At 36.8% G+C, this 71,799-nt stretch overlaps 5 protein-coding genes and 3 pseudogenes across 8 annotated transcripts in view; 3 read left to right on the forward strand and 5 right to left on the reverse strand.

Annotated features, from left to right (window-relative positions):
* LOC143550108 (phytosulfokine receptor 2 pseudogene) overlaps positions 1-2,542 on the forward strand; it is a 3,209-nt pseudogene extending 667 nt beyond the window's left edge.
* Positions 2,543-9,988: 7,446 nt separating this feature from the next.
* LOC143550097 (uncharacterized) lies at positions 9,989-11,999 on the forward strand. 2 transcript variants are annotated; one of them, XM_077040826.1, is made up of 2 exons: positions 9,989-10,100; positions 11,396-11,999. In XM_077040826.1, the coding sequence occupies exons 1-2, from the start codon at positions 9,990-9,992 to the stop codon at positions 11,897-11,899; spliced, it is 615 nt and encodes a 204-aa protein (XP_076896941.1). In that variant the 5' UTR covers position 9,989; the 3' UTR covers positions 11,900-11,999. The 2 variants fall into 2 exon arrangements, 1 of the variants encoding a protein (XP_076896941.1); XR_013138265.1 differs by lacking the exon at positions 11,396-11,999 and adding an exon at positions 11,136-11,193 and having other exon boundaries at positions 10,023-10,100.
* A 2,775-nt stretch (positions 12,000-14,774) lies between these two features.
* On the reverse strand, positions 14,775-17,317 carry LOC143550098 (putative protein phosphatase 2C 39). The gene is made up of 5 exons (XM_077040827.1): positions 17,202-17,317; positions 17,028-17,117; positions 16,007-16,255; positions 15,650-15,926; positions 14,775-15,118 (listed from the first exon to the last, which is right to left on the reverse strand). Exons 2-5 carry the CDS (start codon positions 17,031-17,033, stop codon positions 14,826-14,828), a joined length of 825 nt encoding a protein of 274 aa, XP_076896942.1. The 5' UTR covers positions 17,034-17,117; positions 17,202-17,317; the 3' UTR covers positions 14,775-14,825.
* Positions 17,318-33,794: 16,477 nt separating this feature from the next.
* LOC143550110 (uncharacterized) lies at positions 33,795-40,688 on the forward strand. Its single transcript, XM_077040834.1, has 22 exons — positions 33,795-33,833; positions 34,065-34,167; positions 35,511-35,567; positions 35,698-35,725; positions 35,809-35,931; positions 36,015-36,126; positions 36,228-36,265; positions 36,370-36,423; positions 36,523-36,591; positions 36,676-36,792; positions 36,876-36,944; positions 37,040-37,119; positions 37,209-37,322; positions 37,425-37,629; positions 37,720-37,806; positions 38,327-38,497; positions 38,582-38,712; positions 38,797-38,929; positions 39,015-39,139; positions 39,204-39,386; positions 39,478-39,779; positions 40,576-40,688. The coding sequence occupies exons 2-21, from the start codon at positions 34,073-34,075 to the stop codon at positions 39,515-39,517; spliced, it is 2,031 nt and encodes a 676-aa protein (XP_076896949.1). The 5' UTR covers positions 33,795-33,833; positions 34,065-34,072; the 3' UTR covers positions 39,518-39,779; positions 40,576-40,688.
* LOC143550111 (protein yippee-like At5g53940) lies at positions 40,615-43,444 on the reverse strand (annotated as a pseudogene). Its single transcript, XR_013138267.1, has 5 exons — positions 43,238-43,444; positions 41,460-41,501; positions 41,253-41,361; positions 41,107-41,162; positions 40,615-41,033 (listed from the first exon to the last, which is right to left on the reverse strand). The product of XR_013138267.1 is annotated as a protein yippee-like At5g53940 (transcript).
* A 3,569-nt stretch (positions 43,445-47,013) lies between these two features.
* Positions 47,014-47,947, reverse strand: LOC143550099 (ethylene-responsive transcription factor 4-like). The gene has a single exon (XM_077040828.1). It carries the CDS (start codon positions 47,854-47,856, stop codon positions 47,230-47,232), a length of 627 nt encoding a protein of 208 aa, XP_076896943.1. The 5' UTR covers positions 47,857-47,947; the 3' UTR covers positions 47,014-47,229.
* Positions 47,948-53,196: 5,249 nt separating this feature from the next.
* LOC143550100 (uncharacterized) lies at positions 53,197-55,169 on the reverse strand (annotated as a pseudogene). The gene is made up of 9 exons (XR_013138266.1): positions 55,041-55,169; positions 54,868-54,931; positions 54,552-54,660; positions 54,225-54,287; positions 54,027-54,130; positions 53,864-53,930; positions 53,719-53,790; positions 53,488-53,648; positions 53,197-53,406 (listed from the first exon to the last, which is right to left on the reverse strand). The product of XR_013138266.1 is annotated as an uncharacterized LOC143550100 (transcript).
* A 13,515-nt stretch (positions 55,170-68,684) lies between these two features.
* LOC143550101 (protein CUP-SHAPED COTYLEDON 2-like) overlaps positions 68,685-71,799 on the reverse strand; it is a 3,349-nt gene continuing 234 nt past the window's right edge. Inside the window, exons 1-3 of the mRNA XM_077040829.1 lie at positions 71,527-71,799; positions 69,626-69,909; positions 68,685-69,287 (exon numbers count right to left, since the gene is read on the reverse strand). The exon at positions 71,527-71,799 is cut by the window's right edge and continues 234 nt beyond it. Of these exons, the coding sequence (XP_076896944.1) occupies positions 68,793-69,287; positions 69,626-69,909; positions 71,527-71,713 (966 nt within the window). The 5' untranslated portion in view covers positions 71,714-71,799 and the 3' untranslated portion in view covers positions 68,685-68,792. The remainder of the gene's footprint in view (positions 69,288-69,625; positions 69,910-71,526) is intronic.

The raw sequence follows: 71,799 nt of genomic DNA on the forward strand, positions 1-71,799 counted from the left end.
CGTTTTCATCTCTGCAACGGTTATCGCTTTCTTCCAATGGGTTGTCGGGCGCGATCAGCATGAATCTCAGTAAGCTTTCGAATCTTGAATCGTTAGTTTTATCCGGTAACCAGTTTGTGGGCCTGTTTCCTGATGTGTTCGACATGTTAACGCATTTGGAACTGATAAATACCCATTCGAATTCGTTCTCGGGTCCATTGCCTAAAACCTTAGAGACATGTTCTAAGTTAAGAATACTTGATTTTGGTAATAATTCGTTCTCGGGTGATTTAAGTTTTGATTTCTCCAAGTTGGTTAATTTATGCACACTTAATCTTGGTAGTAATCGTTTCACGGGTTTATTACCAAAATCACTTGCTAGTTGTGCTGAATTGAGAATCTTGAATCTTGCAAAGAACAAGTTGTATGGCGAGATACCCGATGGGTATGCGAATCTTTCGAATCTTTCGTTTTTATCGTTTTCGAATAACGCGTTGTCTAATTTAGGCCACGCGTTATCGGTTCTGCAAAGTTGCAAGAATCTAACCACTTTGATATTGACTAGAAATTTTGACCAGGAAGAAATTCCGGGTTTTGTTAACGGGTTTGAGCGGTTAATGGTTCTTGCAATTGCAAATAGTCAACTTGAAGGTCAAATCCCACATTGGTTGACTGGTTGTTCGAGTCTGGAAGTGCTCGATTTATCTTGGAATCTGTTAAACGGGGTCGTACCGTCTTGGATCGGGCAAATGGAGAGGCTGTTTTACTTAGATTTTTCTAATAACTCGCTCACGGGTCAACTACCTGTAGGTTTGACAGATTTGAAGAGTTTGGTTTCGTTAAACAAAAGCTCTTCGATTATTGGATCGACTACTGGAATCCCGTTATTCGTTAAGAGAAATGTAAGTGGAAAAGGTCTTCAGTACAATCAAGTTGCAAGCTTTCCTCCAACGATTAACCTTAGCAATAACCTATTAAACGGTTCGATTTTGTTATCAATCGGGAAGTTAAAGCAGCTTCTTGTTCTTGATTTGAGCAAGAATAACTTAAGTGGAACGATACCCGACACGCTATCTGAGTTGGGTAATTTGGAATTTCTGGACTTGTCATCAAACGATCTTCGCGGATCGATTCCCGATTCGTTAAACAAGCTCACGTTTCTTTCGATGTTTTCGGTTGCTAATAATCACTTGGAAGGGTCTATTCCTTCTGGAACCCAGTTCTCAGGATTCCCGAGCTCGAGTTTTGATGGAAATCCCGGGCTTTGCGGGGAAGAACTTTCACCTTGCACGGTGAAACAGATTCCGTCCGTTTATTCCGGTTCTGTTCGAAAATCGAGGAGAAATCGTATATTAGGAATCACACTTGGGATTGGAGCCGGAATCGCGATCTTGTTAGCATGCGTTATTCTTAAATTGTCCGGAAAGAATCGTCTTGATTCGATTGAGGAATCAGAAGATGAAAGTAACAGCATAATGGACGGGTTATCGGGTCGATTTGACTGGTCAAAGCCCGTTCTTTTCCTCGCTTCGGGTTGCAAGGATCTCACTGTTTCAAACATAGTGGAAGCAACAAATAACTTCAGTGAATCTAACATAATCGGGTGCGGCGGATTCGGGCTCGTTTACAAAGCGAATCTTCAAAACGGGTCAAAAGCCGCAATCAAGAAACTTTCAAGTGATTGCGGGGAAATGGAACGCGAATTTCACGCCGAAGTTGAAGCCCTCTCAAAAGCCCAACACAAGAATCTTGTTTCCCTAAAAGGGTATTGCAAACACGGGCCCGATCGGTTACTAATCTACTCGTATATGGAAAACGGTAGTTTGGATTACTGGTTACACGAACGCTTGGAGGGAGAGTCCCCATTAAAATGGCGCACACGGTTAACGATAGCACGAGGAACCGCACGCGGGTTAGCGTATCTCCACAACGGGCCTAAAATCATCCACCGCGACATCAAAACAAGTAATATTTTACTTGATGACGGGTTCGAGGCCCATTTAGCTGATTTTGGGCTTGCGAGGTTGTTATGCCCGTACGACACACATGTGACGACCGATTTGGTGGGGACGTTGGGGTACATACCGCCTGAATACGGTCAAACGTTGACCGCAACTTATAAAGGCGATGTGTATAGTTTTGGTGTTGTGCTTCTTGAACTGATTACGGCTAGACAGCCGGTTGAAGTTATTAAGGGGAAGAATTGTAGGGATTTGGTTTCATGGGTGTTTGAGATGAAAGGTGAAGGGAAATATGTGGAGATTTTTGATTTGTTGATTTGGGATAAGAGTTGTGTGGATCAAATGTTGGAGGTTTTGAACATTGCTTGTAAGTGTTTGGAACAGGATCCTAGAAAAAGACCTTTGATTGACCAGGTTGTTTTGTGGCTTGATGAGGTTGTGTGACTAGGTGGTAGGTGATTGTTGAATGGTAGTTTTTAAGGTCTTGATTGTAAAGTGATTTGATTGATGAATGTAAGTTATTAAGTTTGTTGTAGTGTTTTATTGGTATGTAAAAGGTTATAAGTGTTGGTGGTTTAATGGTTTGGCTGATTGTTTGGAGCTTGAAACCAACTGTGTAAACCAAACCCACTGTTTTCATATTTTGCAATATGTCCACCAAAATCAATACAGTTTTGGCATGTTTGGTCAGTCACCCAACACAACCAGATTGGTTTGCTGTTTTTGAAAACCTCTGGCTTCAAATTTTTTGACAAAAGTTATTAGCTGGACCGTGAACACCCCACTGTTAATTCGTTGATATATATCAATATGTAATCTACATATTTAACTTATTGTTGCAATAAATGAAAGAATATTAGAGCAAGTTTGAGATTAGAAATTGTTATACTCCAGATTGTAAAATGAGGCCAAGTTGAATTAGCCACATTTACTACCTCGTGTCCTTGTAACCTGCTAAGTATCTTGCTATTTATTTTTATATATATAATTTTTCGAATATTAAGTTTTAAGCCGTAACATAAACTAATTTGATATTTCATGTCACAATATAGAAGATATGTAAATGAGCATCATGTTTTATAGTATAAATTGTAACCAATTTTATATGCAATTATGCATAGACCTTTTTTTTAATTTATAATTTTAGATTATTAACGTACAAAATATAAAATAAAATAAATGAATTGTAAATTAGGCTTATATAAATTTGCATGTATACTCCTTAATCTTCGGGAATTGCATAATGTTTGATGATTTTTTTTAATTTCAATTACAAGAATAGTCACCTGAAGAGTAAAAAGACCAAGATAACTTCATATATAGTGTATATGACTAAACTTAACAGACAAATTTAACGTCTGTTAAAACAAATGACAGGTTTGGTAACAACATATCGATATAGATAATGATTTTATAAATCAAACCTAAGGACAAAAACATGTAAATACTAATATATACAATTGAGAGTTTTGGCGTCACAATTGTTACCACATCTGTTTAGTATATATATTTTACGTTGTGTTGATCTAACAGAAGGTGTTGTGTAGCGTTTTGGTCTATGGTTGTTGGCTTGGTTCTGAACCTGTTGATTGCCTTCGTTTGAATCTCGTCGTATCTTTTTATTTGTATTTTTTATGTGGGTCCTAATCACCACCGTCCACCTTTGCTTTTTTTTCCCCTCTGGATCCTAATAGTAATCACCCTAGTCCACGCAACGCCGTTTCCGTCATTCATTTTACAAATTATAGGTAACAATAGGATGCCACTGCTTATAAATGCTAAGCATCGATTAATTAATCACTTCTCATTGCTAATTTGATCGTTAATCAGTCGATCGAACTATCGAGGGATTAGTTACATGAGTTCGTCTTTGGTGTTTCGATAAGCTATTATTGTGAGGTATTGTGTTCTTAGTTTTCCTTATTTACAGTTTAAAATACGTACTTACCAAGTCTCCAGGAATCTGTTTATGTTGGTTATTAGTTATGATAAATAATTTGTTGTTGCCCTCGCCTATATGTTGCACATAATCCGCTATATGTATTATGTTTGCATTTTGTATTGTTTCATGGGTGGATATGAAATTAGGCTTATGAATTAAATCAATAATGTGATTATGAAAAGATGACAAGATTTGGATCACGAATTAGGTAATGTTACATTGTATAATCTTCACGCGTCGACTCGCGTTTGCAACACCCACGTTTTATCAAATAAATAACCGTTCTGGCACAACGTGTTGGTAAAGACCTAGTTTACTATAAAATAAAACTTCCAAACCACATAAGTTATGGTTGTTTTAAGTTCTAGCAACTTGTGTTTAAGATTATATGTTTGACACACTTTTCTTTTACCTGTTCATGTCAAACGTTCATATATGTTTGACTTGTCAATCCGCACGAACAAAGTCCATTTAACACTTTATAGTTTACTAGTTTGAGCCCCGTGTATTACACGGGAAATTAATGAAAATTGTAAACTTTAAATATTCCCCAAAATACAACTACAATTATCATATATTGTTAATACAATTGCACTTTACATTATAAATAAGGTATGCCCTGCTGGCGGTGCACGCATATAATGTATATACGTGTGAACTCTCGGGTGGGCAAAAGTAAAATTGCACTAATTTTGACGTTATTTTACTAATCTCGTGAAAATAACGTTAAAAGTGGGGGAAGGTTAGTCAGGCATCATGTGGTGGCGTTGATAGCCGAAAGACAAGGGCACATGCACCAATCAGCCGGTGTCCCGATGATTGAGTGCTATGTGCCTTATGTCCAAGGCTTGATGCAAAACTACTATCGAGCCGGGGGTCTCATCGGAAGCAGCCTCTCTATCCCTATGGGGTAGAGGTAAGGTTGTCTACATCTTACCCTCCTCAGACCCTACCATAGCATTGCTATTGGTGGGATATACTGAGTACGATGATGATGATGATTATAAATAAGGTGCCAATCTTAATAAATGTTATAACGGTATTTAAAAAAAATGTGTATTGCTGTCATATTTTGACCATAAAACATACTAAATACCTTAATTGCGTATCAATTAATAGGTAATTGTCACATATATGTACTTGATAGAGAATAAATTCCAATATGATGTTTGCTCCCGTGACATCTGTGAATATAAATTCCATCTTGAACATTAACATCATCTTCATCACTAAAATCATCATCTTCACATTCAATCAACTGGTAAATAATATAATATAATACAATCAGAATTGACCTCTTAGAATGATTTCATAATCAGTTGTAATATAATACAATACAATTAGCATTATGGACACGAATCAGAATTGAAATGGGTCTAAAAAAGATGAAGAGTGCTATGAGGTTTACCTCTTAGAATGATTTCATTATCAGTTGTTGTAACAAGAATGGTGTTTTGTTTTGCACCATAACCTCCACACCAATCATTCATTGAAGGCCCATCAATTGTTTTTTGGGTACCTGAACAAATGTGGGAAAACAATATAATCATGGTTTTTTTTAATGCAAAGAAAGATAAAAAAATTGGTTTATACATATCTAATGCACATATCATATATATAATTCACGGAATCAGGTGTTGAAGCTGAATTCCTTACGGTTTCCAAACAAAAATGTTTAATGGATCCTATACCTGCGATCTATTAACGCAACTATGCAAAGAAGTAACTTATTGAAAATTAACTTATTCGCAATTACCTGTTTAACAACACGAAGAGCAACACGATAATCACCAACAACTCCAATACGAAGGTGTCAAATTGCTAATTTTGGAAATTAATAGATAGTTCGGTTTTGTTTTCTTTGTTGCCTGAATCGAATGTTGGATGAATATGGTGGGGATGAACAACATATATTGGAAACGGGTTATTATGTTTTATAATAACCAATATTATAGAAACCAGATAATCGTCATGTCACCTAGGATCCCACTCCGATGCCTTCTTGTCCTTCCGCGGAAGCAGATCAGCCGCTTAACACACAAATTAAAAAGTCAGATAACTAACAGAAAAACAAAAATCATTTAGCAAGTTTAACATTGGTAACTTTTTATTATATTAAAAAAACAACTTAAATAAGCACTCATGTGAGAAAACCATGAATTCTCTCTCAATCTGTACAATAAGATATCAATCTAATGTTGAGATCAGTAGTTATAAAATCATGTTTACAAATACACAAATTGTACTATCTTATAATGGCAAGAGGAAATTGACTTTTGCTTTATAAACATTAAGCTTCCATGGGGGGGGGGGGGGGGGGGGGGGGGGGTATTATTATATCATCAACTGATCAACCTTTATGAAGCCAAATAGGGACATCTCAGCAGGAAAAGACCTCATGTTAACTAAAAGAACAATTTAGCTCATGGTTCTAAAAACAATTTAGTTTAGTTTGGTTTTTCATTTTCAACAATTCGGTTTCGGTTTATGATATTAAAATTTTAGCTCACGGGTTGTCCTAAAAACCATCAAATCCATATTGTAAGCACCTTTAGACTAAGCGTAATGGGCGATTAAAGGGCGAGAATGGGGCGACAAAGGGGGAGCACACCGCCCCCTGGGCGATTTCCGGGCGAAATGGGGCGGGGGCGAGGAGCTGTTCTCACCCAGCATGTCTGTGTGTTTTGTTTATTTATATTATTATATATATGTGTGTAATATATATATATATATATATATGTATATTATTATTATTATATTACTATTTTGTAGCCCCTACACCATTACACCCCAAAAACAAAAACCCACCATTTGCTGACTGGGCGTCACATGGCAAAAAACGCCCCAATGTGTAGCTCCTCCACTACAAATAGCCTTAATAAGAAGTCTATGAATGTTAAAAAAGCCTAAACTAAAGTTTGACACTACTCAAGATTAACACAAAAAGTACATGAACATTAGAAAATACAGTAAGCAAATTGATCTTACTTTATGCAACAAAGCATGTGTCCTCAAAATCATCTTCATCATCCTACAAACCAAAAATATAAAATGCAATCAAAATTGGTAGTTAAGTAAATTCAGTCAAGTCAGTCACTTGAAACCTAAAAGGGGGACAATCTTGAGTAACTCCCAATATAAACATTTTACTAAAATTGCAAATTTGTTATAGATTACATTATATATAGGAGAATGTAAATCAATAAAATTATAGTGTACATTCGTTGAATAAGTTTGGGTTAATAGTATATTAGAACCACATATAAGATTGCCTCTAAAATTATAATCTCCAAATAACATCATTACACAATAAATAAGATTTGTTTATCCACAACATAAGTAAATAACAATATTAAGATGAAATTGCTTATCTGTAATTGATGTCGATCAATAACCGAGGCGGCAGAAGACTATATCCTTCATGAATCGGTGAAATTAGAGTTCTAATTACACCAATCAAAATCAACACTCGAAATCGAGATAAAAGAAGTGGAAGCATATTTTTCCAGCGCCGAAACATTGTGAACCGGCTTTTCCCCACCGAATAGGCGGAAAACCTTCGATTTGAGTTGAATTTAGAAAGGGGAGAAGTAGGTCGTTCTTCACAAGATGAAAACATGGATCCAGGGTTAATAAAAACAAAACTTGGGTCGGGTAATGGCCCAGATCCAATTAATTGAAAACGGGTAAAAAAAAGTGAGGGAGGCTGGGGAAATGACAAGTGATAGAATGAATGAAGTATTCTTTTATTATATAGTAGATACTCGACATGTTAGTAGAGTAGTTAGTGGTTAAAACATCATCTAATTATTCCCAAGCCACGTGTAATTTAGTTAAGGTCATACATAAAGTGTCATTCAATATATAACTAGTATTTAGGCCCGCCACATTAATGCGGCGGGGTTGCTAATTTTTTTTAAGAGATTTAAGACTTTCGTTTTAGCACCTTGTACTTACTACTCAAAAATTAAACACGATCGTATTAAGTTCTAGTGGAACTTCATTTCATATCTATCATCTAATGTGAAGGGGAATTAAACCGCTCACAGTTTTTAACCATAATTACCAAAGCATTCGAAATACAAATAACATTACGTCCACACAGTCGTTTCTAATTTAAGGGCCAAAAACTTTACAAAAATATATTAAAGCATATAAACTTTACAAAAGCAAGTTTAGTCATTGCCTAATTAGAGGGTAGCCATATTTGTCATTAGCAAAAAGAGAGTTTCCCCTGTTTCAGTTGTTGCTTTTTTGATGTTTCGGTGTTGCCTGCAATTGTCAAGAGTTATTTTTCTAATCAACATCAGAAACAGAAAAAATAACAGGAGAATAGGACCCGAGGTATCAGGTTCATGCATTTTCAAGGTGGCGTTTTTGGATTAGGTGTTACTGGTGTGATTTGAGGGGTATTTGAATCATTTTGTGTTTTGACTGGCTAGTTGAATGCTATGTTTGTAACTTTGTTGACAATGATACCGCCATCTGGTTTCATTGTCATTGTCAGGTCAAGTAGCTTGAGTTAGCCGATGTGTGATGCGAAATTTGGTTCATTAACTCTTCATAGCTACCAAACCAAATAATCTGTGTACACAAATAAAAATTGCAATAGGCAAATACACGTATCTCATGTGTGTATTTTATATAAATAAACGTGCACCAGTCATTTGGTAGCGGTTCTGGGTATGTGACAAAAGATAATAAAGTTCAATGTATCAAAATAGGCTCAGGTTCACACCATGCCAGCAACATGATATAATGCCTGTAACATAACTATTATGACAACCATACACAGAATGACACTTAAAAAGTTAAAAAGTTGTTAGGTCGAAATTTCGAAAACTTAACCGAAATTAATTAGCAGTCTTTTTAAAACTCAGTCTAGGACAAACCACACAATGTTTAATACAATGAATTTTCCAAGAACTATCGTGTTACTGAATTGTTATTGCTCCACTTGTAAGAAAATCCAATAATTGTGACGAGGACTTGTCTTGTTTTCCTTTTATAATAAGGAATTATATCAGCTATTTCGTAAATAGTTTCTTACTTGATCTCTTTATAGTTTATCCTTTTAAGATTAAGTAACCTGCAACAAAAACACAAATCAATTTTTTCTTCTTTCAAATCTTTACATAAATTACTTCCTATCAATTTGAAACAAAGATTTATTGACCTGAAACATCCCGAGGATCCATAAACCGATCTAAAGAGGCGAAATCACAAACATAACCATCATACTTCCAAAACGTCGTTCCGAGTCAAAGTCATCGCCGGCGAAGAGAGGCGGGAAGAGGCCATCGAACCACCGCTACCCAGGGTTTCCAAACACAACCCGGCAACAATAGGCCAACAGCTTCTCCCGCTCGACTCCCAACACACTGCAGCACCACGAACCCTGCAAAACACCGCCACCACACAACCGGCCACTGAACCCACGCCGTCAGCGCACCACCTAAGGTTTTCAAATCGACCATATTCCCATTGCCTCCACACAACCAGCCTTTTACCACGACGAAACCCTAATAAAATCAGGCGGTGCTAAAGCCGATGTGTGGTGGTGACGGTCGCAGTTCGTAGTCGAAGACGGTGATGGTAGACGGCTGCGATGACATCAACAAAGAATAAAGAAAGCGATGGTGTGATAATGGTCAAATACGTGTAAAGGAAAAATACGTGGATGTCAAATAAGGCCACATATCTATGGTTAAAACACGTGTAAAGAGATAAGGAGGTTACAAAATTGACAGCAGTATGTACAACCATTTATACATCATGTACAACAAAAGTAGCGGAAACTACAACCTTCAAAGCACGTTTTATGTTAATAAAGTTCAAAATTAATATATATATATAAATAAGGGATATATATATATAAAGTATTTTGACGAGTCCTATCCAATTAACGGAACCTTATCTAAGAATCCACAGTATTGGCTCGTTGAACGAATTAGTCCCACGTACCGAAGAAGTACACAACATTTCTGCCACGTCACTACTACGTGTCTCCATATTACCGCTGGTCCGTGCCACCGATTCCGTACTTTGACCACTATTTAAACTCACTTTACACCGTGCTGAAATCCATCCATATCATATGAGCAGCCATGTACGGAAGAGCCATCAGATTCGTCACTAACAGTATTAATGTTCAATCATCCACCGTTGGATTTAGGGTTCATCCCGCTTTCTTCTTATCCACCCAACCAAATTACAAGGTACGTACGTACATGCACATATATAATTTAGTGTTTAATAATAAATTTTGTTAGTGGTATGCGTTGTGCAATTCATCACCTAAAACCAATGTTTTAAAAACCAGTATTTAACTTGTAATGAATTGGGCTATAAAACGGTACAACCGGTTGAACCGGTTTATACCAGAAGGTTCAACCGGTTATTAATCTTATAAATGTAACTTCAATCCAAAAATAATCTTGATTACATAAAAAATAATCTAAAAACTAATTCATATTAAAAACATAATGCAAAAGCACTCAATTTAAAAAAAAAAAACAGTCCTAAGTTTACATTTTTGAATGTTATTTATCGGGTTAAAAGTAATTTTGAAAAAATATGGCCGCAAATATAAAAAATTTATTGGACATAGAATCGATTTGCCGGTAAAAACCGGTATTTTAGACAAAAACCGTTGGTACTATGTTCTAGCAAACCAGCCAAAAATACCGGACTCAAAATACCGGCCTGCTGTGCTAAATTCAGTTTAACCGTTCAACCGGTCGGTTTGAACCGGTTTTTAAAACACTGCCTAAAACCCAAACTTCGGTTTTAGGATTTTTGTAACTGCTCAGTTACGGTTTCTTGGGCTTCGGTTTACGCTTTAGTTTTTGTTTGGTTTTCGGTTTTTGCCATTTTAGCTTGAATATTTTAGGTTAAAGAAAAGTTATGCCGATAGTTAAGGTATGAATAATTTAAATTTTTATTAATTTTTAACTCATAAACTATTATATTTAACCATAAAAATCTTTAGGTTTAAGTTACATATTTATTTAAATATCATAAATTACTGGGAATTAAAAATAAAAATTTAGGAATTCGATTATAGTTTTCAGTTTTTCTTACATGCAAAAGAAAACCGAAACGTTAGCTCGTTTTTAGAAAAATATAAAACCAAACGGTCGATTTTTGTAATATGTTCGGTTTTTTAGTTAGGATTTTCCAGTTTTTTTGGTTTCGGATCAGTTTATTTGGTTTCTTGCCCACCCGTAAGCTTTCTTAACCTATGCGCGCAGAAGAGAAACTTAGTTGATGATATAAGAGAATCAGCATCTGGGTTACCACCAACACCTAGGAATTCGATTATAGTTTTCAGTTTTTCTTACATGCAAAAGAAAACCGAAACGTTAGCTCGTTTTTAGAAAAATATAAAACCAAACGGTCGATTTTTGTAATATGTTCGGTTTTTTAGTTAGGATTTTCCAGTTTTTTTGGTTTCGGATCAGTTTATTTGGTTTCTTGCCCACCCGTAAGCTTTCTTAACCTATGCGCGCAGAAGAGAAACTTAGTTGATGATATAAGAGAATCAGCATCTGGGTTACCACCAACACCGCCGTCATCCGACCGTGTTAACGCTGTGAAAACAACCACAACTCCACCGTCTTCATCAACCTTTGACAGAGGAGATTACAACAACCCCTTTCTGGATACATCTACAACTCCAACCTCTTCATCAGCCACCTTCAACAGAAGGGAGAACAACAACAACGATGATGACAGTGGGAGTTTTGTGGCGGACACGGTGAAGCAAGGAGTAGTAAAAGCTGTGGAAACGGGGTTAAATATAGGAGAGATGGCGAAAAGCACATTGGATAATATGTATGATGTAACGAAGGATGCCGGTCATAAGGTCAAGGAGGCGGTGGCAGGAGATGAGAAGAAGTATGATGTACCGGCGAGTGATCATTTTGTTGATGATTTGAGGAAGCATGCGGATGGGTATGATCTCAGACGTAAAAGAGATCAGAGAAATGGACCAAGTGGTATAAACGATATCTGATTTGAATTGTTTTGGTGTAATGCTTGTTTTGTATCTTTTTAATTACGTGTAGTGTAGTTATTTGTAATTCTGTTTTAGCATTCATAACTTTGCAACACAAGCAACAGTGACGATATATATCTTATGTTTTGACCAATGGTGTAACATTGCATTTTAGTTTTGGGAAGAGGTTTGATAAATTCACAAACAAATTGAATCTTTAGTTTTGAAAGAGGTTTTGGCTTTTGATTAATTCGCCGACAATTTGTTGCTAATTAATCATGTCCAACTTTTGTCAAAAGTTTAATGCATTTTAATTGAGGAGGTTTGATAAATTCTCAACTAAGATGAATCTTTAATTAGTTTTCGAAAAAGTTTGATAAATTTGTAGCAGTTTGTTACAAGCAAAATGCATATATGTTTAGTTTTCGAGACGGTGGGTGGTTTGGTAGAGCCGCAGATGCTATGGTGGTGCGGTGCTGTTAATTTGCTGTTGAGGTTTGGATTTGATCGAAGTCGATCTATTTTCAGTCTTACTTATAGATAAGTATCGGTGGAGCTAGGTGTTAAGGTTTGGATCCTCTATAGGTAAGTATTGGTGAAGCAAGGTGATAAGTATAGGTGGAGCTAGGTGTTAAGGTTTGGATCCTCTATAGATAAGTATTGGTGAAGCAAGGTGTTTGAGATTTGGATTAACCTGAAACCAATCTATATTTTTCGGGTTTTACGTATAAATAAGTACTGTACCATACAAATAAGTCAGTATTGGTGAAGCTAGGTGTTGAGATTTGGATTCACTCGAAATGTTGAGATTTGGATTCACCCGAAACCAATCTATATTTTTCGGGTTTTACGTATAAATAAGTATTGTACCACACAAATGAGACATTTGACCCCATTTATTATGCAAATTTTAGTTCATAAACTTTTGACAATTAATTTTTTATATAATCTAAAAAGCTATAAAAGAAATAATAAAAGTTACTAAATCAAATTATACACTAGGCCAAATAAATAACACAATTATTTATAGGGAAGGCCAAAGAAGCAATTAAAAGTAGGTCAATAAGACAATAACTCAATTAAAACATATAAAACCTAAAACAGAGTTAAATAAGAAATATTAAAAAGAAAAGAAAAAAAGAAAAAGAGAATAGACTGATCATTCATGCGATTAGCAGTTTGGAACTGTTCAGTAAATTAGCCCTCCTCAACATATGACAATCGACTCGACTACATCAATCTAGATTTCGTTTTCAAATTTCAAAATCACCAATCATAATCCACCATTCATCTATCTTTGATTTCGATTTCTAAATCCAATGTGAGTACAAAAACATCAAGGGTTAATTTTTGTTTGATTGTGTATATGTTTATCATTTTTGTTTGATTGGCGAAAGGTTAAAAAGAAAGCAGACCAATTTTGGCTATTTGTTTGACCTGACCAAACCCGTTTGGACCTGAAAACTTTAACGTCGGATAGTAATAAGCACCAAAAAAATCCCGAACCTGTAGGAAAAAAATACCTAACACCGTCACGGGGCGGTCAACAGTGGCGGAGCCACACCATCACCACCGGGTTCGGCCGAACCCGGTCCTTTTTCAGTTTTATATATAACCTATAGTGTTGAATTAACGAGCGAAATCATTCTTTTTCGGCGAGTGAACCCATTATCGTTTTAGAAAAGTATATTCGTACTCATTGCTTATAAAAAGTTTAGTTAATAAACAAATAAAAACATCAGCTATCGACTCAGCAACCGATCAAATTTTTTCGTCACCGTTCGTCTCAAGGTTTCAGCCATCGCCAACAACCAATACCTGTTGGTCTATCGTTTGAGAAGTGTTTTTCTTCAATGAAACATGTGAAGTCGGATTTGCATAATCATTTGGGTGACATTATATTAATGATGCTTGTATTTGTTGTATTGCTAATGAGTTATTTTTCAAAGTCGCGATTGAAGATATTTTCATAACATGAAAACAAGTAAGAAAAATTATAATATGCAAAGTCCTTATATATAATGACTTTGTATTTTATTGAATGATAAAGATATATCTTTGCTATGATTGTGATATTACATTTTATTTATCTAACCAAATGATCAACTCGACCCGACCCATTCAGGCACGGAAACTTGGACACCGGAAAAAAAAATCTAGCATCGAAAATTCCGAACCCATAAGAAAAAGTTTCTGCCTCCGTCACTGGCTGTCAAGGATGCCCTGGTGGTGTTTTGTTGTTGGATGTTGAGGATGCATGATGGCAATGGCAGGCGGTTGGTTGATAGAGTCGTGATGGAGGCAATTAGACGGTGATACTATGGTGGTGTGGCAGTGTTTTACTGTTGATTGTTGACGCGGTGGAGCAATCCGTCTCAATGCCAATTCTTTTTGTTGTTCTTGGTCTCTCTTAAATCATCAATTTAGGCTATGATGACACTCAACTAATTGGCATGACAACCTATGTAACAATCATGGCGATGAAATTACTCACATTTTGAGTTTTTTAGTCACTATGTTATGAAATTTTAGTTACTAAATTTGTGTTTTAATGTTATTTTTCTTTTCATTTGTGATTTGAGTAACGTTAATATTTCCAGTTATTCATGTGTCAAAATTTAAGTTACTAATTTTGTGTTAAATGCTATTTTTCTTTTCATTTGTGTAATTTTGAGTAACGTTATTATATTTAGTTATTCATGGGTTTGATCTGTATCACAAACCCAACATTCATGGGAGTGATCTGTGTCACAAACACCCGACTTAACTTTTACGCACCGGTTGTAGAAACTAAATTTAAAAGATCAAATTTGTTATTGTATTTCCGACATACATCACCGGATAATTGAGTTCAAAATCCAAAAGAGACGAAATGAAAACACCTACATTACGTTGATCAAGCCTCAAAACTATACATAAAACATTCAAACTCTCAATAGCATAATCATTGAAACCTAACAACAATACATGAAATATCGTCCCTACTCTTCCTCATCAACGCCTCTTTGATCAACCGCTTTGCTGCTAATCGCGGATCCTCCACGTCCTTCACACAATCCACAGCCTCTTCATTTGACATAACCTTCCAAATACCATCACTCGCCAATATCATAAACTCACTCTCATCATCCACGTCACCTACCCACACATCCGGTTCTGAACTGATGTGTTCTTTTAACCTTCGGTCACCAAACGCCATTGACATTGCTAAATTTCCATCAACACGCGCACAATCCCCTACACACACCAACAATCTTGATTAGCTCAAAAAATGGTAAATAAGTGTGCATATTTTTTATTTCAATAATCTTGAAAGTCATATAAAAAACATAATGAAGTCATATAAAAAACATAATGATAGGTATAGGTATTGAACCTATGCCATGGAAATTTGTATATTTCTCGATCTCTACAATGAATAATAATATAGACCGGACCACATAACCATTATATTCTAACAACCCCTAATATTTATGTAAAAAAATTATAATTGTTAGGTAAGGCTTAGGGGGTGTTTAGGATTGCTTATTTTCACCTCCTTACAACTTATAAACTTTTTGAAAAATAATAAGGTGTTTAGGATTGCTTATATAGTGAGAGAAAAAGTTCCATAAGTTATACTTTTGTAACTTATTAACTTAATGAAAAATTATAAGGAGGCAAAATAAGAAATCCCAAACACCCCCTTATTAGCGTTATCTGGTCCAGTCTATAAATTTTAAATTATTCATTATAGAGATTGAGAAAAAGACTTTCACAACAGGATACCTTGAAATTCTGTTATAAATCCACCCTTTTCTTCAATAACTTTGCGCTCCTTATTAGGTTCATGATCAACCGATAACTGTTTAGCCACACCGTCTTGACAGATAACCGCACGCGAGTCACCAACATTAGCCACCACTAACTTTTCACAATTGACCAAGATTGCGGTAACCGCGGTTGAACCCCCTTTTCGCTTCTTGATCGCTTTGTTCATTATCGTGGAGTCAGTGTACGCATAAGCTCTTTTTATGGCTTCCTCTGGTTCCATCCAAAAGTCGGGCTATCATTGAAGTTATCATAATAAACTTCATTAAAATTTAAATATACGTTATATGGATTGTGTGATGGTATGATCTTTACCTCGTTTATGATGTTGTTGAATAAATGTGAGCGTAAGTATTCAGGAACTTCTTGACCTGAATGACCGTCAAAGACGGCAAACAGGCCGAGTTCGTTGTCGGCAACTTGCTTGAATTGTGCAAAGACATAATCTTCTGCTGAATGAGGCATTTTGCCTTCTACGGATTGATACCCGTGTGTGATTTTTCTGTTTATCTTGCTTCTTCCTTTTCCGGTGTCTATTGTATGTGTGGTTAGCTCACGCTTACCCTATTACAGTTTATATGTATTCATTAATCAATTTGTGTGCATTCAATTTTTTTTAATTTAAAAGATAAAAAAATACAATTCGTTGAATGAAAAAATTCATACTACTATTATGCCGTTAATAATCTCATGACCTATAGCTTATAAGCCGAGAATAATTCACCCCGAAAATATAATTAATGATAATAATGTATAAAACATTTATAATGCTGAAAATATCATTATAGTTCATGCTGAAAATACTCTTTTTTTTTTAAAATTCATATGCCATATGTCACTTCATAGTTACTTCTCTGTTAAACCACACGTAGTGGACTAAGGTCTAAGCATAACCAGGAGTTGTGAAATGGCGTCCCATTTAGCAATGATTAATTTTGCAAAAAGTGACGTAGTAATAAAATAACTCACTAACACTCGTTCAATCATTACACAATTATTACAATTTTTAATATTTTAATATAAATTAAAAATAAAAAACTTTTGATGGCCAACCCTCCCACCTCCGTTGTAAATGCAACGGAACCCGGCCAAAACTAGGGTGTGAGACGTCGTGTGCCTCATTCCACCCGCAACGAAGTTAGAAGTCGCGGTATTTACTTCACCCAAGATATACCAGGTGCAAATTTGAGGAGGGCGATAGCGTAGATACAAGAAAGTCGTCGTTCTAAATTAATTTATAATTTGAAATGAATTATTACAATCTAATTTATTTATCTTTTCAAGTGCCAGTTGCAAATAACAAAATGAAACGACAAAACGATCGTGAGTGTTGTACCTGCATCTTGTGGCGGTGTTCTGGCGAGTGATGTTTGGTGGATTTATGATGACTTTGGTCTGCAGCAGATGAACTCCGGTCACATTCATCCTATCGTAAATCCAAGAATAGTTACAATAATCGTATGAACAAGCAAAATTAAACCACAAAACCCGACAGAGGATTATAGGTTACCTGCTTCTCATGGTGAGCTTCTGGTGATTTATCTTTGGTTGATTTCTGATAAGACGAACTCAAATCACGAATCTCCTGTTATATTTAACATGAATTCAAACAACTTTCATAATTGATGAAATAAAATTATAATATGAAGAGGGTTATTAATTATACGGTACCTGCATGTTGTAGTGGACGGGAAATAAACTCCGGTGAGTGGTGGGTTTGGGGTGCAAGATATATATGTATATATATATATATATATAGGAAGAAACGCCGACAGTATTGGAAGATGAGAAATGGTGTAAAGTTGACACGATGAAGAGGTGGAGGATGACTCACTCACTCTGCCAGCAGCCGACATCTTCGTCTTCTTAAAAATCAAGGGAACAAAGTGACTGAATTCTTTGGACTTGTGTAGAGGAAGCTTAAAATATGAGAGATCACAATGTGAAGCTTTTGTTTGGAGATGATCAGATGATGATTGTATGATTATTATATTATATCGTCGAGAGGCGCCGCCCAACATTTTTTTTTATGGCATAAAGCGAATAAAAAATCCAAGGCATATGCCAAGAGAAAAAGTTGGCCGTTCGTTACAAATTTTTATTCCTTCTACTTCACGTTCATATAGTGAATAAGTTAAATATAAAACCCAAATAATTTCATTATTCTTCATACAAATTATTTCAGTGCATTATAATGTCATATTTGTTTTTAAAAGTAACCAACCAAAATGTGAATACATTTCGCGCAACATGAAAATTACTTGATTGGAAGATGTTGAAAAACATCTTGTAGACGACACCACACAGTTACACATTTGATAAAAATAAGTGTTATAACTAGTACAATATTAAATTGTAATCTTTTAAACTCGAACTAATTTTGGTTGTACTAATTGGAAACTACAATATAGACTCAAGCTATTGAATTAATCTTTAACTAGGTAATCCCGTCGCGTTGCGGCGGCACAACGACGTAAACTTGGTCGGTATCGATGAAGTTCGTTACGACACGGACACTAAATCAACCGGATAAATCTATAGACGTCCAAAACGGTAACGACAAATGTGCAACTTATGATCAAAATGATATGAATCGACGCAAACTTAGTCGGTTTCGACTAAGTTCCTTACGAAACCGACACTAAATCAATCGGATAAATCTGTAAACGTCCAAAACGGGAACGACAAATACAACTTATGATCAAAATTACCCGAATTTGGTCGGTATCAGTAGGTTTGTTACGTATGACACTAAACCTAAAAGTTAGTAGAAGTCCATAATAATAATAGTGGTAGCACTCGTATAGCTAATAATACAAAACATAACATATTTAAAGTGATGTTTATTCGATAGAAAAAACCAGGGTGATGATAAAACTCAGACATTGCGAAAGTGAGTCGACATGAATTCAGCCGGTGTTAGATATGTTGTTACGGTTCTAGAAATAAACCTAAATAACAAATTCGTCAAACTAAAATGCTCAAAACAAAAGAAACACATAAAATAATAAAAAATATAACATAATAAAAAAAAGTGAAGAAGTCTAAGCCTCAAGCTTCGAAGCTGGGCTGCAAGTTGGCTTAAGACTAAACAAAGAATATAACAACCACTACGCTACACAAACATAATTGACTTAAATTCACCATGACTTGAAGAAAACAATACAAAAACTAACAAAAGGCACCTCCTGTGGCACCGACAAATTGGTTTTAATCTATAGGTATAATTAACAAAATAAAAGTACTTGTGAAGTACTATAAAAAACTATTGAATTAATGAGAAAGATAAAAATATTTTTTACACACAATAAATATGGGGTAACTGGCGAGTTGTTTCCCTCCCGTAACACATCCATAAAAACCAAAAATACCGAAAGCTTAGACTATGCGTAGTGAAGGGGCTATAAATAGAGGCGAATTGCGACACGTGACGCCCAGTCAGCAAAAGATGAAAATTTGTTTTTAGGGTGTAATGGTGTAGGGGCTACAAACTAGGCCCACAGTATCTTTTTTATTTATGTTCTTTTTATATTTTATAATTAAACTAAAGAAATACAAAAAAAAAAATATACAACTAAAAAAATATATAATTAAAAAAAATACATAACTAAAAAAAAAAACTAATATCCGTAATATTCGCGCATTTTTTCACGTCGTCGTTGATGCAATAACGCGGCCTCCACGTGAAACCCCTCCGATATGAGGAATTCGTAGTCTTCTTTCATTTGACGTAATTTCAACGTCTGGGCCAGCTTTTCTTGGTGTTTGTTGGATGCTCTAAGCTTGTTTCATATTTCTGCGGCATTTGTTTCCAAACGACCGACCAACTCGTTTGTAAGGCCCCGTTACCGGTGCCTCACGTTTAGACGTTGGATTTACTCATCAACATAGTTCTAATCCTCAGAGTTAATAAAAACATTCGCGTAATATAAAAACTTTCATAAAACATTTCATAACACCCATAACTTATCATAATACAACCTCTCGTCCTTCACAATAAACAAAACATTAAACTTAAACATCTTGAGTCTTCCGATGCCAGCCTCTTATTCAATGCCGCGTGTCCCCTCAAGCGAGCTGTCTCATCCTACTCACCTGCGTGCATACTAAAAGTTAGCTACGCTGAGTGAGTTCTAGTTAATCACACATAATACAATACATACACTTACCTTCCATTATGCATCCGAAGATACATAATAATTACTTTACTAATTCATTTTCATTTCATAAGTTTATACATACGTTCGTACTTTATACTTTCATACTATATAAATTACCGTCCTTTTCTATCTCAGATATTATTAGGGTCCGATCCCTTCCTTTTCTATCTCAGATATTATTAGGGTTTGGTCCCTCTTTCCTTTGTCTAACTAAGATATTATTAGGGTCTGATCTCTTTCTTGTCTATCTCAGATATTATTAGGGTCCTGTCCCTTTTTACTTCCCTATCTCAGATATTATTAGGGTCCTGTCCCTTTTTACTTCTCTATCTCAGATATTATTAGGGTCTGGTCCCTTTCTTCTTTATCTCAGATATTATTAGGGTCTGGTCCCTCTTTCTTCATCTTCGTACATATTGTCTTTACATACCCATAACATACATACATTCTTTAATTATTCATACATATTCATATATTGTACATATATCTATCATACACATTCATCTATCATAAACATACCTACCGTGTTGGCACGTGCAATATCCGAAGATCGTTCACGCATCGACAAGCTTTCATTCACGTTTGAGATATCATACATAACATATAAACCATATAAGGCATACACTTACCAATTAAGGTAAGTGTATTAACCATCACATCGAGTATGCACACAGCCCCGAAAACATAACAAGGAAATGGGGCTAGAAACTCACCTGAATGTGGTTACGTTCTCCGTTAATCGTTATTCCCTTATTGAGTTGTGCACGGCTAACTGTATAATATTTACATGTATCAATTAACTACTACTACTCATATCGTATTTCTATCTTTATATAACCCACAACGAACGGGGTCCGAAGGCAGCGCCCCTGGCAGCGGGGTTCTAGGGGCGGCAGCCCCTAGCGGGGTCCAAGGGGCAGAGCCCCTGGCTGGAGTTAAAATGCCTGGTCAGCTTGAAAAATTTTTATTTTCATTAACTGTCTTAACACGTTTTCCATTATCATTTCAAATCATTATCTAAGTTGGGCTTGTCTAGATAAGCTCCAAGATAATGGGCTAGTTTGTCTAAATTGGATATGGGCTTAGCTTCATGTGGACTTAGCTGATTCAGGCCCAACTGTCCATTATGGTATCTGGGCCCAACTGGACTCAGGCCCAAATCCAAACAGAGAACCGAGAACAGAGATGGCCGAGAACACTGATCTGACCGAGATCTCATATTGACCGAGAACCCCAGTCACCGAGAACTCTCGTTGACCGAGATCCCGTATCTGGCCGAGAACCCTCAATCTTGACCGAAAACCCCCAGTTCAACTCATCTTTTCATTTTTATGTTTCTACCTTGCCCAGTTACTGTTTTAAGGTTCAATTCATGAACTTTTAACCCCTTTTGCCATCATTCATAACTGTTTTATACCCATTACCACCCCGGCTTCAAGATCTAACCCGTTTTAGACATAAAGCTCAAACCTTTGTAGGGTTAAAACGTTCTAGGCTCTAAGGTTTCCTTTATGAACCGTTTATACCTATATGAGTCCATTTCATCCATTTTTAATCATCAAGTTTGTATTTTTGTGAAAGATCTAGACCCGATCTATTCTAGGGTCAAGTTTCAAGGCAAAACGTTCATAAAAATGTAACATTTAAGCTTAAAACGTACCTTTAGAATTCTCTCCGAACCGTGTGTAGCTTGGTACGTGATCTAGGACTTGTTAGCTTACTTGTATGATCGAAGATTCAATATTACAAAGCTTGGTTTTGGGTTCGGATGGTGGCCGCCGGCTAAGGGAGGTATATTTGGCTTAAGTGTGTGTTTTAAGGTGTAGGCAAATGTGTAGAGTGGATGGAAATGGAAAGATTTAGGGTTTAAGTGGTATTTATACTCCCTTAAGCCCATGAACCTAACGCCCATCTTTCTTTTTTAGTCCATGATTAATTCCCTTAATTAGCCTACCTATCTTCCCTTCATTATTTTATTGTTTCTTTACCAAATCAAGTGAACTCGGTTATTATAAGCAATAATATTATTACTTGAAATTTTAGGATGTTACATCGTTTAATTGTCCGACGTCTTCATTGGGCGCCGTATTGATCGTGTTGACGACGAACCTTCCCCCTTATTTTTTCTCGATCTCCCGCGTGGTTGAGGCAACTCCTGTACTTCTTCGTCGTCGGCTAAATTAACCTCGTTGGTTAAATTAACCGCGTCGTCCACGAAGAAGCTACGAGCATCGGAGGGTGTATTTGGTGTGCTCGGATTTGTCGACGACGATGTCTTCAACTTTTTTGAAGACCGGGATGAGCCGGCTCGTCGGGAGACTGGAACGGTTGGTGCCCCGTTCCATTTCGTGCAAAAGCGTAGTTTTTTCCAACAATTTAAATACTTGAACGGTTTCCCGTACCGCCCATCGTTTTGGCCTTGGGCTCGAAAGTCGTTCAAGGCTTGAGTTATAATGTCGTCGTCGTTATGCCCGCTACGCCAGCCGGGCCCCTGCAACCGGTTAATTATCCCGGCAAATTTTTGACAATCGGCGTTAAGCCTTCCAGTGGACTTGAACCGCTTCTTTCCCCCGGTAGTCTTCGGGTTTACCGGTTATCGCGAGCCAAGCTTCAAATACTTTCTTCCAAAACACTCTGGTGGCTTGAAAGTTAGCTACAAATTAAAATTATTTGTCACAATTAGTATACATTTAATAAACACTAAATACATTTTTAATAAATACTTAATATTAAAAAACTTACCGACGTTGGGATCCTCCGAAATGACGATCTAAGCCCTTGCGATGGCCACCACCTCCTCCTCGCTCCATTGCTTGTATGAATCACGTTGCACCATAGGCTCTCCCGGTTGTTTGTTTTTGTGCTTACGGGTCGGCTTTTGGCTTGAACCGGAGGCCCGCGCTGTTTGCGTCTCCGGCACTGTCTCCGGCTTCGACTTCGGTGGTGTAGACCCGAATGCCGACATAAAGTTTCGGGCATGAGATAGTTGGCGTACATGTTTACGTTCGGGTCGGGAAATTGAAACGGATAGCTCGGTTGGTTTATCGGGTTCATCGGGTTCCATTGTAAGTTCACGTTCGGTTGGTTTTGCGAACCATGGAGTTGACCGAAAGCAGGGAATGGGTGGTTTGGTTGGTTCGGGTTGTTTCTATGATTCATTTTGTTAAATTTTTGTAAGAATTTGAGTATGAATTGTGTATAAAGTGGATATAAAATGGAGAAGAAGGTGTATGTTTATATATATATATATATATATATATATATATTGTTTTAATTAATTATTTTTTTTACCGTTGTAACGGTCATAATAATATAATATTATTATTTTTAAACCAAGTCGGCGACAACCCCCCACCCCCGCCTCTTTTCGCACACATATCGTGTGGGGGGCGGTGTTCCCCCTTCTTCTCGCCTCAACCCTCGTCCTACTGCGCACGGCCTTATAAGTGTGGTTCGATCCTTGGCCACTAAGGTTATATGCATGTCACTTTACCAGCTGAGTAAAATGCCCATATTGACAACTAAATCATATAATGGTTTTATAATTCATATAAATATTTTAAAAAATTGAGGCCTCAAAATTTGTAGGGCCTAAAGCTTTAGTCTGGCTTTGTAATACATTAGGGCTGGCCCTAATATCATCTTTTATATATATGCAATGGAAAAGACAAACACGGTGAACGCTGATTCATTTATGTTCTTAAACGTTAGTTCATTTAAAATCGGTTGTGTTCATTAAACTACACCTTTTTAAGTTCATTATCTTTGTTAATATAATTTAAAACTTTTAATATCTAGTCTTGGGGATAATAAGAGAAAATTTTTAAAATTTCTCATTTGTAGGGAAAGATTTTAAATATGTCCCTTTAAAATTTAAATTCACCTTTATCCTTTTACTAACTCGTCTTCGTCTCTAAGTTAAAAAATCGAAACGACATGTTTCTTAACTCGTCGTCTCCCCTCCATATTAGCTCATAACACGTCGCCTCCCCGCCATGTTAGCTCAAAACCCATCGTCTCCACTCCATGTTAGCTCAAAACTCGTTACTTTCCCACTGTGTTAGCTAAAAAAATCCCACCCTATCTTACAAAATATATGGATCCAAAACTTAATTAAAAAAAATTTGAGTATTTTAAATTTAATTGGTTTTAAGTTCTTGTATATTGGATTATTGACAATAATATGATTTAGAAAAGGGTAAATTCCTAAAATGGAACTACTATGGAAAACGATTCCACTTTTGTTCCCCAAATTTTAAATTCCAAAAATGTCCTCATCTAACTCATATTTGACAATGTGTTAGGAAATCAAACGCATCTTTGACGACGTGCTTGTAAAACACATCGTCAAAGATGCGTTAGACTTCCTAACACATCGTCAAAGATGCGTTAAACTTCTTAACACATCGTCAAAGATGAGTTATGTATCCAAATACATGGTCAACGACGTGTTAGCCTCTTGTTTTTTTAATATTATATTATTATATTAATGTAACTAATTTTACTTATATTTATTTTTAACTTTTAATATATAAAGTTTTATATTATTTTGAATGTACCGATAAAACAAGTTTATTTTTATCTATATGTTGGCATAAATTTTATTTGAAACCGTGTGGGGTCAAATTTTATGAGCATCTCAATATTAATTTAACACGGATTGGGTTTAAGTTGTCGGTTCGTAGGTAAAAATAAGTATGTCTCATCAGTATATTTGAAATAATATAAAAATTTATATATTAAAAGTTATAAGAAAAACAAATATAAGTAGTATTAGTTATATTAATATAATATTAAAAAGAAAACAAACAAGATGCGAACACTTCTTTGACTATGTGTTTTAGATGCTACCCGTCGTTGACCATAGCGTTTGGATACCTAACTCATATTTAACGATGTGTTAAGAGGTTTAACACATCTTTACAAACAAGTCGTCAAAGATGCGTTAGATTTCCTAACACATCGTCAAAGATGAATTAGAGGATGACATTTTTGGAATTCTAAAATTTAGTGGACAAAAATGGAATCTCTTTGAATTATGTTCATTTTGGGAATTTTCCCATAAACAAACCACATAAGCAAAACCAAAAAAATAGAATAAAACCAAAAACAAATTGTTAAAATATATAAAAAATAAATAAATAAGATAAAAAAAATCCCAAGAACTAACAATGGCTTTATTCCTCAAGATTTGATCAATACAACTCCCAAAAAAGACCCAACACTTTCCAGGTCCTTATAGTTCTATGAAGTTGCATAAAAAGAACAAGAAAAACACATCAATGATAATTTATCCCTTGAGAACTCCAAGTTTTACCAACGACCCGCGAATGTCGGCAACACTAAACTGATCGGGTGTTTGAATAATGTTAGAACCGTCTTTGGGCCACACGTCTGAAAACGGGTAAATTCTGTTGGCATTAAGTTGGCCGTTAGTATTACTAACGCCATAACAGATTTATGAACACCTCCAAGAAATCCTTCATAATCAGTGTCTCCGCATTCGCTAATTAAAACGACCACTTTTGTTTAAGTCCATACCCCAAGGGAGATATAAGTACATGGAAACGTATTATTGAATGGTGAAAATGTTAAATTGTGGATTGGACCTGTCAAGCATGACCCAGCCCATTACCAGACCCATGAGGCCCGAGTGGTCCTAGAAAAGATCTGCTATATTTATAATAGACGTGTCTAGAGGTGCAAATACATGTTCCGGTTTGGGTCAACAAAAGTTAAAATCGGTTTTGGTTGGAATCACTAGAGTTCGACTCGTTTGAAATTGGACTTTGAGAGGCCCAGGTCGTGTTAGACCAATTTCAAAAATTCAAAACCGGTTGTTGTTGGAAGCGGGTTGAAGAAAGTCAATAATATGGTTTGACCTGTTTAAAAGTGGATTTTGACCGGTTCTGTTTGGGTCTGACCGATTTCAAAAAGTCAGAAAGTATTTTTTTGTGGGAAACGGATGGAAGAAAGTCGAAGAATAGGGCTCGACCCGTTTGAAACAGTGTTTTGATCAAGTTCAAATAGATTCAAAGTATATCCTATTTCAACTCTACGGTTCAGGTCTGTTCCTAATCAGCAAAACATGTTTCTTTGTGCACCTCTAGGTGGGTCAAATGTCAAGGCCCGTTTACTTATGAATCAAGTACGGTTAATACATAATATATTGGAAACAAAAAATGTTGAGCATGTATACACACCTGAGGGCTTGCGAACGAGACGCTAATACCAAAATAACATTTATTTTCCGCCCGTTTTGACAATAAATAACGTGACAATGAAGAGCTTGGATTCTCATCATCTTCCTAAGCTCCTTCACATTTAGAATATGTGCTTGACAAGTCCAATCCATGATTTAACATTTAGTTATTTTTTCATAAATAACGTTATATATTAGTTATTTTTTAGTTATTTAATCATAACATTATTTATATTATTTAACTGTTACTATTATTATATATTTTAAAAATTATATATATGATAGACTCATGAGCTGACTTGAGCTTGATAAGTGAAACTCGGACAAGTGGTCGTTTATTAAATGAGTTGCTTTTAGGCTTGGGCCCGTTTGAGGGCAGCTCGATCGAGCTTTTTCACGAGTCGATACGCAAGCCTTAATCCCAATAGCACTGAAGTGTTGTCTATGTAATTCAGAACTTAGGGTACTTGAAATTCGAAATAATTAACAAAAGAAAAATTGAATTACAAATGTGAGGACACGATGCATTAACTAAATTTAGTTTGCTTACAACATTTTTTCATAAATAAAGAAGGGAATACATTACAGAAAATAACCAATCATATACAATATGTTATTCACTCAAGCTTAAGTTCACACAGTTGTAACAAATTGCAAACTCACAATATAAACACTTAAAGATCATTTTGTACTGGAGTCTATAACTACAAATGTCACATACACCATCTCTTGCAATCCCTTGACGGAATGAAAGGGGGTGTGGATGCACTTTACAATTGTCATGTTCCCCCAAATTTCACATTTACAAACCTATGAATGGCTCTATCACCCCTGAAGGTACCAACATGTGTTTCATACTGAAGTATTGATCGAGCACAAGCCGGATGTATAGATTGCATACACTCATGACAATGATAGAATGGATGATTAGGATTAAATTCCCCCTCGCAAATTTCACAAAAATATTCACTCTTATGGTTCTCAACGGGAAAGTATTTCAGCTTCATAGGATGCTTGTCACACTTGTGTGTAGTTGTCTCGGTTATTAACAAAGCGCATTTTGTGTGTAGATAAATATCATCACAAACATGACAACAAAATGCAAAATCATGCCTCGAAAATGTGTACGCGCACATTTTACAGGAAAGACCATTGAAACCGTGTATGTTTTGAACTCTTAATAGGAGGTGATTTGGATGAAAGGCATGAGTGATTTCTTTAGGTAAGAAGGCACAATTAACATCAATACAATATCCGCATCCCTCACAATTGTAGACAAATCCGTTGCAAGTTAAGTGACAAATATTGCATTTAAATACTCCAAATAACATACTAGGGAATTTTGAATGGAAAACTAGGGTATGTTGTGGGTGACCAGGGTGATCTTTTAGTTTAGTAGGTAGTCGGGTACACCACTCATGGAGCACAAAGTTACAATGACTGTCTTCATTAGCGCAGACGTAAACTGGCCTGGTCGTAATTGGTCTCAGACACCCGTCACATAAAAGTTCATTCTTTTTCATAGGGTCATGGTAGGATATTGATTTTATTCTTGAGGAGGTAGGGCTTGTGATATCAGTGAATCGTGCATCCTCAAGAATTAGTGGATGTTGATGACTAATATGTGTTTTAGTGACCTCTAACGCACTATCTTCATTTTCCTTGAAAAACACATGTTTTAGTATGCTATAAGATGGATCAGGGAAGGGGAGATGAAGAAGATCAGGATGTTGAGAATCTTCATAATTTTTAAGGGTTTTGCCTGTACTTGATAAAAAAGAGTACGCATTATTAAATTAAACATCAATGAAGAACCACTATAACATAAACATATTATGTAGATCTAGCTACGTACCTGGAGATGTAAGTATGGACATGAATGGCTCATTTCTTGATGTTGCACAATCAAGATGGGCATAGTATATGCACTTTGCGCATTTGTAAACCCAAAGATATTGATTAGAAAATCTTTTACTACATACCCTACACCGTGGGAAAAATCTAGATTCTTGATCTGCTTCTGGAAAAGAATAAGCTAGGGAGAGTGGATGAATATGGGAGAAAAAATCATTTGTCATATGTTGGATATGCAATTGTTTTGGTAGGAAAGCACAATGACTATGTATGTAAGAGTTGGCGCATGTGGGACAATGATAGAAGATCCCTTTATGTTCATTCCCACACGCATCACACTCGCATAAAATTCGTTTGGCGATGCCAACTAATGGATGTTTATGGCTAGGATGGTGAATGATATTTGTCCGTAGCATTTTCGTTGCACAATCTGCATCAATGTTAAAACCGCATCCCAAACAATAATAACTAAGCAGGTACCAAGATTCATTGCGACAAATACTACACCACAATGTATAAAGGATAAGACTCATGGAATGATCAACTTGACAAATGTTTTCCAATGTTTCCGGAAGCTCCGCACAAAACTTATGAGAGACATAATTACATTGGCTACATTTATAATAATACCTATGAAGCCATTCGATATTTTTGCCACATATGTCATAAGAACACTGGAAATTTTGTTGTGCAGTTAAATCCACATTCTCATCCTCCTCTTCTTCATACTCTTTTTCATGTTGCAGTTGCTCTGCCCACAAGTCAATTATATTTAATGGATGCATGTGAAAGTGTGTGAACATTGTAATTTTTTATATATTTTCTTTTCGGTATCAAAACTAGCAAAAAAAATCGAAAATGATATGAGAATTGGAAAGACAACAAATTGAAGATGAAAGGGATGAATTATGAAAAGACAATTATAAGCTACCATTTGTAAGGCTGAGGGGTGTGGAGCGCTAGAGGGGGCGCGTGAGCCCATCCGCTCGCGCCCCGGGGCGCGAGCACCACACCACCGAGGCGCGAGAGGGGCGCGAGCGCAGAAAAAGAGGCAGGCGCAAGGCCAGTAGCGGCTGGGAATGGGCGTAAAGGTGTCTTGGGTTGCGTAAATAGAGCCGTTGGGCTCTTTGTGTATTAAAAAAAAAAATTTTTGAGTATGTTTTTTTATTATGAATTTTCATATCATATCAGCAATTCACACCCACACATGCATATAATATATATTATATATACACACGTACATACATTATGATATATAGACACATAGTACATACACATATATAACTACATTCATGCATGCATACATATAGACGTATATATATAGTTTTAAAAGTAAGTCAAAATGTCAAATAAAATGATTAACATTTTCTTTGTCGGATAAACTGTATCATATGTAACTAAACAAACTTTTATGTTATCATTTTATCGAAAGTTTATCGACTGTATCATATTTATCGAAAGTTAAATATAACCCGACCAGATGATCTTGTATTAGATTAGTTTTATTATTAAATATTATTGTTTGTTTAATTTTTAGTATGTTTTTTTTTATTATGAATTTTCAAAAAAATGTGTGTTTTTTTAAATAATTTTTGAGTTTTTTTAATAATACGTTTTTTTAATACATTTATAAAAAAATAAAAAAAAAAACCGCTCGCGCCCCCTCTCGCGCCCCTCCACACCATGTCCCGGGGCGCGAGCACCACTACCAACACCCATCTTATCAAGTTTCTCTCTCTGCCACACGTCACAATATTATTGGCTGGAGCCCCCACTCACGCCCCCTCTCGCGCCCCCCACACCCCTCAGCCTAAGCACAAAAGACTTTATAATGGTGTCAAACATGCAACAGTATACATTCTTATCTTTATTCTCAACCTTTTTATATAAATAAAGATTATATTCGAATATTTATTCTCAAGTTTATGCAACTCTTTTTGTAACCTTAATTTAATTTATTTTATTATTTAATTAAGTTTGAGTATTTTTTTTTTCAATTATAACTTTTGGAATATAATCTTTTATAAAATTCAGAGAAAATTATTATGACATGCTTAAATTCATCTACGTTTCGTTGTAAGTTTTTTTCAGAACGAAATTATACGTGATAATGTACAAGATAATTAATTAGCCTTTTTTGTTATTCTTTTCTACGATAATGGTTTATATGTTTACGTTTTGGTCTAAGTTTTGTTAATTTATATTTTAACTTGCCGCGACAAGTGAGTTAATGCTTCGCGACATGCATGAGTCGTTTAACGCTTTGGCTTCTATTTTTTGATAGGGTTGTCATAACATGTCAGGTATGAAACGATAAGACAAGACACGATGACTTGTGATACTAAACATAAACACGACACTATAATTAATCGTATAATTTTTCCAAACACGAACCTGTTTAGTAACAAGTTAACATGTTAAGAGACATAAGATTCAATTAATAATACATGTGTAATGAAACAAAAAAATTTTAAAACCAACATAAAAGTCTTAACAAATACATAATCCATAACACATTTGAAACAAAAAATCGTAAACCCATAACACACTTGAAACAAAAAACCACATAAGCAAATCATAACATCCATTAAAATAAAATATCGGTTCTGACGGGCACAAGTGAAATGGCTTATGTAAGCATGACATTAGGAGTGTATATATTATTTATTTATTTTAAATTAAAAATCTACACATGTTACTAACAGGGTAACATGTCTTTAACATGTTAGGACATAATTTAAACATGTCTTAAACGTGTCAACCTGTTTAAGACATAAAACATTTTAAGCTTAAACCCAAACATGTTAAAATCCATGTCGTGTTGGTCGTGTTGGGTTGTGTTAACAGGTCTTTGTCATAAATTAACAATCCTAGTTTTTCGTATGGTTTAATGGCGCGGCCCAACGCGTGTTTGTATTACCTAGTTACAAACATATTCTACAAATGTACGTAGTTAACATGGTACATAACTAAAGTCTAAATATATGTGTGTTCGTGCGTGTAAGCAATGTATTTGTTAAAGAGAAAATTAAGTGGCATCGAAGTATGGGATTGATTTGTTGCTTTCTTCCTTTTATATTCTTTTTTACTCTTTTCTTTTGAAAGAATTCTTGTTAAACTCACTGATCATATACCTACAAAATCAAAATCACTTTTCTTGTTGAAATTTCACATAATTACAAAAATTCCATTTAAAAAAAATACAACCATCATGATTATTAACACTCGTATATTTTATAATTGTTACTCCAAAATCTCGTGATAAAAAAAAGTAGATCATAAATCAAAGGAAGAAAATAATGAATTTTTTTGAAACCAACATAAAATACTTAATAACTACATAATCCACTACATATTTGAAACAAAAAAATCACAACCCCATAACATATTTGAAACCAAAAACCATAGGATCAAATCAAAACATCCATTAAAAATAAAATATTGGTTTTGAGTTCTGTCGCGCATGAGCGAAATTTCATATGTAAGCATAACTTAAGGTTTAGGACTTAGGAGTTTATATTTATTTATTTGTTTTTAAATTAAAAATCTACACATGCTACTAACATGTTATCATGTCTTTAACCTGTTTGGATACAAATTTAAACATTTCATATAGGTCTGCCTATTTATGACACCAAACATGCTAAGTTGAAACCCAAACATGTTAAAACTCATGTCGTGTTGGGTCGTGTTAACATGCCGATTTGTGTCATAAATTGACGGCCTTAGTTTAAGTTTTTCGTATAGTTTAACGTCGTTGCCCGTCGCGCAAGTCGCAGTACCTAGTTACAAACACATTTCACAAATGTACGTAGTCAACATTAACATGGTACATAACTAATTATATATGTGTTCGTGGACGCACGCAAGGTATTTGTAAAATTAAAGAGAGATATTTGTTAAAGTTAAAGAGAAAATGAAGTGTCGTTGAAGCATGGGATTGATTTGTTACTTTTTTCTTTTTATATTCTTATAACCCTTTTCTTTTGAAAGAATTCTTGTTAACCTCACTGATCATATATTTACCAACTCAAAATCACTTTTCTTGTTGAAATTTCACATAATTAAAAAAATGTCACCAACAATCTTAATTATTAACACCCATATATTTTATGATTGTTACTCCAAAATCTCGTGATAAGAAAAAGTAGATCGTAAATCAAAGAAAGTAAATAATGAAAAAAAAAAAATTTAAATGAAAAGAAAGAAAAAACATAATAATAATAATAATAATAATGCAAAAAAGAATAAAAAAAGGAAGATTCCTAAAATGGACATACTTTTGAAATCGACTCCACTTTTGTCCATCAAATTTTAGAATTCAAAAAATGTCCCCCCTCTAATTCATCTTTGACGATGTGTTTAACACATCATCAAAAGATGCGTTAGATTTCTTAACACATCGACAAAGATGAGGTGGGTATCCAATCACATGGTCAACGACGTGTTAGCCTCTTGTTTGTTTTTTTTAATATTATATTAATATAACTAATTCTATTTATATTTGTTTTTTATAACTTTTAATATATAAAGTTTTATATTACTTCGAATATACCGATAAAACATGTTTATTTTTATCTATATGTTGGCATAAGTTTTATTTAAAACTGTGCGGGGTCAAATTTTACGAACATTTCAAAATTAATTTGACACGGCTCGGGTTTAAGTGAGTCTATGTCGGTTCGTAGATAAAAAAAAGTATGTCCCATCAGTTTATTTGAAATAATATAGAACTTTATATATTAAAAGGTATAAGAAAAACAAATATAGGTAGAATTACATATATTAATATAATATTAAAAATAAATCAAACAAGAGGCTAACACGTCTTTAACTATATGTTTTAGATGTTACCACGTCGTTGACCATGTGTTTGGATACGTAACTCATCTTTGACGATGTGTTAGGAGGTCTAACGCATCTTTACAAACAAGTCGTAGATTTCCTAACACATCGTTAAAGATGAGTTAGAGGAGGACATTTTTGGAATTCTAAATTTAGGGGACAAAAGTGAAATATCTTTTCAAAGTATGTCCATTTTGGGAATTTTCCCCTTAGAAAACTCATGCATACCATCAAATTATTTTATGTGTACCTTCCTTAGATATAATTTTTTAAATAACAAGATTTATTAGATTTAATTTTTTAGCTAACACAATGGGGAAGCGACGAGTTTTGAGCTAATATGGAGGGGAGACGATGAGTTTTGAGCTAACATTGCGGGGAGGCGATGGGTTATGAGCTAATATGGAGGGAAGACGGTGAGTTAAAAAACACGTCGTCTCGATTTTTTAACGTAGAGCTGAAGACGAGTTAGTAAATGGACAAAGAGGATCTTGAATTTTGAATGGACATAGTTGAAATCTCTTTAACTTTGGTTATGTGGGTCAGGTTCGAAACTAAAATTTAATACCTTATATGTAACCGGCGGGTAGAGTCAGCTATGGAACCGAACACTGGGTTTCGGTTCTTAATGTTGGATCGGCTTTGATACCCGGTTTTTTTTACGCCTTTAAACATTGATATTATAGACACGCCCAATAGGCCTAAACAGTCTCCATTCAAGGCCCAAACTTAGTGGTTCCAAACCCAATAGAATATTATTAGGCCAAAAAAGCCCAGAACCGAAGTGAATTGGATGTGGTCCCAGGTAGGAGTATCAGATTGTGCTGTGGCCGCTGACTAATTTTGCACGTCAGGGTGACGTCAATAAACATAAACTCTTTTTCTTTCTGCACTAGCAAGGCCTTCTCTTCTCTGTACACCCAGTTTTCCAATTTCCAATTATTATTATTATATTATTATTTTCCAATAGATTTCAAAACCCATCATCTTCTTCTTCTCAATCTCAATTCAATTAAAACAAACAATCAAACCCTAGTTTAATTATAATCGAATTAAGCTCCAAAAGTGTAATCAAATCAAGGTACTTGCTTTCTGTCTTTGGGTAGTGTTTCGTTTTCAGTTTTCTTTCTTTTCTTTTCCTTAAAGATCTCGAATTCAATCGTTCAACTGTCAATTTACTTTACCTAATTATTACTATTAATAATTAATAGTTTAGCTTAGCTGTAGTTTTGAATCCTTTTGCTTTCCGCATTACTATCTTCACTGATAAAAGTATCAATTGGTTGATGGGATTAATGAATTTAATTGTTAGGAGTTGAGATGGAAGATGCTGTTGCGCTTATGGAGGCAACAGGGTCCAGGTTTAGTAATCTTGAACTCATTGGTAGAGGCTCCTTTGGTGATGTCTATAAAGGGTAATAATTGCTTCTTTCTTTACTTCATTTCTGTGTTGCTGTTGCTATTTCAGTTATTGGGTTATCAATGTTCTTGAAAAAGCTTTAAACTTTTGCAATTTTTATTGATTTTTTTTGCACCCATGACATGAATTATGTGTTAATGCTGGATTTAGGGGGTGTTTGGGGTTGCTTATTTTTAGCAACTTATGACTTATTAACTTTTGAAAAAGTTAAAAGGTGTTCGGTATTGTGAGGGGATAAGTTAATAAGTTACAAAGTTGTAACTTATTAACTTTTGGAAGAAGTTATAAGGAGGTCAAATAAGGAATCCCAAACACCACCTTAGAATTAGGGTTTTGTGGTTCTATGTAGTTCAAATTTCACATTTTTATTGTTGTCATGAGTGGTGTGGTTGGTCAGTGCTAGTGTATGCTAAGTTTCTGGATTTTATTGTTGTCGTATATGGACTTAGTTCACTTCAAGAAAGATGGTTTTTTTAATTTTAGGTATTAAGGTTCGAAACGGCATTGCGATTATTGTTATGAAAGGTATTTTAATCTTGTGAGTTAGATGTATATTCATTAAGAAAAGAATGGCACATAGGTTAGAGTAGTGTTACACATGTAGATTGTTTATAAGGGATTGATAAGGTTGTGACATTTTGGGAGCAGTCTTTTTATCCTTTGGGATAGAGGTAAGGTTTGCCTCCATGCTTCCTCCGGTGACCCTGCTAATAGCTCTGCTATGAGTATGCTTGTTTGTTAGTCTGTTTGATTAATGTTGAAATTTGCATAGTTCTAAGTTTTGAATCGATGATAACTTTAGAGTAAAATTTTCACTAGGTCCTGATTCATAAGTGTTATTCACCATCTTTTAGTTGAATTTGATGTCCACAAACACTGATTTTGAGACGTGACTACTTACCAAGTAAACAACTCCGTTCGGTTTTCTGTGAAGACCGTTACATGTTATGCTGTATTATATGCCATAAAATCATGTTATAGATGTATGTAGCTTGGAAGTTTGTCAGATTTAATTATGTGGTGTGTTTAAGATATATTCGCTGTTGCAAGGTGCATTCAATGTGCAAAAAAGCTTACCCGCGAGACCAAAAAAACACACAATAATAGAAAAAGGATTAAAAATAACTGTAACAGGCATCTAGGTCTGATCGTATAAATGGTATCTGATTTTCTTTTTTATGAACATGAGTGAATTTCTTAAGAATTATATTCGTCTATTTGATATTTAAAAATTGGCCAATGGTTTATATCTTTTTATATGTCAATCAGTTTAAATGCATGTTTACAGTTTCATTCTTTTAGCTGAACTAACAGTTATTGTTTTTTTTTTATTTACAGGTTTGACAAGAACATCAACAAAGAAGTTGCTATTAAAGTTATCGATTTGGAAGAAGCGTGAGTTGTTTTTTTCTTCGTTCTGTTATATTTCTTTGTTATATCACATGAAAGCCATTTGTTTGTTGGTAGGCTTTTCAAGTTTTATTTCTTGGTTTTGTATTATAATATTAGTATATATATTCTGCAGAGAGGATGAAATTGAGGACATCCAGAAGGTATATCCATGCCTTTACAAATTATTACCTGCTTCTGTTAAATATATAATGAATTAATACATCATCAATAATGTTTTTGCCAGGAAATAGCTGTTTTGCAACAATGTCGATCTCAATATATTACAGAATATTACGGGTCCTATCTTCACCAAACTAAACTATGGATAATAATGGAATATATGGCTGGTGGATCTGTTGCTGATCTAGTATGTTTTTTCTATACTAAATGATTATCAATCTAGAACCTTATATTTATTTTTATTTGTAACTAATAACACTTGTTTTTCAGATCCAACCAAATCAACCATTGGATGAAATGTCTATAGCTTGCATTTTACGTGACTTGCTTCTTGCAATCGAATACCTCCACAACGAAGGCAAAATCCATAGAGACATCAAAGGTTACAAATCCTTGGACTTAGTAATTTGATATCTTTTTTTTAATAAATATTACCTTTTTCGTATTTTCTTGCGCAATGATACCATTTGTACATTTTGACAGCTGCAAACATTTTGTTGACCGAGAGTGGCGATGTTAAGGTACTACTGATATCTACTTGTTTAAAGTTCTTGGTTAATGTATGAATATATGAAATGTCACGCTTGCTACCAAACTTCTTATTTTTTTCTCGTTTTTGTGACAGGTGGCGGACTTTGGAGTGTCTGCACAGCTAACTAGGACAATTTCTAGAAGAAAGGTATTATCGATTCCTTTTCATTCTACAATTTTGTGTTTTTTGATGATAATATGTCGGCTACCTACGTTCCAGTTTCTTATAAATTTATTGGTAAAATAGACGTTTGTAGGGACACCGTTTTGGATGGCACCAGAAGTAATTCAGAATTCAGAGGGATACAATGAGAAGGTTCTACTTTCTTACACAATCCTTAAACACACATACGAAGCCTGTTGACTTTTTTAAGTTATGTTTTGACTTTCTGTAATGCAGGCAGATATTTGGTCTTTAGGAATAACTGCAATTGAAATGGCTAAAGGGGAGCCTCCGTTAGCCGATCTTCACCCAATGAGAGTTCTTTTTATTATACCCAGAGAAAATCCACCTCAGGTCCTTAAAGTTTTCTTTTCAATTTCATTTTTTAATTCGTTAATTACAGTTTTAATAACATCTTATATTTTTCCTTTTTGCAGTTAGACGAGCATTTTTCTCGTCCAATGAAAGAATTTGTTTCATTGTGTTTAAGGAAAGTGCCTGCTGAAGTATGTTTGTTTGTAATACGGAATTTACTACTTTTTTATTTAAATATATCAAACCGTATGGTTTATGTTTTTCTTTTTTTATTTTTATATTTCAGAGGCCAAGCGCAAAGGAGCTTTTGAAGCACCGTTTTATTAAAAATGCTAGAAAGAGTCCAAAACTTCTGGAGAGAATCAGGTTTCTGCTGATTGTTAATCGTATATTTAACATGAAAACTTTGTTATGTAAAAAATTTGACAGACAAAAGAATATATTACTTTTAACAGAGAACAACCGAAGTTCCAATTGAAAGAAGACGGGAATTTGCAAGATGGTACAAAAGTTCTAGAAGGATCTGATACCGTGAAGGGTTCAAGGGTTGAAGATACTGTGAAAATCAAGTGAGTTTTAAGTTTCAAATGTTAACTTTCAACCACTAATATGTTAATTAACTTGTTGACTAATACGATAATTAACATTTGACCGTGACCTTAAACCTTCAGAAACTCCGGCTGGGATTTCAGCATAAGTGGGTCCGCAAGTACCGGGACTGTTAGAAGCTCTGTAAGACCACCTCAAATTAGGAATAGACTATCAGATGTTTCTTCAAATCAAGCAAGCGTTAACCAACTCCCATCAGAACTCTCCATTGATAAAGATACCCGAGAGTCATTTCTTGAAGAAAATCAAGATTATTACAGGGATGATGTGAGTCTCCCCCCCCCCCTCTCTCCCTCTCTCACACGCACACACACACTTCCTTCCTGACACTTTTAATGTTTTTGTCTCGTTTTACAGGAAGATATATCTCCGGTTGGCAGTGGAACGGTGGTGGTTCGACCTTTGAAATCTGAAAAGTCATCAGTTTCCAGTGATCACAGAACGGTAAGCTTACCATGTTCCTTATATTATGTTTTTGATAATTGAATTTATTCATTTCAGGCCTGTAAACGAACCGAACGTTCAGTGAACCGTTCAGCGGGAAGTGTTTATGTTTGTTAAATAAACGAGCATGAACAAAAAGAAAATTTTAGTTAAAAGTGAACGAACATGAACAAATGTCTGTTTGTTAATTTATGCTTGTGAACATTTGTTCATTTGAATGTGTTTATGTTTGTTCATTTGTATTCATTCGTTAATATATTTATTTAAATTTTTAGGACCATCAAAATTTACTCTTGTCTTAATAACTTTTTCGGCCCAACACATTGTTCGTATCTAGTTTTAATTGCTTTTAGCTTGGATATGTTCGTTGATCTATGCTCAGTTATGTTCATTCGTTTACGTTCGTGAACCGTTCATTTATATTATTAAAGAGTTGGCATAAACGAACAAGAAAACATTCGTTTAATTGTTTGTGTTCGATTCGTATGTATTGCTGATAAATTTATTGGTGGTTTCACAGTCAAGTAGCAGCATATATGCTTCTCTCGAGGATGCTTCCACCAGTGGTACGATTGTATACCGTGGACAACATGATGATTCAGATTCTTCCGGAACTCCTAAATCAAGATTGGGTGATCAAGAGCGCGCTTTCTCTGCTTCCCCTGAAGACAGTGCAATAAATCTTGCTGAGGTTGATTTTTTTTTATCTTTTTTTTTTGTTGTTTTTAGTGATTTTTTATCAGTGTCAATTGATTGTAAGTTTGTATATCATCAGGCGAAGGCTGCAATTCAAGCGGGAATGAGGAAAGGAAATGTGAGAGATAAGTCAAATTTAAGCAAAGTCAACAAAGGTGTTCACGAAAATAAACGACCCGAGAGGTCAACAAATAGTTCAGATTCGTCAAGGTAAGATTTATTCCCCTTTCCATACTCGAGCTATCATTTATCATTATTCATGTTTTGGATAATTCACTATAATGCCTGCTTCAGAGATTTCCAAGATGCAATAAGATCATTTGCGAAACCCCGACAAACAAGTAGCGATGAAGAAGAGAGGAATAAAATAGCCGCCAGATCAGCATCTGCTACACTGTCTACCCTGCTAATCCCGTCTTTGAAAGAGGTGTGGGTTGGTTATTGCATTCGTCACAGGTTTATATTTTAAGTTCATGATGATCCAAAAAATATTTTTTTTGCATATAATGTAGGAAATTTCTGAGAATTTAGGAGCTCCGGTTGTGCAAAAGGTTATAAACTCTTTAATCGATTTGGAGTACACGAAACCTGGTTCTTGTGAATTTCTTGTTACAAGGTTGCTTCATCGGCTAGCAAGGTGTGTCGCGTTATAAAGTTATAGTTTTGTTTGTGTTTTTTTGGCTTATGAGGCTTTTTTTCAGTTCAAAGGAACCATCATTGAAAAATCTTCAAGATGTGGCGACCCGTGGATTTTCCAAGGGTAAAAAGGTAAATGAACAACCGGAGAATGTGAATCCGGAACCCGATAGCAAAAAGAAGCAACAAAACAAGGAGGCTCAGTCTAATGCCAACTTAAGCCCACTTACAAGGTTTTTGCTTTCAAGGTATATCAATTATCAAGTGACTATTTTTACTAAAACTATTTTTAATGCACACCAAACTCTTATTGCAATAATTTATTTATTTTTTATGTAGATGGCAAGGGCATACTTCTAAAGATGTGAATGTGGGTTGAAAGCAATTTTGGATTTTGTTATGAGTTGAAACTAACTTTTGTGGTGCATTTTAAATTTATGTTTGGTATTGATTAATTTATTCAAATGTATATAAGATTTAGAGGAATATGTATATTGTTTGAGCTGCGAGCTTACATCTCAATTTTTTTGTGGGTTGTAAACTTTCTGCTTCCGTTGTAAAGATCTTGTCGAACCGTCATCAAAACTCATTGTTTGGAGTTCTTTTGTTTGTAACTTAATTTTCTGTTTTGAAACTCATTTGTCACTGTGTTCTCAAAAACCATTTTGTTTTTAACATTTAAACAATGTTTTGTATTTGCATAGACCAAGAAACCTAATTATAGATCTTTGATTTTTTTAAACATCTCAAATCATTTTTATTAGACCTTAATGGTCTGGAAACATCAACACTAGTGAACTAAAATATGCATGCAAGTAAATGACATTATATTTAGATCTTAGTAAGAAACATACCTTCACAAGCTAAGCATCAATGTTCATAAGAAAAAAATAAAACAAAAACAGAGTCTGCGATCCGCTAGGCAGCCTTCATAAGGCCTGCACTCGGCTAGACATACCTTCAGTCCAGCAGGCTTAGTAAGAAACATACCTTCAGTCCAGCAGGCTGCGATCCGCTAGACAGCCGTCCACTGTAACTTACAGTCTTTTCATCTTTTACAGGATCCCTCCTCGGATGCTAGCACTCGTCGGCTGCTTAGCACCACTTTGATCACTTGTATGTTTATTAACAACAGGAACTACTGGTTTTGTTTTTTAAACCTACCTCTCAATATCGACTTCAAATTATCCTTTATGATCCAATATTTACTTAGAATATTACTCAATATTACTCTCAATTTCCTAGCTATCATCGAATTCTCATAATCATACAGTCTCTTCTTTTTCTTGTAGCCTCAATGACATTGTATTCAACAAAAACATGGAGAGAACTGAATGTGAGGTCAATTACATGTTCAATTTCAATTCAATGCTCTACCAAAATGTTCATTTCACCATATTTCAATTCAAGTTTTAGAAATTTCAACACATAAAACAGTTAAGAACCGTAAATTGACCAAGAGATCGCAGATTGTAATACTAGAACACTGCGAAAAAAGTATCAACCATCAGCGAAGAAAAACAGAAACTACGTAACAGACAATTTCAACAAGATTAGGCAAGAAATCAAAATCCTAGAAGTAAAAGTCGTATAAAGTTGCCACATGTCGCAGCAAACGTCACTCTTTTTCTTTAGGTGTTTTCTCTAGGAGGGGAGCATCTTAGTTTTTAAGTGGTGTGCATTGAGAAAAAGTGAAGTGGACAGAAAACATGGCTCAACTCATCTTATCCAATACAACATCCTACAAAACATCTTTCCATCATCTCACATCATTTATTCTTCTTACATACATTACTAAAGTTAAAACCTTTAAACATCAGGCTTCTTCCGCATCACTTGAACTTGGACGCGTATCGATGTAAAACTCTGAATCAAGCCCGTCAATGATCCTTCCTCTGTCCAAACACACATGTTCATCAAACATACAAATCGTGTCAAACCAACAAAAACCTCAAAGGCGGAGCATACCTCTCAAGAACAAATTTGCCTTCTTTATACTTCTGTGATTGTTCATGTGCAGTCTCCTGTTTTTAACAATCATCCCAAATACAAATATTTAATATCCAACGCGTTATTCCCGATTACATGATAATGGTTGTAACACGAGTGCTTACATATTTCCAGCCAACAATTTGACCACAGCATACACAATATACATCTGTAACAGTATGCAATCCAGATAGCATCATCCTTTCTTCAATAGGTCCAGCTGTCACATTCACCCTAAATAACAAGATACTTGCAGTAACCAAATTGCTTACAAGAAAGACTCATGATTCAAGAATAAAGATTAGCCATTTCTCATAGTTAGAACAACTTACACGTTGCTAAAGAGAAGCTTTTCCTCTGCGGCAATGAAAACCCTGGTTTCATAGAAAAAAATATCAAGAAAAAGATGATATTAACATACTCATGATACAAAATCCTTTGTGCCACACTATCACATACTAGTGAATTTTAAGATTAAAATGATGTCAAAAGTGAACATTTTCATTTTCAAATTAAAAAATGAGGGGTTTTAAGTTATTTTAGCTACCTATATATTCAGGTAAAATATTCAAATGTTCCAAGGTAAATGACCCATCGGGAACACGTCACTAAACAGTAATCAAGTTTCACGACTGTCATGCTAACTTTCTTAAAGACGTTTAGCCACTCAAGTTCCAATATGATGTACGGTTTATCTGATTTTAAATTTATCCTCTGCTTTAATTTTGTTTGTTAATATGAATAATGGGGTACATTGAAGCTAGTAGTTATGCACTCTGTATAAACACCAACGATTACTGGTCTCATCATACACATTAAAATACTCATTTAAGCATACAATGGCACAAGTGAAAATGACCATGTCGCTGGGAAATGACAGTTTCGAGCATTTATTTTCCATGTGAAGGCTCTGATGTTGAGGTGCATATACCTTCTCAATAGGAGCCACCGAAGGAAACAATTTGGGTACCATACATACCAGAGAGACAATTATTAACATGGTTTCTCGCGCTATTCTGTTCCAGTTGACTAGCAGATCCGAGAACCCAATGGGAGATCTTCTTTTTGTGATGTATGTGCTTTGCTGTTTCCTGGGTTTCAGCAAAGCAAAGACATCACAAAAAGAAGACCCGCCATGGGGTTCTCGGATCTGACTAGCCAGCTTGAACAAAATAACGTGAGAAACCATGTTAATAATTGTTTCTCTGATGTCTAGGGTAACCAAAAGGTTTCCATCGGTGGCTCATGCTGAGAAGGTACTTGTACCTCAATGTTAGAGTCATCACATGAAAAAAGGTCCTCAAAAATTTCATCTCCCGGCGACATGGGTACCTCCACTAGTAACGTTGTATGTTTAAATGAGTATTTTAATGTGTACAGAGTGCATATCCTAACTACTAGCTTGAATGTACCCCATTATTAATATTAATGGACAAAACTAAAACAGATGATAAATTTAAATTTCAGATAAACCGTACAGCATATTGATAATTAGCGAATTGTATAAATTTGATGATCTGTGTCATCAGTCACATAAGGCTTATAAACCAGATACCGGGACAGGTAGTTTACACAACTAGCCTGATTACACAGCTAATCAGGCTCATAAATGATTATTTAAATAAACGAGAATACGAATCGAATTCGAATTTTTTAAAACCGAGTTCAAATCTTAATAGTCGAATTTTGAATGCGAATCGAAATCTGAACACCCCTACGGCTGCCATGCCAGAATTATTTACTCGCGCAACAAGCCAGTTTGTAAAAAAGTTCACAATATTAAAAGAGAAGTGAAAATTAATTAATCAATATATTGTGATACTAGATATTTGCCCTAAATCTAACAAGGTCAATTTATTCATGCATTCCAATTGAACACTTGTTGTAACATAAACCCTAATTGAACAAAAATTAGGGCATTTAAGTCGATAATCAAGGAAAACAGAAGCTAGTGAATTGTAATTGAGCTCAATCTCGACGGTGATCCATGAACAATCATTAAATCAATCAATCGCTAATCAATTAAATCGTAAAACAAATAGAACCCTAATAACTGATGCTAAAATACAAGAAGATAACAGATTGGATGAAGATAATAATAATTAATTACCCGGGAGACAACATTTTCGGCGAGAGCTAAATTAGTTTTGCAGAACTTGCATTTGTAAGCCCTTCCGTCTAACTCCACCAGAAATACCCGACCCATTTGTTGACCCAAATCAGTCAAATTGAGTTGAAGAGTATCTATCTTTCACCGAGAAGAATCAAGAAGAAGAAGAATGATCAAATCAAAGTGGATGTCAACAAACTGAGAGAGAGAATATTAATTAGACTATCGATTTATATCCACCGCCCATTTTCTACTTACGTGGCGAGTAACGCCGCTATTCTTGTATTGGGCCTTCTAAAATAATATAATCTAACTTTTCAATTATTATTATATCCATATTTTATATTTTATAGACTAGTTGAATTTCTGGTTTAAAATTTTATAACTTTTTATTTGAAATATAACTTAAAAGGGTTTTTCCAGAGAGGGTTTTCCTCCTTGATAGGGTCGCCTCGTGGATCAACGAAACAAGCTAGGGCTTTAGACCAGACCCGGCTCCGAGAAGGCAAAATAAAATTTAGGCCGAAGGCGAAATTGTTTTTTTTTTTTTGAAATTAAAGTAAAATGAGTATTTTGTTGTCTTTAAACAACTTGCTTTTTAAATGGGCATACTTGTTTATGATTTGAGTTGTGTAAAAACTTTTGTATAAACAGAGGCTTAAACATGTCTCAAATGAGACCAGAACCCATAGCCTTTTGGTTGGGAGTCATAGTCATTTCTCAATAAGCCAAACTAGTTGTTATGTAATTAAGTTTAAACATTAACTATACATATTGTTTTTCATAAAAAAAACATATAAATTTAAAAAAAAATCGGGTCTAACATGGTGTCGAGCCAGGGGCTGTCGACCCTCAACCCTCCCTAAAGGCCGGCCATGCTTTAGACCTACACTTAGTTAAGGCTTCCAACCAAAAAATATATATTAAATATTGATATATCATATATCATAATAGGCGGATTAAAAAAATATAAAAACAAAATAATGTATTGGTCTAGTGATAAACTTATATGTTGCTTAGTTGTAAGTCATGAGTTGAAACTGGTCTAAGTGGGGGGGGGGGGGGTTATTTCTATCAGTATTACTTTTTCATGAAAGAGACAAAATCCCATTTCGATTTAGACCTTTAAAATCGATGAGTAGTTTTGCTCCTTGATGGTGTTTCTGGGTAAGTCACACATTAAACGTCAAAATTCATATGGGTCCAATTTTTAAAGCCGGCCAATAACAGTAAGCTAGTGTGCCATTGCCAACTGAACATTACGTTCATTATTATAAAGCTTGGACCGAAGTAAAGTAATTCAAGTGGTAGATAATAAATCAACAATCTAGTGAGTAGTAGGTACATAACAAACACTGAGCTGCTTGAAGAGGATTGTGCCCAAATGCTTGGTGCATTGGTGAAAGTATGAGTTAACTACTTACTAAGTGGCACCAATATTGTCACGCCACATGTGGGGGGGGGGGGGGGGGGGGGTATGAGCTAGTGGAAATTGGAGATCATGTAACAAGGACATAAGCCAAGTATATTTGTTGAAGTGTGGGCAAGGGTTCTGTACTCAGTCACAATGCTAGACCTAGTGATTGTTTCTTGTAGCTTGGTGATAAGTTTGTCCAAAAAATATATAATACACAGTGATGGTACAAACTACAAAAAGATCATCCATGCAACCAACCTAGTTAGTGTATGCATATGAATGAATGGTAGAGTAGACTGTGAATCTACTAATAGTATGTCTATTGTCATCTTATTTTTTAAGACTGATAGTGCTATATCTTTATATCAATACAATTCCTTTGCCGTTAAAAGGTTTTTTTTAGTTTAATTGATGTACTATGTTACATCAAAATGATCAAAGCCATGAAAAATGTCGGGGGAAAAGGGCAAAATTGTGAAAACGCGTGAAAGGTTATAAAGATTGGGACGGTGGAGACACACGTGACGACTTCAGGAATCCTGACAAAGACTTCCTCAAACACCTCATCATATTTGACCCCACCTCATCCTATTAAGTATTAACTTACTAGTACTTCTGTTTGGTTCTAATTAAATTATAATGGATTATTATGTGATTTCATAACACCATTTAATCATATCTTAGTCAGTTAACTACGAGTCTATGAGAGAAAGTATTTCTAAATTTATTTTATGTATATTTATATGGTTAGTAATTATTCGGTAATTTGGGCTGTTGACGACCAAAAAAAAAAAATAGTTACTCTTGGTTTAACTTAAAATAGTTAAAACTGGACAACGAACACCAGAATGTAGTATGCCAAATTTTTAAAAATTAAAAACAACTATAGCAATATCAATATCATATTCAAATTAATTTAAGAGAATAAATTCTTTGATTTTATGGTGTATTTTTTTTAATGTTAATATATGAAAAGACTATAGTTGTCTAAAAATAGCAGGGAAGTTGGTTTAAAATTGAAATAATAAACAATACATGGATAACAATAAGGAAATAAAATTGTAGCTATTTTTTAAGTTTATAAAAGTTAAGTAAAATTTTAGAGAAATTTTTTTAAAGGAATAAAAACAAAGTGAATAGCTCATCTAATGGACAAATTTGTCTTTAACTTACATGTTTTGTAATTTATTGACATACACACACAGAACGAGTACATAAATAAATTTATGCATAACAAAGACTTGTGCCTAGCCAATACCAAGGCGTGTGAAAAGTTGTTCATCAATAGATGGTTGAGGATATTAGTTTTATTGCAAAGCTATAGAATTAGAAGAAAATTTAAGGGTATCATAGTTAAGTTTTTGGAAGTTAGCGACTAATTTTTGTTTATGTACTTCTTTGGGTTATGAACCAAAAACTTAATTAAGCAAAATTGTTACTAGTGGTTTGGTTTAATAATCGTTTACTTTAAAATAGACGATGATCACCCTAATATTATTAAATAAGCTATAAGTCTTGGTTTAATAATCGTTTACTTTAAAATAGACGATGATCACCCTATATTATTAAATAAGCTATAAGTCTTGATGCCACGTGTACTACATGTACTTCACCTAGAAATACAGTTAGCATATTAAGAAATGAAAAATCAATAATATATAAATTCATTATTCACCCTATCGAGTTAATAGTGCTAGTAATATATAGGTGTGTCGATATAAAGATTTAGTACTAATTAACAATTTAAATATGGTAAAGGGAATATACAATTTGCACTGATATCGTAAAATCAAGGCCCATCTAGACTATTAGAACACGTGTAATAGATGTCGAGAGGTAAATGATGAGTGGCGTTTTTGTGAAGAATGTAGAATTGCATGATCTCATCTCCATGACGAAAACACAAAATAATAATAATGTGGGCTCTAATAAATAATAATAGTTATCAAATGCATTACAATGCACATATTACCCAAATTTAGTAATACATTTAACTATTAATTCTTAAATAAATATAACTTATTATATTTAATATATATGAAGTTTATACAAATTGGTAAATTTAATTATAATAAATCAGTGAAAAAACGAATATAATTATCGTATTCATTGCATTATTTATTTATCCAAACGGACAAAGGTGTTATTTAATGAAGATATAAAAGTCAACATTCTAACATTGACCAAGTAAATCAACATATAAACTCCATATGACTAATCAAGACGTATTCAAAACATCAAAGAAAGCTCATTAACTTAATCCTTTAACTATTTTCATTATTTTAATATTCCAAAACCTTAAATTTTATTATTATTATTTTATTTTTTCAAAAGCCGTTTGTACTTTGTTCCTCGGCAATGCTACCATGCGCCTACACCTGGCTGCACAAATGGAAACCAGATAATACCAAAAGTACAACCACCAAAGCCTAAGTTACAACCAGTTAACAAAAATAAGCTTCCAGCATCAAAATTCCGATTGCTTGATTCCTGTTCATGTATATACAATCGGAAGGCAGATTTAATTTTAATCAATCTACTACATTCTCATTCTCATTTCATATAATAATAATACTCATGCAACTTCCGGTGGCGGATAATTTAGATCCAGATCTAGTATAAACGCCTTGTCCGTACCTGTACGGTAACCGAAATCCATAACCGACGATGAATCGGAGTCGCTTTGACCGCCGTTACCGTTACTGTTACCGTTACCGTCACCGGAGCCGATTGTCAATTTAAGCGTATGAGAACCAGATCTCTCAAATCTAAACAAATCCAGACGGTTACCGTGATTAACGACGTTATTAATAGGCGTACGGAACATGAAGAACGGGTGACGTATCGGATAAGCTACCGGAATATTCGAAAGCCTGAGATCCAATGCTGGAACGGCGGAGTTAGATGATTTAACGGCGTTAGGGCTTTTACTGACGGTTTTATTTCCGGTAACCGGAAGAGACAATTCGGTTGACGTCGGGAAATTCGTCTTAGCCTTTTCACCGCGAAACTCACGTGCGGCGGAGTCGTACGCACGTGCGGCTTCTTCGGCTGTATCAAACGTACCGAGCCAGACTCGGCTCTTCTTACCTGGATCTCTGATCTCGGCGGCGTAACGGCCCCATGGTCGTTTACGGACGCCGCGGTAGCGAGTCTCCGAGACGGCGTTGGTGGCGGCGTGAGGTTTGACGTGAGGAGGCATGATATGATGATGACGTGAGAAAAAAGGGTGGGGGTGTTGGGGGGTTAAATAGTGGGTGTGGAAGAAATGTTACTCCGTGGGTTAGGGCTAATTTTAAGAGGTCGGTTTTACCATACACACACACACACCCCCATGCTTTCCTTAAATTAAGGGTGTTACAATAATAATACAATTCCTTCCTTAAATACTTTCGTGTTTTCTTTTTTGGACTTGTATTATTATTGAGTTTTCAAATGGTGCCTAAATAATAAGTTACTTGGTTGAATTAGTTTGTATGATATCTAGGATAAAGATTGTATGTGGTTGGTGAATCTTTAAAGACGGTTTATGGTTGCTAAGTAGTTTATTTTGGTGGTTATTTCTTAAGTGTTCTATTATTGGATGTGATGCTAAACTAAGTTATTTGTGATAAAAGTAATTTATAATGGGTGTATACTTGTGTTCATGGTCTAGCATGATAGACTATTGAAAATGTGTAGTGTGACATCTTTATAAATGTTAAGAGTTTATGGTATCTTATATATTACGTAATTGTTTATCGGTTTTTGAGACACTATATAACACCATTGGTTGTCCAAGAGTCAATTGTTCTGTCTCGTTTATAATGAAAGTCATTGGTTTCGACCGACATGTAACATCCTACTTTCGGTTATATTAATAAAATAAAGTTCGTTTATTTTATAGCGGGTCGTTATCGGTTGAGTTGAATAGAATACGAGATGGACTTGTGTAGGTAAATGGATATGGGTTATGGACTTGGGTTATGGAGAAATGAAGGAAAGACCATGGGCTTAAGCCCATGATCAAAAAAATATATATATACCCTTAATCCTCCATTTAATTCATTTACACATATCCCTTACACCTCTCAAACACACACACTTAAGCTCTCTCTCTCTCTCTAGCCTCTCTAGCCGAAATATAGAAGAAGAATCGGATCCCGACCCAAGGTATGATAGTATTTTGTTGTATGAGCTTAAATCCGTTAGTTATGGTCACTAAACGACGAGCCGACACCGTTAAACCGTTTAAGTCACGAGATCCGGGTGGAATCGGGTATAAACCGAACCTATGATGAGCTTAGGGGTCACCCTAGCTCAGATCTGGATCGAACGGGACGAAAAACGGTGAAAAACGAGTTAAAACTCGTTTTTCCGACGTGTTCGCGGTTTTCCGGCGGCTTTCCGGCAAAGGCGGCGCCAGAATATTGGTACGAGGATAAGGAATGTCAGGGAATGTTCTGACATTCCCTGACCTAACCCTAGTTCGCTATGGGGGCTTAACGAATTGAAGGTGATTCGTTAGTTGATTCGCTTAAGGGAGCACAGCGAACTAGCTCTAGTTCGTCTATGATTCGTCTCCGATTCGTTAAGGGAAAAGGGTAACGAATTACCCTTGATTCGTTATGATTAGTTCGTTAAAAGAAATAACGAATTACCCTTGATTCGTTATGCAGTCAGAGGTGCTAGTAGACGAGAAGTTGGTAAAGAAAGAAAGAGTTTACGGCCAACAAGACGAGCTAATGGAAAACACTCATGGTGTTAAGACTAGGTTTGACCGCATGTGGATTCCACGCCATGGAGATCTCAGAGGTCGAATCTTAGATGAAGCTCATAAGTCAAGATATTCTATTCATCCAGGAGCTACGAAAATGTACCAAGATTTGAAAAGAGACTACTGGTGGCCAGGAATGAAGAATGATGTAGTGGATTATGTTAGTAAGTGCTTAACTTGCTTACAAGTCAAAGCCGAACATCAAAAGCCTTATGGGAAGATGCAACCGCTAGAGATACCTGAGTGGAAATGGGAACACATCACCATGGATTTCATAACTAAGCTACCTCGTACAGCTACGCATCATGATACTATCTGGGTGACTGTGGACCGTTTGACCAAGAGTGCTCACTTTCTGCCCATACGAGAGGCCATCTCGTCAGAAAGGTTAATAAGCTTGTTCATTAAAGAAGTTGTAACCAAGCATGGAGTACCGTTATCGATCGTATCTGATAGAGATACACGGTTTACTTCGAGGTTCTGGAAGAAGTTCCATGAAACTATGGGAACAAGATTGAACATCAGTACGGCGTATCATCCTCAAACCGATGGACAGTCGGAAAGGACGATCCAAACCCTTGAGGATATGCTACGTGCTTGTGTTTTAGACTTTGGAGGAAGTTGGGATGATCATCTGCATCTAGCAGAGTTCTCCTATAACAACAGCTACCATTCAAGTATTGGTATGCCACCGTTTGAGATGCTTTACGGTAGACGATGTAGGACCCCGGTGTGTTGGGGAGAGATTGGTCAGAAGGAGATGGGAAGCCTAGAAGTTGTGCAAGAAACCTCTTCGAAGTTCGATCAGATCAAGGCAAGAATGAAAGCTGCTCAAGACAGACAGAAGTCGTATGCTGATAAGCGGCGACGACCGATTGAGTTTAACGTTGGTGACAATGTGATGCTCAAGGTCTCGCCTTGGAAAGGAATCATTCGTTTCAGGAAGGGAAAGTTGAGTCCAAGGTACATTGGACCGTTTAAGATTATAGATCGTGTAGGTGAAGTGGCTTATAAGCTGGATTTGCCAGAAGAGTTAGAAGGAATTCATTCAACCTTCCATGTTTCTCATCTGAGAAAATGTCTAGCTGATGACACGTCCCACGTGCCATTAATGGACATTGAGGTTGATGAACAGTTGAACTACATTGAGCAACCGATCGAGATAGTTGACCGCAAGGAGAAGCAGCTTCGTCACAAGGTTATACCTTTAGTGAAGGTGATATGGAAGCATCGCAAGGGTTCGGACGCTACATGGGAAGCTAAGGATGAGATGCGCAAGTTTTATCCGAATCTGTTTATGTAATAGTAGGTTTCGGGTACGAAACCTCTTTAAGGAGGGAAGACTTGTAACATCCTACTTTCGGTTATATTAATAAAATAAAGTTCGTTTATTTTATAGCGGATCGTTATCGGTTGAGTTGAATAGAATACGAGAGGGACTTGTGTGGGTAAATGGATATGGGTTATGGACTTGGGTTATGGAGGAATGAAGGAAAGACCATGGGCTTAAGCCCATGATCAAAAAAAAATATATATACCCTTAATCCTCCATTTAATTCATTTACACATATCCCTTACACCTCTCAAACACGCACACTTAAGCTCTCTCTCTCTCTCTAGCCTCTCTAGCCGAAATATAGAAGAAGAATCGGATCCCGACCCAAGGTATGATAGTATTTTGTTGTATGAGCTTAAATCCGTTAGTTATGGTCACTAAACGACGAGCCGACACCGTTAAACCGTTTAAGTCACGAGATCCGGGTGGAATCGGGTATAAACCGAACCTATGATGAGCTTAGGGGTCACCCTAGCTCAGATCTGGATCGAACGGGACGAAAAACGGTGAAAAACGAGTTAAAACTCGTTTTTCCGACGTGTTCGCGGTTTTCCGGCAGCTTTCCGGCAAAGGCGGCGCCGGAATAGAGGTACGGGGATAAGGAATGTCAGGGAATGTTCTGACATTCCCTGACCTAACCCTAGTTCGCTATGGGGGCTTAACGAATTGAAGGTGATTCGTTAGTTGATTCGCTTAAGGGAGCACAGCGAAATAGCTCTAGTTCGTCTATGATTCGTCTCCGATTCGTTAAGGGAAAAGAGTAACGAATTACCCTTGATTCGTGATGATTAGTTCGTTAAAAGAAATAACGAATTAGAAGGTCCAATTCGCTATATGGACTGATTCGTTAAGAAGTCCAGTTCGTTAAGGGTTCAATTCGTTATAAGAACCAGTTCGCTAGGATAATCCAATTCGCTATGAACCAATAACGAATTAGAAGTTTGACAGAATGGTCCCTGGACTTAGAAAAGAATGATTTAATTACAAATAAACCCTTGAACTTTTAAGTAGCATATTATTCAATGATTCAAAATGCTAATGGAAAATGTGATAAGACAGTTAATGAAAATAAAATTTTTCCAAGCTGACCTGGCAGCTCGACCCCAGCCAGGGGCTCTGCCCCTTGGATCCTGCTAGGGGCTGCCGCCCCTAGACCCCGCTGCCAGGGGTGCTGCCCCCGGACCCCCGTTCGTTGTGAGTTATATAAAGATAGATATACAACATGAGTAGTAGTAGTTAATTGATACATGTAAATATTATACAGTTAGCCGTGCACAGCTCAAGAAGGGAATAACGATTAACGGAGAGCGTAACAGGATTCAGGTGAGTTTCTAGCCCCACTTCCTTGTTATGTTTTCGGGGCTGTGTGCATACTCGATGTGATAGTTAATACACTTATCTTAAGTGGTAAGTGTATGCCTTGTATGATTTATGTATGATGATTGTTTGACGGTGCGTGAACGATCTTCGGATATTGCATGTACCGTCAGGTGGTAGTTAAGATATGATTGATAAGTATGATGAAAGATAGGATGTATGTATGAATATATGATGTATGCATAATGTATGTATGTTATGATGATGGTACGTGAACGCTCTTCGGAGATTGCACGTACAAGGAAAGTATGTATGAACAGGTACGGTACAATTACACGAAACAAAGGGACCAGACCCTAATAATATCTGTGATGTTAGGGACCAGACCCTTATAATATCTGTGATGTTAGGGACCAGACCCTTATAATATCTGTGAGGTTATAGGGCGAAAGGCTCTTTAAAACGTATGATTATGTATGTAAAGGAAGTATGAAGGTAAGAATGAAAGTATATGCACTTACGTGTGTATGTAAGAAAGTTAAGAGGTTAAGTATGAAATGTAAGAAGGTATTGTATGGTTATGTGATTAACTAGAACTCACTCAGCATAGCTGACTTTTAGTATGCACGCAGGTGAGTAGGATGAGGCAGCTCGCGTGAGGAGACACGTGGCACTGAATAAGGGGCTGGCATCGGGAGACGCAAGACGTTTAAGTTTAATGTTTTGTTTATTTTGAAAGACAAGATGTTGTTTTAAGACAAGAGGTGTTTTGTTATGAAATGTTTTATGAAAGCTTTTATATTCCGCGAATGTTTTAATTAACTCTGATATTTAGAACTGCGTTTATGAGTAAATCCAACACGAAAGTAGGGCTACCGGTAACGGACGTGCGAGATGTTCATGTTAGTGTTTGTTTTTTAACAAATGAATGTATTTGTTTATGTTCGTTCGCTAACAGTATAAACGAACGAACATAACTGAGCTAATTAAAAGTATATGCGAACGTGTTGACCTAAAATTAATTAAAACTAGATTAAAATATAATAGGCCTATAATATATAATATAAATGAATATAGTAACAAACGTAAACTGACAAATATATATGAACGTAAACAAACAAGCATAAATGAACGGACGGGGCATGCATTTGTGTCTGTTAGCTTATTAAATATACGAACTTTCCGCCAAACGGTTCACCAAACGTTCGATTCGTATACAGACGGATTTTGATACAATCTAGCTTCAAGGTTATTTTAGAATGCAAGTACCTTATTATGGATATAAGTAACTGCAAAATATTGGTCTGGAGAACATATTCCACTCCATGCTGGACCTCAGCCAACTTCATAAATTAACACAAGATTAAACAAAACTAGTGGTCGAAAATAAAAATGAAATAAGAAAATGGACAATGATGAAAAACCTCATAATATAGCTCCAAAACACTTAAAGTTATAAGTGTATCATTAACATTGTGAATTTCTGCCTCCAAAAGACCTAAAAGATTTGAGTGTAAACTAATTTTGCAGCTGCACTTGAAGCAGAGAATAGTTTAACTATCAATGCCAATATTCGAACCCGACCCTGAAATAAATTTTGAAAGTCAGTTATCAAAATAAGCGTCTATTATCAACATACACAAAAACTATCATACCAGTGATGAACATTTTGATGCTAATTTTGAGATATCTGTAGTATCATTGGGAGTAGACGGGAACATGATTTCCTACAAATATATACAAATTCAATATGAAATTGAAACTATATTATATTTAAATCAGAAAGAAAGTTGAACTCACAATCCCCTGTTGAGATGCTGCTAAATTCTTGATTGCATCAGTTGCAGCAACAGCCACTTGTTCATCACTAAAGAATAACAATATCAAATAAAAATGAAGATTCGAGAACTAAATTAGAAATATAGGATGGCTGAAAAAGAAAAGCAACAATTTTAGAGTATACCCATCGATTAGACAACTAAGCAAAAGTGGGTACACGTCATTCTCTTTGATCAATGAAGTAGCTAAACCAGTATTATCTTCAAGATGCTCCAAAAGACTAGAAATCTAAGGATAACAACGCAAACTTTGATCATATAGCAAACTACACACAAAATGTAAATTTATGTAGCAGAATCAGCAAATGTTATATAGTAGTTACCGTTTTACATGACAAAGCTCTGACTCTCTGAGAATTCGCTTGAAGGCCAACCACAATAAAAGGCTAAACAAGAATAAAAGTAAATATAAACATGACAAAAAAGTTAATCAGTTCTTAAGCTGTAACATGGTATTATGATACTGCTAACAGCATATGTTTCTATAGAACAAATTTTTAATCACATAAATCGACTGTGACCAAATGTCATTTAGATCAACAAACTAACATGAATCTTAAAAAAAATTGTTTATAAAACTTGACACTTGGATGAATGTTAAATAATTATTTATAACTAAAAAAAAGTAAGACAAAATGAAGCAAACATACCATGAAATGTGGGATGAGAGAGGCACCATATTTGGTTCTAAATATCTTCTCTAAGCAATCAATCAGTGCATCTTCTAAACCAGGTACATCTCCTTTGGTTTGCAAAGCACTTCAATATAGGCATTCAACATAAAATCCATTAATTTCTTAAAAAATAAATAAATAAAACACTAACTAACTAACTAACTAACTTCACATGCACCTTTGATGTCAACAATTTCAAATTGAATGAATTAAGTTTCAATTATCAGTCTCTTGATTGCAGTTAGATAATTAAAACTAAATAACTGCAATTAAAACAAAATGAAGAGATAACCTGATAATGAGAGGAAGAGGAAACTGATCAAGAAACTGCTTCACAGCAGCTTCGGAACGAGTACCTGAACATCAAAACAAACGTCAATAATCAAATAACCAACAGAGTGATTATTATTATTATTATTATTATTATTATTATTATTATTATTATTATTATTAAGGTGAACTAACCAGGATTAAAGGAGAAGTCAGAAGCTGCTTGAAGTAGCTTGGAGGTATCAACCAGAGAATATTCTTTCTCCATTTCCGAACAACAACAACACGAAGATAGTGAAGTATGAAACCCACCGATTAATAAACACACACTTACACTTGTTTCGTTTCGTGCAAAATAAGCCAAAAACCCACCGCTTCAAATTTCCACTTTCCACGGGTACGGGGGATCCGTTTTACTAACCCGGAGTTTGTATATGATGAAACAAGGCCTGGTAAAAGATCATCGGGCCTGACCCACGGCCCAAATAAAATTTATGGCTATTGATCTACGCATTTACTTACCCGGAGTTTGGATTTGCATTTATTTCACGTTGGTATCTAACTTTGAAAAATTGCATCCATACTCTGAAAGTTTGAAGCGGGTGTGCTTCCTAACGTAGTTGGACGTTATGTTTCTAGTTAAGTGCGCATAAAATTATTATTATACCCTTACTATTTATTTATACTAGCCAAAATGTTAACTATCCTAATATGTATTTAACCAATTTAACTATCTATATAATTGTCTACCATAAAATTTTAGGTGTCGCTCTCATGTTGTTCCCCCTGTTCTCTAGAACCACCAGATTGCTTGATTTATAAATGGAGGTTTCTCATGCATTTTACCACCAAACCCGGATAGTTTTTAAATAGGTTATAACATCTCATATATTTGTAAAGCTATTTCATAATCAAACAATAATTTTTGCGGGTCATGGGTCTCACCAAACCCAGATAACCCTTAAACATGTTATAACATCTCAATTATTTGTGAAATAACCCCTCAATCATCAAAGAATAATTTTCACGGGTTATGGGTCTTACGAAACTCTAATAGCCTTCAAGTGGGTTATAAGATCTCATTTATTGATAAACACTTTCATCATCAAACCCTAATTTAATTTATCTGCTTTGCATGTTCTCCGTTGCCGGTCTATCTTCTCCATCGTCGGTTAACTTCTGATACTACTCACCATCGTCAACTACATAAACGCCCCTTTTTTCATTAGACAAATATTTGTGTTCATGTTTGTACATTTAAAAAAAATAACATGCACCTGTTTGTTTATATTTGTTCGTTAAAAATCTAAAAACCTAAACATCTCAACTGATAAAATCCAAACATTAAAAAATATAATAACAAACAAATATACATATATTAAATTAAAACAAAACTACGTTAAAAAATAAAATAAATCACCATAAAATAGCAAAACGATTAAAAACAAAACTTTAAATAAACTCCCTTAACACGGGAGGATCAAACTAGTGATAGAACAATTAATACGAAACACACCTAAGGATAAATAATAAACCAAATATAACAATAGATAAATAAACCATGCCACAAAACTGATAGAATCAAGTAATATTTAGGTAAATATAAAATCACATTTGATAGATAAATAAACCATGCTACAAAATTGTAGGTCAGACTGCGTTGAAGGTTTAATCGGACAAAGTTATTAAACACGAAAAAGCTTGTTTAGAGAATCAACATGTCTTTCTCCCATTTGTTTTTGATACACTTGGTCTTCTGGACCCAGAGGCTGTGAATTTTTTGAGTATGGTTCAGCGTGTCGTACACGGAATCTTTTCAACTCCTAGGTCCCAAAGCTTCGTTTTTAATAGGATTAACTTTGCTATTCAAAAAGGGGTTGCGACACAACTTGTTGTCCATTTTTCTGACACTTTATTATAATCACTATATAGTAACTAATTACCATGATGAAGAAAATGAGATTTACCAAAAAATAAAAACAATAAACCACATATACTACTTGCACATGGAAAACAACACAACACATAAATTATATAGTCTCAAGAATAAAAGGTATATATGCATGTACAAAAGTTTGAAAATTAAGATATAACTTTTAAGTTCTTTAGCTCTTGGTAACACATATGGGTGTAAACAAAATGATACGATCCATCCTCCATGACTCATCCATAACCAACCCATAGCCTAGTGCACCCACGTTTATCTTATCCATGTTTCCATGTTTCCCATTTCCTTGCATGCATGTTTGTTATTTTGTTCTTTTCCTAAATGCACGTTTACTTTATTTTAGGTAGAGTAGTGGAGTAGTGTGTTAGTTTATTTCATTTGCATTGTAGCCTATAAAAAGGCATTTCAATTTAGTAATGAGAAGAAGAGAAAATTGCAACAAGTATCTTTATAATTTTAATTAGTTTCTTAGTTTCGATTTGACTACTATCACAAAACAAATCAAGTCACGCTCGTATTGGTTTGCTAAAAGTTGAACCAATAGACTCGTGGTTGGCCCTTTGTTAAAACATGTTTGGTGATTAGTGTTATCAGGTTGTTTTGGGTAATCAGAATTTACTTATTGACTATAATATAATAAATATTAATGTGAGTTTGGAAGCGTAAAGTACCTGCTCGTTAAAGTTTACAATGGCTCCGGTAATAAGAAAACTCTATGGCATTAATACCATAAGGGGTCCAATGGGGTCGGCGTTGCCGCATCGCCCTTTGGCAGGTCTGTTGCATCGTCTAGACTTGGTCAACGGGCAAACCCTTTCTAGGGTCTAAGGTGTAACATCCCTGTCTAGGATTGTACTGATGAAGAGGTAGGTTCCAGCAGAGCCCAGTTGGACCCGCAAGACTCACCTTAAACAGGGACGTCTGCGCAGAGACCAACTGGATCCGCAGGACCAACCATGCTCAGAGACGTGACGTCCTTACGCGCAGTATGCAAGCTGGTCCCGCAGGAAATGCCTCCCATGGTGAAGGACTCCGCCTGTTCCCGCAGCCTCGGATACAAGCCATGAGGGAAGGCCACCCGCGCAGCATGGCTACACGCACTAGGTACTTAGCTCTCGATCATTCAGTGTCACCTGAAGGAATGAGCAAAGCCGGGAGCAATCCCGCACAGAGGCGGGAGGGGGAATACTCCCGCCCAAATAAGCCAGTCTATACTGAAGGACCTTTTACTGTACCTGACGAGGTATGGGCGAAATATCTGATCAGGGATACGACAGCTCACTGATACAGTATGGCGAGCAGCATGCTCCTGTACTGTATCACTATTAAGCCGCTGCCTACTCACCAACTACTGTCATACCACGTGCGTAGCCGGCAGTTGGTGGAAAGGGAATAGTATACAGCAGGCCTGGTCGCTATCAGCCGCTGCCTACCCACCAACTACCAGCAGGGCACGTGCGTAGGCTACTGTTGATGAACAGGAACACTGTTGCAGCCGGCCATACCTCCTTGGAAACCTACCTTCGGCTATAAATACCCCAAATGGTATGATCATCTAAACACAACATATCTTACTACATTATCATCATATTATACCTGATATCTGCTCTAGCAATCTCTTAATATACTTTTATATTTAAAGAGCAATCTAGTCTGATTCTCACGCCGGAGGGTGGTCACAAGGAGGAACCCCCCCCCCTTCTCAGTGACGAGCTCACGGTGTCTGTTTTGCAGGTTATCAGAAGAACCATCTTCCAAGGGTCTAACCCCTCGTGGGAAACGTCTATCTAACCCCCAGGTTACCAGTAATCTGTCCGGGGTTCGGTTAGTGTTTCTTCATTTACACAGTTTGCATGTAAATCAATTCCAATTTGTAAAGAAAAGGCCAAGAGCCACTTCTAATGGAAATGATTCTCTTTTAAGAATATCGAAGCTGATGATTTTACATTTATACTTTTCTGGACACTAATATGCCGGTTTTCACCGCATAATTACGTGAAGTCATTACATGGGAAGGCGGTCCTACCCGCACGAACCCAATAACGTGACAAACCTTCACGCAGGTCAGTTGAAGGGGAAAAAGTTCAGCACCCAAAAATGAAAGTGCCGGTCTATCCGCATGAATCATTAAGGAAACTGAATAATAACCTATCAACAACCGCGCGTCGAACGGTTAAAACTATCCAACACTGGTAACGGCATTCACATTACGTGAAGTCGTTGCGTGGGAAGGCGGTCTTACCCGCACGAACCCAATAACGTGACAAACCTTCACGCAGGTCAGTTGAAGGGGAAAAAGTTCAGCACCCAAAAATGAAAGTGCCGGTCTATCCGCATGAATCATTAACGAAACTGAATAATAACCTATCAACAACCGCGCGTCGAACGGTTAAAACTATCCAACACTGGTGACGGCATTCACATTACGTGAAGTCGTTGCGTGGGAAGGCGGTCTTACCCGCACGAACCCAATAACGTGGCAAACCTTCACGCAGGTCAGTTGAAGGAGAAGAGTTCAATTATCCCATTAAATGAAAGTGCCGGTCTATCCGCATGAATCATGAAAGGAAAATGAACACTAACCTATCGACAACCGCGCGTCGAACGGTTCAAAACAAAATTCTTAAAAAGGATAAGGAAAACCTACACGCAGGTCAGGTAAGGGTAAAGTTTTGCCATCCTACTAAGTGCAAGTGACGGTTCTACCCGCACAATCACGAAAGAGGAAGTAAAACTTCACACCTATTATCAACCACGTTCAAAGGTTAACTTATCCTCATAAGGTAAGAAAAACCTACACGCAGGTCAGGTAAGGGTAAAGTTTTGCCATCCTACTAAGTGCAAGTGACGGTTCTACCCGCACAATCACGAAAGAGGAAGCAAAACTTCACACCTATTATCAACCACGTTCAAAGGTTAACTTATCCTCATAAGGTAAGAAAAACCTACACGCAGGTCAGGTATGGGTAAAGTTTTGCCATCCTACTAAGTGCAAGTGACGGTTCTACCCGCACAATCACGAAAGAGGAAGCAAAACTTCACACCTATTATCAACCACGTTCAAAGGTTAACTTATCCTCAAAAAGTAAGAAAAACCTACACGCAGGTTAGATAAAAGTTAAAGTTTAGCCATCTCACCAAGTGCAAGTGACGGTTCTACCCGCACAATCACGAAGGAAGAAGCGAAACTTTAACCCACTATCAACCACGTTCAAAGGTTCTTATTCTAAACACTTGGAAAATTGCTAATTTAAACTAAGTATGCAAGTCATAAGTTTATAAAGCAAGGAACCCAAAGAAGGAAATAACAATCTTATACGCAAAAAGATTAATATTTCAAGAATATATTACAAGAATGGCCGGGTAACTACCCGCCTAAAAGAAAAAAAAAATATACAAGTCTTAGCAATGGGAAGGGATCTTCAGGATCAAGCTTCAGGGCCGCTTCCACTTGGACCCGCTCCGTCAGAAGAACGGGGTGGTTCGAGGAACGCTTTGAGGACAGCTAACCCATCATCAGCAGCAGCTACTTCGTCCACCTTCTCCACCACTGGATGCGGGAAGGCGGCGTATTGGTTCAATGCTTGGTCATAAATGGCTTCAGTATCCACATTGAACAAAGGGAAGTTGGAAGGCGGGACGCCTTTTTCAACAAACCCTAGACCAAGCAAGAAGCCGGCCTTTTCCCCATCCTCATGAGAAGCGTTGAGGGCTGCGGTCATAGCATCATCGTAAGAGGTCTCTGAAAAGACCCGACGCACAACCTACAAAGAAAACACCAAGTATTAGAACCTTTCCTTACAAAAGAAAAGCGGGAAGATAAATCTAAACATACCTGAGGCAACGCTTCTCGAAGAAGCCATTGGAGGGCAGCTTGAGCTTCGTTATGGGCGCGTTCGGCTTCGCTCTTGTTAAGGTTGGCAAGTAAAACTTCCTTTGCGGCAGCCTCTTCGACGCCCTTAAGCTTCCGCTGGGTCTGGTCAAGCACCCCCCTTTGGTCCAGGATTTCCTGGAGTTTCTTGGCATCTTCCATTGCCAAGGCATCATGAGCGCATTGGAGAGCCTCTAATTTGGCCTTGAGCTCCTCATTCTCCACACGCAAAGGCTCAGCAACGGCTTCAGCCTTGGCAGCCCTCTCGGTTGCGTTTCGCGCAGTCTCCCTGGCCAGCCGAAGCTGTTCATTCACAGCTTGGGCAGCCTTGGAGCGGGCCTCGAGTCGCGCCTGAACTTCAACCTCGAGGGCCTTGAAGGCCTTCTCCTTGTCGGCGGCAGCTGCCGCCAGCTGTTGGTTCTCCTCCCGAAGAGCACGCGCCTCAGATATGTCCTTGGCGTGAGCTGCTTTCAACTTGTCGTTTTCACGACAAAGCAGCTCGACGCGCGGCTGCATCCGGGCCTGGAGAACCCGAAGCTCATTAGTTAGCCTACCCTCCTGGTAGCTAACCATGGCTTCCCCCAACGCACCCGGAGGAGCAGCGTGGCGAGCCCAGTCCACGCACTCCACGGGTGTGCGAAGGGTTGTTCCTCGGCGTATGTTCCATCGAGGAACATACACTTCATTGGAATCCGACACTGCAAAAGAAACAAAAGCAGTAAGGAAAAGATGATGAAAAACATAAGGGAAAAAGAAAGGAACCCTACGCACCTGTAGGGTCAATGACAGGCCGATAGCCGCCAAACCCATCACCTGAACCTAAAGGAAATCCATCCAACAGGTCAGGCAGACGGGAAGGTGGCAAAGATCGGCGTGAAGCCCTGCGCGTACCTGATGGTCCGGCCATCGGTGCCGGTGGCGCGGGCATGGTGGCAGCCGCAGTGGTCGCCGATGTGGTCGCCGCCGTGGTCGCCGCCTTATAAGCAGCAGCAGTAACCGCCGGCTCTGTGAAGGATGCTGTAAAAATCGCACTCACAGCCGGCGGTGACGTCATCACTGCCGGAACAGTTGGCTCAAAGGAATGAGCAACTGGACCAGCGGATGCAGGCGCAGGCGCCTGGGTCGACGCCTCAGGAAGGCTGACCGAGCCTACCGTCATTGGCGGGGAGATACTCCCCAGCGGTTCACCCCGGAATGCGTCAACACCCACGCCTGCACAAAGAAGAAAGTGTTAAATTTATAGTGATAAATCTGCAAAGACATTATGATTGTACTTACGGGTTTTCTTGACCCTGAACGTACGGACGGGCGGGGAGGAACCCGATGGAGCCGGCCTCTTGGTACCGGTCACCGTCGTCTTCATTGGTTCTCCGGAGGTAACGGTCGTAGCCTCCGGAGCAGTGCTCTTCTCACCACCGGGCTTCCCCGCCACCTCTTCACTATCTGACTCCGAGTCAGAGAGAACCACTGGATCAGCTGTGGAGGCCTTCTCCTTCCCCTTCACGCCGGCAGCAGCCTTCTTCTTCCGCACAAGGGGAGGACCATCTGCGGATTCCTCAGAAGAAGACAGGATGTAAGGATTTCCAGCAACGGGTACAGCATTGAGGGGTTCAGGATAGAATATCTCCTTACCTGGCCGCCGGTGGCTCAGGATCTCTTGGCCCGGCGGATAGACCTCCACAAACCTATCCGCCGTTTGCTCCAGGATGGGCAACTCATTGTCATCCAGAGCACGAGTGCCCACCCGCACAGGACTGTCAGCTTCCCGCGGGAATAGGAGCGACTCCAAATTATTCCCCTCTGAAAGAAGAAACAGTTAGAAAATAAACTAATATCAGCAAGAAAGACAAGACATACCATAAGGAATAGAGTTCAAACCATATTCAAGAAGGATGGGAAACCGGGACGCATCCTTCCATACCCGGCTCATCCCCAACAGCACCATCCCGGACTCCGCAAACCGGTAAACCGGAGATTGGACCCGGGATATCTTCGCGAACCATTCCGCCTCCTGGTAGCTGGAAGCATGAAGGCTCGGAAGCGCTTGACCCTTCTTGAACTTCATAGCAATGGGGATGGCGCGGGCAGAGATGTAGAAGAACTCCCGCTTCCACGATCGGAGACTGCGCTCGGTCACGCAGATCTTCAAACCCTTAATACGGGTTGTCAGGGTGTACCACCCCTGGACGCACCTCCAAGTATAGAAGGTCATCAGGCGGTCCACGTAGGGCTCAATACCCAGAATCCGGCACACCCACTCGAAGTGCCGAACCTTGGCAATCGCCATCGGATGCACCTCGGTCAGGTGCACACCGTGCCTCTCCAGGACACGGTACATAAACTTTGTCAATGGGAACCTAAGGTTCCCATAAACAAAGAATGCAGCGTATACCCCGATCTTGCCACTGGGGGCATCGTACACAGTCTGGTGGGATTCAGGAAACTCAGGCTCGAGAGACTCGAGCATGAACTTCCTGACGATGTACTGGTACTGATCGACAGGTAGAGCACACTGGCACTCGCCAGCAGTACTCCTATCGTCGGCTACAGCTTCAGCATCATGAGAAGACATTTTTGCAGAAAGAAGAGTGATTTCGGGAAAATGCTTGCCTGAAAAAGGGGAGTATTTGCCGGAAATCACTAAGAAGAAGAAGAGAGGTGAAAGTGTGGATTACAAAGGGGCCTCTCCCCCTTTATATACTAATCGCAATTAATGCGGTGAATTTAATGCGGAGGAGAGAGAAATCGAAGGTGCAATGAAACTATAACACGTGGCAAAAAGCAGGCTGGCAACAGCTGTTGACAGGACGTGTGCCAGTAATTTCGCGGCCACGCGCCCGAAAAATCGTGCCCACGCGCCAGGAAAAGCGTCTGGAATGACCATGTTCTGTCACGTCACCATAACTTCCTGCACGTCCTGACACAGTCAGAAGAAACCGTCGCACGACGTTTCAGAGGTTTGGACTGTTCTTATTTTTCCACCAACTCTTCGAATTTCAAAATTCAAAATTTAAAAATATTAAAAAGTAAGCGGGAAAATACCCCTTACCCCTTGGCAAACAAGTAACCGTTAGACGGATGCGGGTATAGTGTAAAGGCAAAACCCTTCACATACCTAGCACCCGCAGGGAATTGAAGCCAAAACCTTGGCGAACAAGTAACCGTTAGACGGATGCGGGTACAGTGTAAAGGCAAAACCCTTCACATACCTAGCACCCGCAGGGAATTGAAGCCAAAACCTTGGCGAACAAGTAACCGTTAGACGGATGCGGGTACAGTGTAAAGGCAAAACCCTTCACATACCTAGCACCCGCAGGGAATTGAAGCCAAATATTCCTCGGCAACCAAGTAACTATAAGACAGGTGCGGGTACAGTGTAAAGGCAAAACCCTTCACATACCTAGCACCTGCAGGGAATTGACGCTAGGAATACCTTGGAAGTAAAGTAACCGTAAGACGAGCGCTGGTACAGTGTTAAGGCAAAACCCTTCACATACCTAGCGCTCCGCTGGGAATTGAAACCAGGAAGGATCTTCTGGGCAATGCTTGCGGAAACGGAAATAACATCCCCGCATAGCGGGAACGTTGAGAACTACGTTGTTTGAAGTTCCAGGATGGAATTGGTGGTTTTAACATAATTGATCACTATGTTCAAAACTACCAAAACCTCATGGAGAATCCACACAACTGGAACTCAATGCTCCTGACTTGCGAGGAGGTTACAGACCTACCCGCATCATACCCAAAGACCAAGCAGGAAACTCGGGCATTTCTGCAAGTGACAAGGACTTCCCATGGAAAACCTTACAAAACCCTTTTCAAAACCCTTTGCTTAAGTCCAAAAGTTCACCTCACTTTATTAAACACGCATGAGAAGAACATTGGACTGGGGGGACTTGAAGAGGTAGGTCCCAGCAGAGCCCAGTTGGACCCGCAAGACTCACCTTAAACAGGGACGTCTGCGCAGAGACCAACTGGATCCGCAGGACCAACCATGCTCAGAGACGTGACGTCCTTACGCGCAGTATGCAAGCTGGTCCCGCAGGAAATGCCTCCCATGGTGAAGGACTCCGCCTGTTCCCGCAGCCTCGGATACAAGCCATGAGGGAAGGCCACCCGCGCAGCATGGCTACACGCACTAGGTACTTAGCTCTCGATCATTCAGTGTCACCTGAAGGAATGAGCAAAGCCGGGAGCAATCCCGCACAGAGGCGGGAGGGGGAATACTCCCGCCCAAATAAGCCAGTCTATACTGAAGGACCTTTTACTGTACCTGACGAGGTATGGGCGAAAGATCTGATCAGGGATACGACAGCTCACTGATACAGTATGGCGAGCAGCATGCTCCTGTACTGTATCACTATTAAGCCGCTGCCTACTCACCAACTACTGTCATACCACGTGCGTAGCCGGCAGTTGGTGGAAAGGGAATAGTATACAGCAGGCCTGGTCGCTATCAGCCGCTGCCTACCCACCAACTACCAGCAGGGCACGTGCGTAGGCTACTGTTGATGAACAGGAACACTGTTGCAGCCGGCCATACCTCCTTGGAAACCTACCTTCGGCTATAAATACCCCAAATGGTATGATCATCTAAACACAACATATCTTACTACATTATCATCATATTATACCTGATATCTGCTCTAGCAATCTCTTAATATACTTTTATATTTAAAGAGCAATCTAGTCTGATTCTCACGCCGGAGGGTGGTCACAAGGAGGAACCCCCCCCCCCCCCTTCTCAGTGACGAGCTCACGGTGTCTGTTTTGCAGGTTATCAGAAGAACCATCTTCCAAGGGTCTAACCCCTCGTGGGAAACGTCTATCTAACCCCCAGGTTACCAGTAATCTGTCCGGGGTTCGGTTAGTGTTTCTTCAACTGACATGCTAACATAAGAAACTTATTTTGACATATTGTTAAGTACAAAGGGCCGTATCTGATCGATATGCCTGATAAATAGTAAATGTCTTGAAATTTGATGACCAATTGAAGCAGATACCGATCTTAGCAGTGGCATATAATTAACGACAATTGTGCATTAACTGTTGTCAAATCTCCAGTCGCGTGTATAATTAGTGGAAATTGACCAAGCAGCTACAACTTGTTAGGACCGAAATCGTCAACTGAATCTCTCGATTCGTGTATGAACCTTTAGTGAAATCATGGCAATCCAGATCAATATGATATAAATATCAAAGCCCCTTTCTTGCATTAAAGTTTCGAGTGTGATCATAGTTTCTTGTGGTCAATCTGTTTTATGTAATTATCATTCAAGGGTACAAATAGTTATTAGTATTCATTTTTTGTAATGCTCTTTCAAATGATGACATTTAACACGAGAAAAAAATATGCGATTACAAAGATTCGTTTAACAGTGGTTGAAGCATTTCACAGATACACCCAACTGTTTCAGGTACATGTCACTGTCGTAATAAATTTTAGTTACACTTCTACCGTTCGCAAATACAATGGCTTGTATATATATATAATCAATCTTTTACACTTAACTCACCCTTTTTGTATATACATATTGGATACATACATATATAGCAATAAAACAAGAGAATGATAAAAGGAATAGGGGTAGGGGCACAGTAAGATGGTTGGGTCGGTGGGGAGTTGTAAAATCAAAAGGGGGGGGGGTAATAGGGTAATTTGGGTAAGTGAGGTGAGGTAGCATTTAATTGAAATAAATATGTCCCTTCCTCATCATATACATAATAGTCTTCCCCTACCTCAATAGCCTCCTAGTCCTAGCTAGCTTCCATGTGAAAACCTGAACTTAACCATCTTCTTTTATTTTTCAGTTTTATACCTACCACAACTACCCATTTAATGACCAAAATCTCATATCCAACCATCCTATACCAACTTCAAAAAAAAAACAAAACAATGATACAACACAAAAGTTATATTTTCAAACTTAAGTTTTGTTTTATATGTTCATTGTAAAAAGTAAAGCTTTTAAATACTTGGGCTTAGGAAGAGGGCAAGGTTTACAGAAATTCACTGTTCAAATTTAAGGCGAGTGTCTGCTTAAATTTGGAGAGCGTTACGAAAAGAATTATTTTTTAAACATATTTGAATGACATTATCTCAGTTAAATTAAAAAAAATGAACAAATTTTAATATTTGTAATAATGAGACACACGTACGAATACATTTCACGTACACATTTTATAATTGGGTCATCATGTCTTGAGATATTACTTTTATGATTTTATTGTACATGATTTGAACATTACTTTTCTTGTCACTCTTATCGTACATGATTCTTATCATTAATATATTTATAAAAGTTATAATTAATCATATCATATACGATCAATTTAAAATATTAGCCAATAATCTACAAAAATAAGATAATTGTAAGGTGGTATTTAAGTTTGAGAACGTTAATTAATATATTGTCTAATGTAGGTGTTGATGGTCCAATTTGATAAGTTTTTATAAACATTTTAGGTAGCAAGAAGCCAAGAACTAGACGGTGTGAAATTTGTACTGATTTTTTTCTCTTATGTTATTTGTTGCAAAGCAATAGTATATATGTTTGTATTTAACATGTCAAGATTTATTATCTACACAATACATATACATAAGTAATAAACAAGTATATATAGAAACAATAAAAGCTAAACTGTGATCGGTTCAGTTTGCACGTCCAATTCCAATGTTCCAGATCCAATCGTACGTAACTCAACAACCATCAACAACTATCAATTAAAACATATTGTGAATCGAGCCCTTTAGATCTCAAACCCGAGAAGTTGTTTAGGTTTAGACGGATTAATCAGTTCTAATTGATTATGAACACTCAGGCTTGTAAATGAATCAAAAGAACATGAACGAAGCATGTCCATGTTCGTTTATTGAACTTTAACAGAATAAACAATCGAACATTAACAATTACTCAAACAAGGTTTGCTTGTCCGTGTTTGTTCGTTAAGAAAAGAAACCTTAATGATTGAGTGGTTCAATGACGTATTTCTAATGTTTAATATTGTATTTTTTTAATTGTTTATTACATCAAACGCCATTACTTTGTTTAGTTTTGTGTGTGCATGTAATGGGAGCTGCTTAAATGAGTGTTACGGAGATATTATGTTGAAGATTAAACAAAACACAAGAGGAAGGAAGCACAAGGAAGCCCCAGGATGGTTCACAGGATCAAGAACAAATGAAATCGGTGTGAAAAACATGTGGGGTGTAGGTTACGCGGGGCAGGTTGTAGATTATGATTGGTGGAAATGTGACATAAGCAAGAACATTAACAGTTTGACTTGGCGTAGGATGACAACCCTGCACGGCTTACGCTGGGCTCGGCATAGTGGTCCCGATGTTTTTGGGCAAATTTTAGAGGAAAACCATCAAGGACCAACCAATCACGTTTACATCAATAGTTTTTACAATCCATATCGAATCAAAGATCATCTGATGCAAGACTAAATCACCTATGATCATCTCCGGATAGAGTTAATGTTAGTAAATTGGATTCAACTTGATTTTAGGTTGTAATCATCAACGTTTAGCATTAAACTCTTAATGTCATTGATTTGTTTATCATTAACCATTGATTTTGATGGTCTTTTTAAAACCTAAAACTGGTAATTAGTTATATTATAATATTCAGCTGTGTCAATTGTTCGAATTAAGTTATGATAATCATAATAGCCAAATACTTAATCTATTATTTATTGAAAGAAATAGACAGATAAACATATCATGTCTATGTAATTTCTAATCGCTTATTCAAACTTCCAACCTAATAACGAGAAAGATGATCAATCTCAAGGTTTCGGGTTGTGAAACGAACCGCATAACCTAATTTCTAATTGTACAAATACACATTGCGTGAATTGTAGAAGCGATTAATAATGATCATACTTAATGGATCAACGGTTTACAAAAATGCAAGATAAGGTACAAGATCATAAATAGTTCATCCTCGTCGCCCACCAAAACATCATGATCATAGAGCAAATACTTAAAAGACGACTAGACCATACATACTAATATAGCGTCCTACCATACTTAATAATTTCACATTTAATATCCTAAACCCCGGGTAAATTAAAGCACCATAAATTGATCAACACATACATTTAAGGCCGCCGCCTCCTTTGATCAGAAGCTCCAGATACAGTCCAGTTCCGTGGGCCCGGGTTTCTGGTTCTCGCCGGAAGAACTGAACATGTGGTAATTGCTTGGTTCTCCGCCGCCGTGCATGGGTGGCACTGCTGCGGAGTTAAAGAAGCTGAGCTGAAGATTGTCGTGTAGTGTGCTCAAGCTAGGGAAGGCTGACACTGACACACTTGCATTCTTTTGGTCGGAAAATGACGTCAGAGGCTCCGGTGGCGGGAAGTTGAAGAGGGGTTGAGTGCCGAAGTAATTGGTGGTTGAGGCCGTGGAGAAACAGGGTACGTGCTGTTTTGAAACACCGGTGCTGTCGTAGGGGTAGGTTTGATCAAGGAGCGGTGGTAGTGAACCCGAAACTGTCGAAAAACAACTAGCCTCTTTCCCGTAATTTACGCCACCGGTTAACCATTTTTTACCAACACCGTCACCAGCGACATGTCCCGCGTTACTTTTCTTGAAAACTCGGGAGATCACCCAATCGTCCTAACAAAAAACGTAATAACAAAAAAATTACAGATATAACCACCGATGATAATAATAATAATAATAATAATAATAGAGAATGGTATATGGGATAAACTAGTTGCTCCGCGCTATGTATCAACAATGACTGATGTAACCAATGACAAAAGTATATTGCGAGGGTAGTCATAAATTTTTTTTAAACCTTTGTTTTCACTATTAAAGTACCTTCAAGTCATACTTTTGTACGGACAACAAACAAATAAATCTTTTAATAACTTTTTCAATAATTCAACATTGAATAAATAAATACCATGCAAACTCCACCACTTACAAGCCCTAAGCTTGATAAATCATACCTTACAATTCTTTGAGAGATAGTGGTAAGCAAACTTGCCATCAAGACGGTATTCATGCTTCACCCAGTTACTTTTCTCTCCTTTTGGAGCTCTACCACTGTAAAAAACTAGGGTTTTCTTCGTACCTACTAGGGCAGAAGTCTTTGAACTATAGATCTCACGGTCTTTTCCGGTAGCTTTCCAGTACCCGGTCTCAGTCGCCCGGTTTATCCTCAACCCCGTCGGGTACTTCCGATCCCGAAGACTGAAAAAATACCATTCTTTTCCAGCCATCTTCGCCTTTTCTGTAAAAAGAAATTAACCCTAAAAAATTATCACGGTTTAATAACAAAAAAAGAAATTATTATCTGAGTTAATGACCATTTTCGTCCCTGTGGTTTGCTACTTTCGCCACTTCAGTCCAAAATTTGTATTTTTGTCAATTTAGTCCTCATAGTTTTAAATATTAGCCAATTACATCCTATCCGTCTAACGGTATCCAGCTATGCCGTTAGTTTAAGGGTATTTTTGTCTTTCTCCTTTTTATTTTGAGTTATTGGTCATTTTCGTCCCCGTGGTTTGATACTTTTGCCAATTCAGTCCAAAGTTTGAAATTTTGTCAATTTAAGTCAGTTTTTTTCTATAACCCTAGAGAGCATTATCCAAGCCCAAAACAAGTCTGCATTTACTCTGTCGACAGCAGTAATCATACCCCTCCTCTCGTATTTAGTTTCTAGACGGTTCCTAAACTCTCCCCCATGGTGGAATTCTATGGTAAAGTGGTCAAAGCAATTCCGTGAAACCGAATTGTACGGAAAAAACTAAAAATCGTTTCTTTGATGAATGCATAATATTTAGGGTTTAGAGATTAACATATCATAACGAAAATCTGGGTCGTAATCAACTATTATACATTAATCAACAAAACAATTTTTAGTTTTTTGTGTATAATTCGATTTCAGTGAATTACCTTGACCACTTTACCATTGAATTCCACCATGGAGAAGATTTTAGGAAATGTCTAGAAACAAAATATAAGGGGGGGTATGATTACTGTTGTCAACAGAGTAAATGCATACCAGTATTTGAGGTTGCTCGATGGTTTTGGGCTTGAATTATGCTCTTTAGGGTTATAAACAAAAAACATAAAAAATAAAAAAAACTGAATTAAACTGAACATTAAATTGACAAATTTTCAAACTTTGGACTGAATTGGCAAAGATATCAAACCACAGGGACTAAAATGACCATTAACTCAAAATTAAAAGGAGAAAGACAAAAATACCCTTAAACTAAAGGCATAGCTGGATGCCGTTAGACGGATGGGACGTAATTGGCTAAAATTTAAAACTATGAGGACTAAATTGACAAAATTAAAAATTTTGGACTGAAGTGGCGAAAGTAGCAAACCACAGAGACGAAAATGGCCATTAACTCTTATTATCTTATAACGATAACTCGCATTTTTAAGAGGGTCTATGGCTTCTAAAACAATTGTTTATTTGCTTATTTGATTTTGAAAAGTTAAAACTGTCAGTTAAATTTTTCATTTTAAAGCTTTAAAATCTCAGAATAAGTTTTTCAATACTGTTTTTGCTTTTCAAAAAGTAAATAAGCAAATAATCAATACTTACACACCTAAATCTACAAAAAAAGAATTTCACACCTAAATCTACATTTTATTTCACGATCAACATTTCATGTTTTAAAATGTCTCATTAAAACAATTAAATACAAAAAACCGCCTCTAAAATTAAAAGCGTTACAATAAAATATTAGTTGTTAAAAGGGTACCAAAACATTAGATAGTCAGCGGTACCAAAAAGTTAGAAAACTATCTAACGTTTCGGTACCGCTAGTCAAAATCACATTTAGTAACAATTTTTTTTAATTAAGCTAGGCTAATGTTTAAACACACTTACGTGGAAGCTCCCATGGTTCACATTTGTTGAGATCAACATCGGCAAATGCTAGTCCGGTGAAGTTCCCATCAAGCACTTTCCTTAAAAGGTAGCACGTGATAAGCTCTTCATCTGTCGGATGAAACCTAAATCCCGGTGGCAAACAAGCTTCGGTGTTATGATCTGAATATTGGTTGAAAAACTCCATGGAATTAACCACCGGAAAACCCAACTGGGGATTTGCTTTTAGTGACGCAATGAGTAGATATATATGTGTATATATATAGGGGATGG

Source organism: Bidens hawaiensis, unplaced genomic scaffold (genome assembly GCF_021521415.1).
Source record: "Bidens hawaiensis isolate Kalapana, Puna unplaced genomic scaffold, B.hawaiensis_p1.1 tig00015924_1, whole genome shotgun sequence".
In the NCBI taxonomy this organism is placed as follows: domain Eukaryota; kingdom Viridiplantae; phylum Streptophyta; class Magnoliopsida; order Asterales; family Asteraceae; genus Bidens; species Bidens hawaiensis.

What these genes read in the sequence shown, in the direction of transcription:
- LOC143550110 (XM_077040834.1), top strand. Translation starts at nt 34,073, where the DNA reads ATGGAAGATGCTGTTGCGCTTATGGAGGCAACAGGGTCCAGGTTTAGT. An exon ending in AATCCATAGAGACATCAAAG is followed by an intron (nt 36,127 to 36,227) that starts GTTACAAATCCT and finishes ACATTTTGACAG; the next exon opens with CTGCAAACATTTTGTTGACC. An exon ending in GGACAATTTCTAGAAGAAAG is followed by an intron (nt 36,424 to 36,522) that starts GTATTATCGATT and finishes TTGGTAAAATAG; the next exon opens with ACGTTTGTAGGGACACCGTT.
- LOC143550098 (XM_077040827.1), bottom strand. An exon ending in TCAACAACATCATAAACGAG is followed by an intron (nt 15,927 to 16,006) that starts GTAAAGATCATA and finishes CTTCAATGATAG; the next exon opens with CCCGACTTTTGGATGGAACC. An exon ending in ATTTATAACAGAATTTCAAG is followed by an intron (nt 15,119 to 15,649) that starts GTATCCTGTTGT and finishes TGGTGTGTGTAG; the next exon opens with GGGATTGTGCGCGTGTTGAT.
- LOC143550099 (XM_077040828.1), bottom strand. Translation starts at nt 47,856, where the DNA reads ATGCCTCCTCACGTCAAACCTCACGCCGCCACCAACGCCGTCTCGGAG.
- LOC143550097 (XM_077040826.1), top strand. Translation starts at nt 9,990, where the DNA reads ATGTACGGAAGAGCCATCAGATTCGTCACTAACAGTATTAATGTTCAA. An exon ending in CCACCCAACCAAATTACAAG is followed by an intron (nt 10,101 to 11,395) that starts GTACGTACGTAC and finishes CTATGCGCGCAG; the next exon opens with AAGAGAAACTTAGTTGATGA.